The 72089-nt window shown below is 34.9% G+C and overlaps 5 protein-coding genes across 7 annotated transcripts in view; 2 read left to right on the top strand and 3 right to left on the bottom strand.

The window, feature by feature from the left end:
• Positions 1 to 1955, top strand: part of LOC126694738 (rust resistance kinase Lr10-like) — a 6286-nt gene extending 4331 nt beyond the window's left edge. Inside the window, exons 5-6 of one of the 2 annotated variants that reach the window (XM_050391233.1) lie at positions 340 to 372; positions 643 to 1955. In XM_050391233.1, coding sequence (XP_050247190.1) covers positions 340 to 372; positions 643 to 1751 — 1142 coding nt within the window. In that variant the 3' untranslated portion in view covers positions 1752 to 1955. The remainder of the gene's footprint in view (positions 1 to 339; positions 373 to 642) is intronic. The other variant, XM_050391234.1, reaches the window with a different exon arrangement.
• Positions 1956 to 23444: 21489 nt separating this feature from the next.
• LOC126694740 (disease resistance protein At4g27190-like) lies at positions 23445 to 31716 on the bottom strand. Its single transcript, XM_050391237.1, is given in 4 exon segments — positions 23445 to 25299; positions 25302 to 25364; positions 30485 to 30802; positions 30805 to 31716. Coding segments are annotated over 4 exon segments (2949 nt in total). The 5' UTR covers positions 31637 to 31716; the 3' UTR covers positions 23445 to 23563.
• A 5880-nt stretch (positions 31717 to 37596) lies between these two features.
• LOC126695920 (disease resistance protein At4g27190-like) lies at positions 37597 to 38700 on the bottom strand. The gene has a single exon (XM_050392714.1). It carries the CDS (start codon positions 38698 to 38700, stop codon positions 37597 to 37599), a length of 1104 nt encoding a protein of 367 aa, XP_050248671.1.
• Positions 38701 to 38814: 114 nt separating this feature from the next.
• LOC126695919 (disease resistance protein At4g27190-like) lies at positions 38815 to 41301 on the top strand. The gene is made up of 4 exons (XM_050392713.1): positions 38815 to 38989; positions 39380 to 39565; positions 39751 to 40264; positions 40383 to 41301. Exons 1-4 carry the CDS (start codon positions 38815 to 38817, stop codon positions 41299 to 41301), a joined length of 1794 nt encoding a protein of 597 aa, XP_050248670.1.
• Positions 41302 to 43731: 2430 nt separating this feature from the next.
• Positions 43732 to 52148, bottom strand: LOC126694737 (autophagy-related protein 18f). 2 transcript variants are annotated; one of them, XM_050391231.1, is made up of 8 exons: positions 51093 to 52148; positions 47312 to 47776; positions 46801 to 47232; positions 46267 to 46503; positions 45368 to 46177; positions 45091 to 45266; positions 44319 to 44684; positions 43732 to 44035 (listed from the first exon to the last, which is right to left on the bottom strand). In XM_050391231.1, exons 1-7 carry the CDS (start codon positions 51366 to 51368, stop codon positions 44321 to 44323), a joined length of 2760 nt encoding a protein of 919 aa, XP_050247188.1. In that variant the 5' UTR covers positions 51369 to 52148; the 3' UTR covers positions 43732 to 44035; positions 44319 to 44320. The 2 variants fall into 2 exon arrangements, with proteins under 2 accessions (XP_050247188.1, XP_050247189.1); XM_050391232.1 differs by having other exon boundaries at positions 45100 to 45266; positions 51093 to 52143.
• Between the last annotated feature and the right edge of the window lie 19941 nt (positions 52149 to 72089).

Genomic DNA, 72089 nt, shown 5'->3' with positions numbered 1-72089 from the left:
TACAATATAGTAGGCTAAATTCTAACGATACATGGTTACTTGCAAACTAGTGTTATGATGAACCCATTCGAATAGAATTATGGATTTTTTTTTACTTGCACCCTAAATAGAATTGGACTTGAACCTTGAGTAGGATTGATTTTAATATATAAAGTCAACATTTTTCTACTATTGCTTATATATTTTTGTTAAGCATGGCCCAATGAGAGGAATTTCTTTTGTTTTGGATCAGTCTTATTAAGCTTAGACTTTTCAAGTTTTTCGCGTCATTTGTTTCCCTAATTAGTAATTCATCTTTAGTTAGCAAAAGGTAATTTCAACTTTTTTTTTTGGTTGCAGATTATAAGTGGTACTTACTACTAAACGTCGTCGGTAAGAATCTGAATCTCCTTTGATATTCTTCAATTTTTTTAGCAGATGATTCCTTAAGATTGTGCTTGAGAATAGTTTACCATGAAAACAAGATGTAATTAAATTTTAGTGGCATTTAAATGGAAACAACATATATTGTGCTAATTACTTGGATTAGAAGGCACTTGGTTGTTAGTTCAGCCATATATTCAACTAAAAATTAAAATAGCTGAAAGCAGTGCAACAAGAAAGTTTGTTTTCTCATAGTTTTTTGGTGATGTCCCTGTACAGTTTTGTCATACCTTACAGCAAAAATGGTCTTGGGGACTCCATGGGTGGTTGCCCTTTTGATATATAAGTGGTGTAGGAGGCATTTATCAACAAATGATGCTATTGAAGAATTTCTGCAAAGCCAAAATAACTTCATGCCAATTAGGTATTCTTACTCAGAAATTAGGAAGATGACCAAAGATTTTAAAGACAAGTTGGGAGAAGGAGGCTATGGCTCTGTATATAAAGGGAAGCTTCAAAGTGGCATTCTTGTAGGTATTAAGATGTTAGATAAGTCCAAAGCTAATGGGCAAGATTTTATTAGCGAAGTTGCAACAATTGGAAGGATTCACCACATGAATGTGGTGCAACTCATTGGCTTTTGTGCCAAGGGACCAAAGCGTGCCCTTATATATGAATTCATGCCTAATGGTTCTCTTGATAAATACATTTTTTCACTAGAAGGAAGAAACCCCTTGAGTATTGAGAAAATATACGAGATTTCTCTTGGAGTGGCTCGTGGGATTGAATATCTACATCGTGGATGTGACATGCAAATTCTACATTTCGATATCAAGCCCCATAACATTCTTCTTGATGAGAACTTCACCCCAAAAGTTTCTGATTTTGGGCTTGCGAAACTTTATCCTGCAAATGATAGTATAGTGTCTTTGACTGCTGCAAGAGGAACACTAGGTTATATCGCTCCAGAGTTGTTCTATAAAAACATTGGAGGCATCTCCTATAAAGCTGATGTTTATAGTTTTGGCATGTTATTGTTGGAAATGGCAAGTAGAAGAAAGAACTTTAATGCATCAGTAGATCATTCAAGCCAAATTTACTTTCCAACTTGGGTCTATGAACAAGTTAGCAAAGGAAATGACATAATAATGGAAGATGCCACAGAGGAGGAGAAGAAAATAGTTAATAAGATGATCATAGTCGCATTATGGTGCATACAAATGAAGCCTAGTGATCGTTGTTCAATGAACAAAGTTATAGAAATGCTTGTAGGAGAAGTTGAATGCCTACAAATGCCTTCTAAGCCTTTCTTATCATCACTAGGAGATGTAGAAGACAACTTAAATCCCACTTGCTCATCAATTCAATCAAGTGAATCAGCTCAATAATAAATGCAAACAAGGTGATATGTCAGTTGGTTGATTTACATGGAAGAGTGTAATGTATTTTTGGCATTGCTAATTCAATAAATTTGGTTGTAATTTCTACAAAAGTTTACTTGTAATAACAAAAGTTTCAATGCAATTGTTTTTAATTCCATTTGGTGACAAAAAAAGGATGAAGACAAATGAAGGTTGTTCCTGTGCAAGTCTAGAGAATTTCGGTCTAGCAAAATAAAAAATAGTTAATCGAAATCAAGTAGTTTAAAAATTTGTTGAACAAAAAATTGTCTGATGTTCGTCTGATTTTTGGTCTATGTCACTATATGATAGAATTTATAGTGCATAAAGTTTGGAAAGGTAATTCTTTTTTACAAATGCGATAGAATTTATAGTGCATTTTATGATGATTGTTGTTTATTATCATGCCTAAATATAAATTAGTTTTTAGTGTTGGTGAGATTCAGATCCAAGTTTCACGTAAAAAAAATTTACTAGCTGGGTTAACTTGAATTCATGAGAAAGTATGAATGTTGGTGTAAGCGACTAAATTTCTAGTTTGGAATAAGTCAAACAAGTAAAATAGTTTCACAAATGCGAATTTGTATTTATGATTGTGTGGTACAATTCTCTGAAATTACAAAAGAGTGATCCTCTGATTCAATCTCCTTGCAAGACTTATTGATTGGATTTATGGTAATGTGGTTTTGACTTGAACACAAAATATCCTTCAATTTGGTTGAGGGATGGATCGAAGATTGCTGAAATGGAATTACAATGAATCTCTGGCTATGAGCTTGTTTAGAAATCCTTTGTTCTTCACGTTCTTCGTGTTTTTCGTGCGTTCTTCGTCTTCGAAGGTTTGTGGTGGAAGTTCTTCGGTGCTTTAGAGGCTTGAATCCGTTGAGCTTCACTGATTTGTGATTTGTTGATGTTTTCAGACACTTTTGGCTTGATTCCCGCAAACTTTAGGATCTAGGCAGATGATCTGGATGATTCTGCTTCGAATGTTCTCCGATTTTGGGGTTGAAGTTCTTGAAGGCTTTGAGGGTTGATCTTCGCAGAGCTTTTTCACTTCTGAATTCTGGTCTCCTCTGAATCCTCGTCCCCTAAATGTCTCAAGAAGGCTTCTATTTATAGGAGTTTGGGGGTGGATGAGCGACACGTGGCGGAGCTTGATTGGTGACACATGTCACAGCCTGATTGGTCATCTTAAGTCATCGCTTACACGTGCGAGGTTGCTTGAGTCATTGCTTACATGTGCAAGGCTGCTTGAGTCATCGCTTACACGTGCAAGGCTGCTTGAGTCATCGCTTACACGTGCGCTGATGCGTGATTGGTTTTTGCATGACACTTGGCAAATTTCTATTGGCTTCTGAATAGTGATAGCAAAACCTAGCAACAGTACGTGGTGCTTTGTAATTGGCTGTATTTTGTGGACTTAATAATGTGACGTGTCAGCTTGTGATAGGTCGGGAATTTTCCTTCTCTACAAATGCCCCCTCGAGACTCGTTCACGCACACAGTCTCGAAGTGTGGTGTGGGAATGAGTTTCGAAAAAAAATGAATTTTTGGTACTTGACTCTTTAAGTGAAGTAGTTGAAGGTGGTGGAGCTGTTGAAGGTGGTGGAGCTTTCAGAAGGATGAGATAATTTCCGAAGAGTAGACCCATCCATATGAAAGGCTTTAATGAGACTGAAAAAGGGTCTGCAAGTATTTGAACGTACTTGCGTGATGGAGCCTTCTTAGCAGAGGTTAAGTTGAAGTAGTTTCAAAAGAGTATTTTGGATCGTTGGCGGCGATCACAAGATGTTGAAGATGGGGAAGATGAGAGAATGGTGGCTGGATACAGCATGCAGGGTCATGGAGCTAGCCTCGTGTTCTTAAGAACTTCTGGTGAAGTTATTTCAGAAGATCATGCTTTGGATTATGGCGAGGACATGTGGGAAAGTGGTTGAATGTGCGTGTGTAATTGTTTCACCCAGGTTAAGTTGAGGTAATTTCAAAAGAGGATGGATTCTGGTGATGCTGGTGGTGTGAGGAAGATGGAAATGAAGCAAAGTGAATGGATGAAACATACACCACCATGGTGCTGGCCCTGTATGTCGGGGACCTTCTGGTGTAGATGTTTATGGGAAGTACACCTTTGGATATGGGACTGACTGCATGCTGAATGAGGTCCGACGGTAAGTAGTAGAATGTGCATGCGTGATGGGACCATGCCGACGGACGTTAAGTTGAAGTAATTTCAGAAGAGTATTTTCTGAAATTCTTCAAGCTGATTTTAAGTTGGAGTAATTCCAGAAAATGAGTTTTGAGGTACCAGCAACGATGACCTTTGGGTCCCATAGTAGTGGGGACATGGAATAAGGCTTTGGTGACCATTTACCGGCACCAAAGGCTGAATTCTGATGAGCTGGCGCCTTGGCGGTTGTTTTAAGTGTCGGATGGAAGACAATTTGTAGGATACCCCAACACTTTTTACCATCTTCACCTACTGCCACTTGTTGGAAAAGCACAGAAAAATGAAAGATGGAGCTAACTTGTGATTCTGGTCTTAGAAACCAGCCAAGTTGCTGTTTGTTCCGAACCACTGCTTCTGCTGGAAGACCAAGCAATTGGAAAGAGACTACAGGAGCCCTGAGGTTAGGAACAGGTGTGTCCGCTGGACTTGGATTTCCTGGCCAACCAAGTCCGAGGAAACATGGAACCAAAATGCAGACCTTGTTACGAGTAATTTTATGGGCGAATGCGGTCATTAAGGGGGGAAACAAAATTTGCTTGGATCTCAAACCTGCAATGATGTTGTTAATAGGGTTTCGACCGAACCATGGGAGGGTTGATCTCAAACCGATTATGAAGCAAAATCGGTTGCTAGGTGTTGAGAATGATGAGGTCATAGTGAGAAATGGTTGTGAAAAGGGGGATTTGAAAATCTGAAAGAGCCAAATCTTCATTTCATGATTCAGTGTTTTTTTTTTTTATTTGGATGAGTTTTTGATGAACCCGACCCTCCTATTTATAGTAGAGAGATGAAGAATGGTAGATAGGTAGTTAAGAATGGTAGTTGAGAATTTTTGGTGAGAACGGTAGGTGGGAATGGTAGGTGGGAACGGTAGGTGGGAATGGTAGGCACCGAACGGGAATGGTAAGTTGGAGACTGGTAGGCACCGAGCAGATTGAACTAATGACCTAGTGTAATTTCAAGACACACTTGTGAGAGTTCATTTGTACTTTGAAAGGCAAGTCTTGATGAAATCTGGAGAATAACCCTGAAGGGATCCCAATTAAATGGATGAATCTCAAATTTTGATCTTGAGGGCCTAAGTTTTGAACACTTGGAATTGAGTCATTTTTGCAATTTCCGAGTCTCAAATGATGGAACGGACTCCAAAATCGGAATGTACTCGAAAAATTGAGCAAGATAGGTCCATCTCAAAAATTTTGACATTTGGTCAACATTTGCACAAAAGTCAACTTTTTTTTTTTGGAAATTGGACGTTTGCACAATTTCTGAGCTTCGAATGAAGAAACGGGTCCCAAAATCGGAATGTACTCGAAAAATTGAGTGGGACAGGTCCGTTTTGAAAATTTTGACTTTCTGGTCAACATTTGCACAAAAGTCAACCTTTTTTGGAAATTGGACATTTGCACAATTTCTGAGCTTCGAATGAAGAAAAGGGTCCTAAAATCGGAATGTACTCGAAAAAAACAAGTGGGACAGGTCCGTTTTGAAAATTTTGACTTTCTGGTCAAGGTCAAAAGTCCGCTTGGTCAAAGCATTTTCTCTTTCCTTTTTTTTTTTTTTTTTGAGGCGGTTCGGACCGGGTCAGATTTCCAGGTCGGTCTGGGTCGAATCTGGACAAATGGGTCAGCAGTGGATGACGTCACAGCACTGAGGGCACGTGCGGCTCGTGTGGCATGTGTGGCACGTGCGAGCGCTGGCTGTCCTCATCGGCGCATAGGACTGAAGGCCGTACCGCCGAATCTTTTTGGCGGCGCGTGCCTTTTTTTTTGGGCATGAAACTCTTGGGTTTTGTTGATCCAAGGCCGTAGAACACCATGGTATAGTCAGTTTTCCAAAATCATGGGCAGATTCGCGCGTGGAGGCGCGTGCCTGGGGTTTTGGACCTGAAATTTCTGGGTTTTGTAGATCGAAGTCCATTTAACAACCTTGTGGTATCAGTTTTGTGAAATGAAGGCCAATTTTGCGCAGATTTTGAAAGCCTATTCCGTCGGTCACTGTGTGTTAGTGGCCGGGCTTTTTGAGGATGATTTTCCTGGGTTTTGTAAAGTCCTTAGAAGATTTCTGTGGGTTGATTTTTTTGTGAAATCTTGTCAGAAATTGTAGAAATCTAGAATGGGAGACCGCAGCCTTTGTTGGACGTGTTGCCACCTTTGGTCTTCTTTGGCGGTGGCCAGCCTGACAACATTTGACAATCCAGGCAGGAGTGGCTTCAAGGTAACCACTAAGTGTCTCTGCTGTTTCTCAAGGGGTTGGTGACATAGTAGAACAAGAAGCTTCCCTTTGCCGGCCTAGAACCTCTTTCACAGTCTAGTGCCATAGTTTTTCCTCTTTGCAGGTTGTTTATGAGGTCTAGTGTAATATTTTCTTTCTGACAGCATGATACATTTATGAGCGCCATTTTCTTTTCAAGGTTTGGTGTAGACTTCCTTGACCTTGAGTGTTTGCAAAATTTGACTTTGAGCTCCACAAATCCTATATAAGGCCATCCGGGGCATACATTGAGTTGTACAAATAGCCTCTCTAGTGGGTAGCATGATACTCTAAGTGTAGAGAAATTATGCCTTTCTCTTTTTTTTTTTTTTTTTTTTTTTTCTCTCTTTTATTTATTTATTTATTTTTTTTTATATTTACATATTTTTTTTTCTTTATGACCTGCTTTATTCGTACTGTTTTTTTTTTTTTTTTTTCACAGGCTAGATATTAGAAATGAAGCTCTCTCTTTGATTTTTTTTTTTTTTTTTTAGACGTGCCATGAGATTTTCTTCTGATAAGCTCTTTGTTGTTGCTTGTTTTTGTTATGTAGCATGCTTTCCTTGGCAATTAAGCTGCACCAACACTTGTCTTTTCAACGCAGCCATTTCAAGAGTCTTTGCAACGTAGCCGCATCAAGAGTTTTTACCACGAAGCCGTGCCAGCATCTGTCCTTGTATTGAAGCCATGCCAACATTCAACTTTGTCATGGAGCAACGTCAACACTTCATTCGTGCCAACATTCATCTTTGTCATAAAGCTGCTTCAACATTTCATTCGCCGAAGCCGTGACAACATTCATGAAGCCACGTTGAAACTTCATTTGCACAGAAGTCATGTCAACATTCATGAAGCCATGTCAACACTCCACATTGCCATTGAAGCTATTTCAACACTTTATTCGCACCGAAGCTATGCCAATGTTCATCTTTATCATAAAGCAATTTTTCAGAGGCAACATCGCTCAGACATCAAGGGCGTATAGCACTGTAGCCAGACATCAAGAATCTTTACCATGAAACCATGCTAACGTTTATCTTTGCCATGAAGCCATGTCAACACTTCATTTTTGTCATGAAGCCATCACAACACTCCATTCGCACCTGCACTTATATTGAAGTCATACCATCATTTGCACTGAAGCCGTGACAACATTCATTTATGCCATGAAGCTACGTCAACACTTCATTTGCACCGAAGCTATGTCATCATTCATCTTTGCCATGAAGCTATGTCAACACTTCATTTGTGCCGAGGCCATGAAGCCACGTCAACACTCTATTTTTGCCGAAGCCGTGCCAACGTTCATTTTTGCCATGAAGCCACGACAACACGTCATTTGTGCCAAAGCCATGAAGCCACGTCAACACTCCATTTTCGCTGAAGCCGTGCCAACGTTCATTTTTTCCATGGAGCCACGACAACACTTCACATTAGCACTTGCACTCGCATTGGAGTCGTACCAAATTTTTTAGAGGCAACATAACTCAAACATCAAGGGTGCATAACATTTGAAGACGCCAGAGCGTGCTACTAAGATTTTGATATTGCACGAACATGCTCGTAGAGGAGAGATGATGCCACACCGACTTCAGATATATAATTTATCATCATTCCGGAGGAAGTTGACGTCATCCAGATTTCAGAGACATGATGTGAAATGACACCACTCAGAAGGGAGATGATGTGGTTCTAATTTCAGAGCTATTAAGTGGCACAACCTAGAAGAGAGACGATGTAGCCTAGACTTGGAAGGTACAAGGAGATGCCCCCAGGAGATAAATGATGCAAAGTATACCTCAAAGATGTAGGAGAATGGCCACAGAAAATGAGCAATGCCATGAAGACTTCATTTCTTGCAAAAGAGGTTGGAGATTTTATTTTACTTCACAACCAAGCATCAACCTATGTTTATCATCATTTCAAAGAAAGTTAAGCAACGTCAACTCCTTACAGTCTTCATTTTCGACTACGTCGATCTTTGATCATCCTATTGAGCAATGCCTTGCCAAACCGAAGGGACCTTAAAAGCGCATTGATGACTGTTGGAAAACTCCTCAAGTTAGACTGGCCATCCTTCTTCTTTTCATGTGACTGAACTTAGTGACAAGTACTAAGCTGCCTACGTACCCCGGAGAGGGATCAAGTCATCACGTAGTTCAACATATTTTTTTTTTAATGATTTCCTTTTTTTTTTTTTTGATGATCTTTTTTTTATGATCTTTTTTTTTATGATTTTTTTTTTTGATGATCTTTTTTTTTTTTATGATTTTTTTGTTTTTGTTTTTGTTTTGTTTTTTTTTTTTTATTATAAATTTTTTTTTCTTTTCCTTAGGTGTTTTTGCAAAAAGGGGGGCGCAGTGTGTAATAGTGGGTATCACCACTGGTCAAACCCGAGACCTTGGCCTCAAGGGAGACACGGGCATCCAACCGCTACGCCACACTCGCAATTGGTGACATGGAGTGGGATTAATTTCTCCTTATTGGTACGCTTTGAAGGGTAATGGGAAGACATCATGTACTCTTGCAGCGCTACAGTGGCTAGTTTAAGCTCTTACCAAGGAGCAATCCTTGATTTTCAAGCATAGAAGCGTTTGAGGAACTTCCCATTGATGGGGCCGATCCTTACACCATCATTATCAATCAACTTGTAAGCTCCATTGGTGTAGACTTCTTGCACAACATAAGGTCCATCCCATTTTGAGGTGAACTTATTGCCTGTACGATGAGTTGTGATGATAGGTCTTCGAACGGTGAGGACTAAGTCACCAACTTGGAATGATCGTGGTTTGACTCTTTTATTGAATGCGCTTGAAAGACGAGCTTGATAGCATTCAAGGCGTTTTTGGGCCTCGAGCCTTTTTTCATCAAGTGCCTCTAATTCTTGCAACCTGAGCTTGGCATTTTCTTCTCCAGTCAATCCTTCTTGAATGGCAATACGTAATGATGGGATTTGGCGTTCTAAAGGAAGGACGGCTTCAACTCCGTAGACAAGAGAATATGGCGTTGCTTGAGTGGGCGTTCGAAATGTTGTTCGATATGCCCATAATGCTTCTCCGATTCTTTCATGCCAGTCTCGCTTTGTCTTAGATACCACTTTTTTCAACAAACTGCCAAGTGTTTTGTTAAACGCTTCAGCTAGTCCATTTGCCGAGGCATTGTACATGGAGGAGTTGTATTGTTTAAATTCAAACTTCTCGCATAGCTCTGTCATCAGCCTATTGTAGAATGGTTTGCCATTATCAGTTATGATATACCGAGGGACACCATACCGATAGATCAAGTGAGTTCGAATGAAATTGACCACCGTTTCTTTCTTCACTTCCCTAAGGGGTACAGCTTCCGCCCATTTTGAGAAGTAGTCAGTTGCGGCCAAGATGTACAAGTGGCCACCGGATGACTTTGGTAATGGCCCTATTGCATCAAGCCCCCATGCATCAAAAGGCCAAGAAGCTACAGTTGGGTGTAGAGGTTCTGGCGGTTGATGGATGAAGTTTGCATGATATTGACAAGCTTTGCACTTCTTAGCGCATTCCATAGAATCTTACACCATTGTGGGCCAATAGTAACCCATTCGTTTGATCCTATAATGTAACTTAGGACCTAACTGATGTGCGCCGCATATTCCAAAATGAGCCTCCTCTAAGGCTTGTTTAGCCTCCTCCTCTCCTAAGCAACGGAGAAACAATCCATCACCATGACCCACAAACCACAATCACCCATGGTGTGAATCACTGAAACCCAAAACCACGATCACCCAAAAACCATGATCACCCACGGTGTGACCCAGAACCACGATCCACCACAGAGGTTCAAAGATCACAATCCAGCACCACCACGATTCATCGGTGAGAAACAGAGAGAATTGGAGAGGAGAAGAAAAGAAAAAAAAAAGCGACAAAATATTGAGAGAGAGAGTTTTTTTTTTTTTTTATAATGAAAAGTAGAGAGAGAAGAAATAAATTATTATCTTTTGTAATAAGACTGTAGCTATAGTAAGGCGTGAAAGATGACAACTTATTGTACATTTTTTTTTTTTTTTTTTTCAGTATGGCATCTTTGTTGTGACTTGCATTTTAATGGTTTTGCACTAAAAATAGCTTTTTAGCATTTATCACACCTTTGGTGTGAACACTCTTAAAGGAAAAAACTTTATGGGTTACGTAGAAAAATGGAATGCTAATTCTCATCAAATCTACTGATTTTATTGAAAAGTCCAAACAATGGTTTTCTTGAATTTGTCTCCCTTCATACTTTTGCATGCCTGCAAGGTAGTGAAAATTATGTTCTGAATTACCACCCTTACCAACAATAACCACCACCGGAAACCCAACCACAAAACCTAGCCACAACACATAGCCACCGAACCAACCCACATCACCTCCTCTAAAACACAGTTACCCACAGAAACACCATGACCCACAAACCACAATCACCCATGGTGTGAATCACTGAAACCCAAAAACCATGATCACCAACGATGTGACCCAGAATAGCGATCCACCACGGAGGTTCAAAGATCACAATCCAGCACCACAACAATTCATCGGTGAGAAAGAGAGAGAATTGGAGAGAAGAGAAGAAAAAAAAAAAAAACGACAGAATATTAGGAGAGAGAGATTTTTTTAAAAAAATTAGATGTAGAGAGAGAAGAAATAAATTATTATTTTTTGTAATAAGACTGTAGCTACAGTAAGGCGTGAAAGATGACAACTTATTGTACCTCCATTGCTTTTTTTTTTTTTTTTTTTTCTTTTCAGTATAGCATCTTTCTTGTGACTTGCATTTTAATGGTTTTGCGCTAAAAATAGATTTTTAGCATTTATCACACCTTTGGTGTGAATGCTCTCAAAGGAAAAAAATTTATTGGTTACGTAGAAAAACGGAATGCTAATTCTCATCAAATCTACTGATTTTATTGAAAAGTCCAAACATTGGTTTTCTTGAATTTGTCTCCTTTCATACTTTTGCATGCCTGCAAGGCAGTGAAAATTATGTTTTGAATTACCACCCTTACCAACTATAACCACCACCAGAAACCCAACCACAAAACCTAGCCACAACACATAGCCACCGAACCAACCCACGTCACCTCCTCTAAAACACAGTTACCCACAGAATCAAAGTGACCCACAGAAACACCATGACCCACAAACCACAATCACCCATGGTGTGAATCATCGAACCCCAAAACCACGATAACCCAAAAACCATGATCACCCACGGTGTTACCCAGAACCACGATCCACCACGGAGGTTCAAAGATCACAATCCAACACCACCACGATTCATCGGTGAGAAAGAGAGAGAATTGGAAAGAAGAGAAGGAAAAAAAAAAAAAAGCGACTGAATATTGAGAGAGGGAGATTTTTTTTCAAATAAAAAGTAGAGAGGGAAGAAATAAATTATTATTTTTTGTAATAAGATTGTAGCTACAGTAAGGCGTGAAAGATGACAACTTATTGTACCTCCATTGCATTTTTTTTTTTTTTTTTTTTTTTTAGTATAGCGTCTTTGTTGTGACTTGCATTTTAATGGTTTTGCGCTAAAAATAGACTTTTAGCATTTATCACACCTTTGGTGTGAATGCTCTTAAAGGAAAAAACTTTACGGGTTGCGTAGAAAAATGGAATGCTAATTCTCATCAAATCTACTGATTTTATTGAAAAGTCCAAACAATGGTTTTCTTGAATTTGTCTCCTTTCATACTTTTGCATGCCTGCAAGGCAGTGAAAAGTATGTTTTGAATTACCACCAAGATAGGTGGCCTAGTACTCTTGGTGTGAACGCGGGAGCATCAGGTCCCATGTTTGATTTCCAATTGGCAACTATGGGATTTCTGCCTGCAACTAGCCCAAACTTCTAACTCTCTCATAGTGCTAGGGTAAGGTCTATGGTTACCCCTGATCACAGTAACTAAGGCTCAATTCAATATTCTCTAGCGGAAGGGTGTCCCTATGGTTACACTTAAGGGATGAGTCACAATGGTCGCCTCCACCCCCCTTTTTTGGCCATAAAAAAAAATAATAATAGAAAAAAAAAAAAGTATGTTCTGAATTGTCTTTTAGCATTCACGGTGATGTTAAGAATTTTAGATTTTTGCATCTAAAAATGTCATTTTATCTTTTTTAACTCACTAATTCACAACTCACTCTACATCAATGCTCTTATTTTGTACAACATAGTTGAAAACTATTCATTTATCTATACTACACACATATATACTTAGATTAGGCTAGAGTAGAATTTTTATCTTGTATAAAAAAAATAATAATAATAACAGGATTCCTTGTTTGGGTTTTAACATTTTGCGTACTAAAATACTCTCACACAAATCCTTAAACTCTCTAAAATATCCCTATCTTTTAGTTTTATAATTTTAAATTAAAAAACACAAACTGGTTAAAAGAGAAATTTATTCTTTTTAAGTTTTAGGTGTTTTCCTTTATCTTCTCTAATCAACCTAAGACTTAGGATACAATCTCTAAGTGACTATAAGAGTGTTTGGCATCTGGTTATAATCTCATCTTTTAACTTTTAGCTTTTATGTACACTTTTTTAAAAACTCATTTTTTTTCAAAATTTTTCCAGGTACAAATATACTTTAGTATACTTTCAGCAAAAGGCTAAATAAGTATTCTCAAACAAACTCTAAGTAAACTTGTTGATGAGGTAAACGTGGTGTAAGTAGTTTTAAACGTAGTGTCGGAAGTTTGTATCTATCTAGTGCCCAATGGGGAGTTTATCCACTATTTTTTTTTTTTTAATTGTCAATTTTAACCTATTTGTTAATTTTTTTTAAGAATAAAGATAAGGCTAATTAAATTCACCCCATTAAAGAGCATTCACATCAAGAATGCAAAAAGTTTTAGCTTTTAACATCTCAAAACACAACTTTATCTATTTTAACAACACACTTTACAATATATCCAACATCAAAGGTTCTATTTTTCACATCTCAGCTAAAAGCTATTCATTTTTTTTTATTGATTTCTCTCTCCCCTCTTTATCACTCTCTTCATTTGATCACCCTCACAAGCATTCACTGTCTCCACAAACTGACAACCAACCACCACCCGCAAAACCCCAACAACAACCCACCCCAACCACCCAAACGACCCACCCTAACCTAGCCACAACCCACCCCAACCCCGATCTGATCTGATGCAACCACCCTCACCAATAATAACCACCACCAGAAACCCAACCACAAAACCTAGCCACAACCCATAGCCACCGAATCAACCCACATCACCTCTTCTAAAACATTGTTACCCACAGAATCAAAGTGACCCGTAGAATCATCGTGACCCACAAACCACAATCACCCATGGTGTGAATCATTGAAACCCAAAACCACGATCACCCATAAACCATGATCACCCACGGTGTGACCCACTAACCACGATCCACCACGGAGGTTCAAAGATCACGATCCAGCACCACCATGATTCATCGGTGAGAAGGGGAGAGAATCAAAGAGAAGAGAAGAAAAAAAAGAAAAGAAACGGGACCGAATATTGAGAGAGAGAGAGAGAGAGAGAGAGAGAGGGAGATTTTTTTTAAATGAAAAGTAGAGAGAGAAGAAATGAATTATTATTTTTTGTAATAAGATTGTAGCTATAGTAAGGCATGAAAGATGACAACTTATTGTAACTCCATTGCTTTTTTTTTTTTTTTTAAGTATAGCGTCTTTGTTGTAACTTGCATTTTAATGGTTTTGCGCTAAAAATTGCTTTTTAGCATTTATCACACCTTTGGTGTGAATGCTCTTAAAGGAAAAAACTTTGGTGTGAATGCTCTTAAAGGAAAAAACTTTATGGGTTGCGTAGAAAAATGGAATGCTAATTCTCATCAAACTACTGATTTTATTGAAAAGTCCAAACAATGGTTTTCTTGAATTTGTCTCCTTTCATACTTTTGCATGCTGCAAGGCAGTGAAAAGTATGTTCTAAATTACCACCAAGAGAGGTGGCTTAGTAGTCTTGGTGTGAACGCGGGAGCATCAAGTCCCATGTTTGATTTCCGGTGGGCAACTATGGGATTTTTGCCTGCAACTAGCCCAAACTTCTAACTCTCTCATAGAGCTAGGGTAAGGTCTATGGTTACCCCCGATCACAGTAACTATGGCTCAATCCACTATTCTCTAGTGGAAGGGTGCCCCTATGGTTACACTTAAGGGGTGAGTCACAATGGTCACCTCCACTCCCCTTTTTTGGCCATAAAAAAAAAAAAAAAAAAAAAAAAAAAAAAAAAAAGGATGTTCTGAATTGTCTTTTAGGCATTCACGGTGATGTTAAAAATTTTAGATTTTTGCATCTAAAAAATTCATTTTATCTTTTTTAACTCACTAATTCACAACTCACTCTACATCAATGCTCTTATTTTTTACAACATAGTTAAAAACTATTCATTTATCTATACTACACACATATACACTTAGATTAGGCTAGAGTAGAATTTCTATCTTGTATAAAAAAAATATATAATAATAATAATAACAGGATTCCCTGTTTGGGTTTTAACTTTTTGCTTATTAAAATACTCTCACACAAATCCTTAAACTCTCTAAAATATCCCTATCTTTTAGTTTAATAATTTTAAATTAAAAAACACAAACTGGTTAAAATAGAAATTTATTCTTCTTAAGTTTTAAGTTTTTTCCTTTATCTTCTCTAATCAACCTAAAACTTAGGATACAATCTCTATCTCATTTTTAAACATTATCTCATGCTACCTTACCTCTTTCTTTAATAAAAATAAAAATACACATGATTATTTATACATCACTTTAAAACATTATAACACTAAATCAAAAAACAAATAAATAAAAAATAACATTATTGCACTCGCAAAGCGTGTGCGAAGAATCTAGTTTATTATATTCTCTTTGTCTCTCCAGTTTTTTGTTCTTTGTTATCATTTCAAACTGTCTCTCAATTTATTATTATAATCTCAGCAGTTTTAATTCCCACTTTATCTCTTATCAGTATTTTTTCTTTTTCTTTTTCTCTTTAATAGTAAAAAGAAATTGTAATACATTATGTATTTGCGTGTTTTTTTTTTTTTTTTGGTATCGTTGATATATTCAAGTTATCTTTTTATTAGAATTTGTATCATTATTTAAGTTTGTTAATGACCATCGTAAAAGAGAGATTCCTAAAACCGCTACTAAATATAACTCAAATCTCAATTGAATCTAGAATTATTCGAGATAATAGACATAGCACGTATGCTATATGTCATAATTCACCTGGTGGAAATGAAGGGGACTTGCCGCTGCGGCAAAAATAAAGGAACCGAAATACTCCAATAATGCATAGAAAAGTTAAGAGTTCAACTATGAAATCAACCAACGATAAGCACATCTACTGGCTTATTTGTTAAAGAGCAAATACGGAGTAAATTTATGACAAAAAGTTAAAATGTTAACTTATTTTCAAAATATATATATATATATATATAATTTTTGCCAAAACAGACCATCATCTTTCTCTAGGAAAGTTGTCCAGGCCTGTAATCTTGTACTGCTTATTTCTATAAACAAATTGATAGTTTGGTCATGCATTTCTTGTACTATGTAGGTGAAAAACACCAGCTTAAAAGCTCTCTCTTATTTTTGGGTGCTATGCATTATGTAGCGGTGTTCTGTATTTGCTGAAGATCACCTAATTCCAGGAAATTAGGAGCTCTTCTATTTAGATTCAAGTTGTAATTTATGTTTAGTCAGCAAAGAGTTGGAAAGCAGAGACTACACAGTTGCATGTACAGGAAAGTTATATTGTTCCAAAAGCATAACATAAATACTGGAAAAGATAGAAATTTTTTGGGAAGATTATAAATAAATTGCCTATTCGAATCATTTTAAGCTTGAAATCAAAGAGATGAGCTGATATGTAACTTGTAGAAGAAGATAAATGTTTTTCTTTCCCTAATGGATCTTTAAAAAGAAGAAGAAATCATGAATAAGGAAAAAGTAAAAAGAGTGGTGCTCAAGATCTGATTGGAGTAGGGCTACCTAGAAGGAAACCTGAAATTCTTTTATTACTTACCATTGTAGGTACTCAAGAATTCTTGACTTTGGCTTTGGCTTGATTGCCTTGCCTTGCCTTGCCTTGCCTCGAATTCTTTTTGTCCCACATTGGAAAGATGACTTCCCTCCTTCTACCTTATAAGGCATGAACCAATGAGAAAGAGTACCACTACTTTGGGGCATCTGGACATGTATTGGAAGAGCCTGAGTAGCTCAACTATTATACTAGGACAATAGAGGAAAGACTGAGGGAAGACTAAGATAGAGGGTGTAAGAAGATTATGGAAACTGGTTAATTAGGTAGATTACAAGGAACATATAAAAGACAATATGGAAATGTGGAATAGAGCACAACACTAAATACAACAAACTGAGGGATATTATTAGATTCAACAACTTTTTTACATCAGACGTAAGAAGCAATGAAATACATCTTACAACAAGAGCTTTCTTTTCTTTTCCTTCACTCACTCTTGCCTCTTCAGAATTACAAGAGTCCTATTTATAGACCTTAGAGGTTACAGATAATGTACAATATTCATATCAGGATAAGTAGGGGTTGTCCTTATGGATTTACAAGTGTCTGGATCATAGTGGTATGGCTGGATTTTTATCTTCCTTCGGATAAGCTTGCCATGGGATAAGAACAATAATACAGATCTTGAGTGCTGGGCTGGCGAACATGTGTCAATTGAGGTAGGGGCATATCTGCATTGGTGATCTTCTTCAAGCATCTTTCTGACAGGGGGGAGATATGGTACTGTTGGGAGCTGTTAGGAGGCTTATGTCTGAAGACATTTCTAGGACTTTTGACTGTCTTTTTTTTTTTTTTTTTTTTGGTTAGGAATGTCTAGTCCCATCCATCTCTTCCTTGGAACCATTCTTCATCTACATCAGCATTTACATCTGGATCATGGTTGTGGTAGTAGGGGTCATCATATCCTTCAAGAGGATTAGGCATTTCCCAATGATCTTCATGTGGCCACTGCTGTCTACAAGTTTCTGGATCCATTGGTACTGTTTCAGATAAAATCCCTTTATTTAGAGATTCTGTCAATGTGAGAGCATAGTAACAGGATACCTAAGATGGGTCCCGGTGTGTGTGTAAAGTACCATCTGGATTAGTAATCCACTGTATTTCGGCAGGGTGGAAAAGTCCTTCTGCACGAACATCATTTTTGGAGTTAAGCTTGACAATTAAAGTTGTTGAAGTGATCTTGCTTGCAAATCTTGGATGTTCCGTAGTAGAATATTTTATCCAATCACCATCAAAGGCATCATTTTTCAAAATATCATACCAGAATTTATGGAAGTATCTATTTACACGTGGGAAAATATATTTGTAAAATTCTGGCTCAAAATGGATGCACAAATGATACTCATTGAGTAAATACCACATGTAGAGGTAATGTGCCACCGTTCAGTTTGTTATCCAAAAGGCAAAAGGGATTTTCCATGGTTGGTCAACATCAGGGAAAACAGCAAGGAAGTGGGGTTGGTGTTTTTTAAGGTAATCATGGAGGGTTTTGATAATTCTTTTACTTCTGGCTTCAAGGGTCAAGATTTTGATTTGGTCTTTTATTTCTGAGGGAAGGTTTTCTATCATATTAAGGATATCATTAGGGTCTGCAGAGGAGGAGCCTGAAGATGAGGATGGGTCTGTAATAGGATATACACATAAAGGTGGGGGGATAATTATGGTATTAAGGGCTAGAGGTTTCCTGGAAAGGTAATCAGTGATAAGGTTGTCCTTACCTTTAATGTGCTTGACTTGAAAAGACCATTGTGAAAACCAATTTGACCATTTGAGTAGCTGAGGATGTGGGAATATTTTCCTTTTGAACTGGAGCATCTTGGGAAAAGAAGACATGTCCATTTCTACTAAGAAATTATGTCCAAGAAGATGGAATTGGAACTTTTCAATTCCATGCTTGACTGCAAGAATTTCTTTGAAAGTAGAGTAGTAATGAAGTTCTGAGGGCTTGAATGCACCACTTTTGTAGCCACAAATATTCCTTTTGCCATCAATTTCTTCAAAAAGAGCTGCTGCCCAATACTCATCACTTGCATCTGTCTGCAGGATCCATTTACCTGGTCCTGGAATCTGTAAGGGAGGAAGTTTTTCTGATAACTTTTTCAACTGTTGAACCGCTTCTGTGTGAGTAGAGTTCCATTCTGGGGAGATTTCTTCAACAATTGAGCCAAACAGTTCCTGTATCTGGAGACTTTTGGAATGAAGTCTGACATGTAATTTACAATTCCAAGGAACTGTTGTATTTGCTTAGTGTTTGTGAGCTTGTCTGGAAATTCACCCAAAGAGGATGTTATGTGAGGCTACAAAATATACTTTCCATCTGAAATATTTACGCCCAAAAAGTCTATAGAAGACTGTCCTATGACCATTTTCTTTTCTGAAAGCATTATTCCTTGGGATTTCACTAAATTATAGAATTCAGTGAGTAATTTGGCATGGGATTCTTCATCTTTTGAGAACAAAAGGATATCATCCACATAGATTAAAGCATTAGCTAAAAGTGGCTGGAACAACGTTACCATTGCTTTCTGGAATTGGGATGGAGCATTTTTAAGACCAAAAGGCATAACAGTCCATTGGTAATGGTGGTCTGGGATGCAAAAGGCCGTCTTGTATCTTTCTCCTGGATGGATGCCTAGCTGCCAAAATCCTGCTTTAAGATTAAACTTTGAGAATACTTTTGCATTTGAAAGATGTTGAAAAAGGGCACTCTTGTTTGGCAAGGGAAATTTGTCATCTGCTAGAAAGTGATTGAGATCCTGGTAATTGATTACTAGTCTGAGTTTACCTCGAACTTGCTCAGCATGCTTATTGACATAGAAAGCTTCACATGCCTATGGAGAAGTTGTGGGTTCAATAAGGCCTTCAGCTAGGAGAGTGGATAGTTCTTAAGTGGCCAGGGCTAAATGTTCTGGATTCATCCCTCTGTGACTGGCTCTTGTGGGGTTGACATCTTCATTTTTCTTGAATGGAAGGTGTATGAAAAATTTTGGGTTTTTCCACAAAGGATTTGGATTTTTAAGGAGGAATTCAGAATGGCTGTTTGCACAACAGTCACTGATAATCTGGAGTTTTAAAGAGTCAAAGGGATCCACGGTGAACAGGTGGGGTACTTGGGTCCAAGTAAGAAGGTGTTGTTTGTGCATGAGCCCTTTTGAAGACCATATAAGACTTGGTATTTGATGAAGGAGATCAAATCCGATGAGAAGGTCTCTACCTGTAAGAGGGGATCCAAGGACTTGGTGTTTAATGGTTAAGGTTGGAAAGATTCTAATGAGGATAAGCTTGCTTTTTAGGGTTATAAGGAATGTTTCTCCATTGGCTGCTCTAAACATCTGGTGATGGGGTAGCCAAAATTCTTGAGGTAAAATTCTGGGGTGAAGGATTGTTGCTGCTGCCCCTGTATCAAATAAGGCTATCACAGGAATAGGTCTAGAGTATGTGTCAAGGAGAAGGTGCACTTGGGCTATAGGGGTTGGGTTGGTCAAGGGAGCTATTATTGGTTGGGATGTGAAGATGGTTTGGATTTCTGGGTCTGAATCATATTCACTGTCTGGTTCTGAGTCTTCTTCCGAGGTAGAATAAGCCACAACTGCCAAAGCTTGAGGGGAATATTCATCGTCCAAGGAAAAGAGTGACTCTATATCCGAGAAAGGAACATCATCTGCATGGATCTGGGCTTGTTCAAGAAGCTTTGCTGCTTTCTCCCTTTTCGGGCAATTTTTAGCAAAATGGCTTGGTCTGAAAGTGTTTTGCTTTTAAACTGCTTTTAAAGCAAACTTTCGAAGCAAACTTTCGAAGTTTTGCTTTTAAACTGCTTCTTCTTTCTGAAAGTGTTTTTCCTTTTTCCCGCATAATGTCTTTTCTTTCCAAAATGTTTTTTGAAATGATATCTTTTTTTTCTGTGAACAGGCACAATTTTTCTCATAGCACTTTATCTGCAACTCTTTTCTCCTGCAATTGTCTTTGAGTTTGCTATGGACCTTGTCAATTTCGGAAAGAAATTTCCTCTGATTGCAGAGCTTTTCCAAAGCAATAAGCACATGTTGATAAATTTCTCCCAAGGAAGCTTGTTGTAGAGTTATTTTTTGGAGATTCATCATGCGAAGAGTTTCATCTCCCAATGGTTCTGGAAGGGAGTTAAGAAAAGTATGTTTAGCATTAACATTGTCCATACCATTGAAAGAATAATATCTCCTTGACATTCTGTCAAAATGCTTTTCCAAATCTTTTCTTTCAAATGAGCAACATTTCATCAAAAGGAATTCTTCTCGTGCTACCTCCGTGTAATGAGTTACGGAGCCAAGAAATTCATTATGGACAATTGTGAAAAAATCTTCCAACGTGTTGCACTGGGCTGCTTGTCTTTGTCTGTATTCTCCTAGATTGATCCACCACTCTCTTAGTCTTCCTGTAATTCTTGCCACAAATTTAGCAATTGTCTGGGGCACAGTGGCATTCGGGGCTTGCAGTTCAGCAATGCACCAGGAATACATGCTAAAGATCTCATCATGCCATCTGGAAAGAGGAGCATTATCGAGGGTAAACAAATGTTTTGAGTCTGTAGTTGGTGAATAAGCCAACCTTGTTTGGTTTTCTGGGATAAATGGTGGTGGGGGAAAAACTGGTGGAGGTGGGCGAAGAACATCATCTTCCTCTTCCTCTTTTGGTTCATTATTTGTCATGAACACCTCTTCTAGGCCAAGATCAGACAAGTCTAGCTCAGAATCCTCAATTACTGGGAGGACAAAAGGTTCTCTAGAATCATTAAGGGTGAGGGTTTTAAAGAATGACGAGATTGGGTTTGGGGGGTCAGGGACCACAGTCAACATGTTCATATCTGGAGGTCTTGAGGAAGCACCAATAGTTGGATCTGGAATTTGGTATACTGGTTCTTTGTCCTTCTTCATAGAAGAAGAGTCATTTTGGGATTTCACTTATGATTTTGGTTGAGGTGGTTGAGGTGGAAAAGGATATATAATGCTAGGGAGAGTTCCACTTGGCTTAAAGGGATTATGATTAGGATGTGTCATGACTAATGGTTGTAGGTTTTGAGAGGTTGGTGAAAACGGTGAGGTCAAGGGCATGGCAAGGTCTTTATACAATAATTGCCGAGGCTGGTAGGGCATCTGGACATGCATTGGAAGAGCCTGAATAGCTTCTTTCTGTGATCCTTCCATAGATTGAAGTTGTAGCAGCAACTGCTTTTTCTCTTTTTCTTTTTGTCCAATAAGAGGAAAGGAAATAGACAAGTCCTTGACTGTAGAAGCAATAATTGCCAACTCTTGTTCAACTGCCTTGATTTTCTTCTTCAAATCTTCAATAAGAGAATTGGAAGATGAAAAGGTATGATTGACTGCTTCAGCCATCCTTTGCTGGTTATCCAGGATTCTTGAAAGGACTTTATTTTGTGCTACAGCATTTTCTGCTTGCCAGTTTAACGCTGTTTCTGCCGAAGAGACCTGTTTCTTGGTACCATCAGAATTAGTTCCAACAGGATTCTTTATTTTCCAGACATGTTTGGTATTAGTTTGGGGGTGGTCAAAATTTTCTAATGGAGGAAAGTTTTGAGAATAGGAAGGAGAGGCTTGGTCAAACATGTAGCAGGGGGAAAATTCTGATATCTGGGTTGATTTAGTGGGAAGGGATTGACACTTAAGGTTTGGGGAAGGACTTTCTGGTATTATGGAATTAATGGAGGTTTCTGGTTTTGGTTATGATTTTCTTTGGATGAAGAGGGAGAGATTTGTTTCTTGGTTCTAGGGTAAAGGACATAATAATCAAACTTTCCAGAGGGCTCTCCTAGAAGGTCAACTTCTGGATATCCTACTTCGTATCTTTCTTTGAGCTTTTGCTGGGAGGATTTTTTCTTTCTCTTGGAATAATCCTCTTCAAAGCTTTCTTCTTCCTGGCAGTCAACACAATCACAAACGTCCCACCATATGTGACCAGAGGGTGATTTTCCTTCATAACAAGGCTTTCCATCTTCTCAAAATGCTTTGATTTGAAGTCCTTCTTCACCAACATAAGTTACCGGTTGGAGTATAGCAATTTGAGTTGGGAATACTGTGACATCCTTCTACTCTGATGGTGCCATCAAGAATTTTGTTTCTACTTCACCATTTGCTTTTCTGATAAAGAGAGGATCTTTAGACTGGATTGGTTTAGTTGCTTGATGAAGCATCTCATATTTCGTAATCCATGATTCTGAGAAAAGAGACATCATCTGATCTTTGTTGAGTTGCCTTGGAACAAAGGTACACATGGGTGTCATTCCCGGATCAACCTGAATCAGCAACGCCTCATTGGATTGGGCTATGTCTAGAATCGCCATGTCAAAAGCATGATTTTGTAGTCTATAAGCCAGCTGATAGTGAAGTGTGGCAACAAGTGTATCCTGCACCTGAGAAGCTCCTGTAATTTGGACTTGTACTTTGAGAGCATCACAAAGATGGGAGTCCTTCAGAGACATGTTAAAGTTAAGAAAAAAGGTAACAAAAATTGTTCCCGCATTTAAGGTGGTTTGGACCGTCCCTATGACAACATTTTGATATTCCAAAAATCTGGAGTCAAGGAGTGAAATTCTGGAGACTACAGGGAGTCCCTTTCTTCCATGGAAAGTCAATGCCAATCTTACTGCTCCAAAGTGGAGGTGGGTATATCCCTGTTTCTGCCATGGAATTATAAATTCCCTAGGAAGTGCAAGAGTAATGAAATTTTCTGTTTCACTGGCTGGAATATTATACTAGTCAAACTTAGAAGTTTGGACATATTCTTTAATAGTGGAAGTCATCTTTCCAATGTGGGATAAAAAGAATTTGAGGCAAGGCAAGGCAATCAAGCCAAAGCCAAAGCCAAGAATTCTTGAGTACCTACAACCATAATTCTGAATATCTACCAACATTTTAATTTTTAGTAAGTATAAATATATCCATTTAAACAAGAAATTAAAATGTATTAACATAATTTCAATATCATTTCTTCAACTTCTTGCCTACATGACATCTATGGGTAACTCAAAACTCTTTCAATCTTAACTCACAAACATGACACTCAATTATTACAAATTTCCAATACACGCAATGGTGTACTCACACTCTAATAATGAACATACTCTTAAACTTGAATTTCAAAAAAAAAAAATGATCGGTGCTTTCACACTACGAAAATGAACAAACTCTTAACTCACTCAATTTTCAAACACAATCAAAATGGCCACTTTGGGCCAAAGCCCTTATTTGACCGAAGCCACCCAACTAATAAGGATGGAAAAAAGGCAGCAAACTTGATTGGGTTTGGTGGTCATCCCACTCCAAAGCATCCCACCATTCTGATTTTCCTTTTATTTCTTTGATGATACCTGCATTTTGGTTAATAAGAGGCAGCCTTCTGAGACCTTTGCACCTCCACACGTCAACCTGCTCCAGGCACGGCCACGTCTCCTCGTGTCTGCAAAGAGTTTTGAATTTGGGAAGGTTCCCCAATTTCAATTGCCGTAGTTTTGGAACCATAGGATCTGGAAATATGTTCTGCCCTGATTCATTTTTAAAGAGCTCCTTTAAGTTCTTACAATTGAGTACCTTGATTACTTCTAGGTTTGGCAGAGTCTGAATGAAGTCACCACAGGAGAAAAGATATTTCATCTCAGAACAGAATTGCACTTCTATTGATTTTAGGCTATGAACTCTCACCCCAAGATGACCAGCCAGCTCTGAAATGCTATTTAGGTTTTCTATACTGGAGAGATGAAGTTCCTCCAGGTTTGGTAGTAGGTCACAGCGGGCAGCACATCCTCCTCCCCGCCCCAAACTGGTTGGACAATTTTTAATAAAGAGTGACTTTAAACCAGCAAAGCTGGCATCACTTTCAATGAAGTCTTCAAGCATTTTAACCGGTCCTGTACATTTATTTAATTGCAGAGAACTTGAATTACCCCAGAACCACCCAATCCATTCTCGAGAGAGAGAAAGATTAAGATTCCCAATAGAACACCTTTTTTCATCAATTGTAATTAGGACGCTGCTTCCTTGTGCTTGGGAAAAACAAAGTTGAAGATGACTCATTCTATTTATCCAGGAAAGATCTTCGCATTTTTCCCATGGGATCCCATTCAATGATATTTTTAAGTAATGTAATCGATTAAAGGATGATTTGAGCTCTTCAAAAGTTGCCTGTCCGTCTTCCTCTCCCTTCAAACGGAAACAAAAGTCACTATCCCACATAGATAGACTTTCTAAGCAAGACAACTTGGATATAATTCCAAGTTGAATGCTTTTCAGTTTTCTAGTGTTGCCTAAGTTTAAATGCCTTAGCTCACTCAGGTTTTCAATCCCTCTGGGCAAATTTGCGATGCCCGTGAGATAAAGATCAAGTTCTCGAAGTTTAGTAAGCGTTCCCAGTGAGGGTAGTTCTTCAAGATTACTGCAATAGCGAAGAAGAAGAACACGGAGATCTCTAAGTTGAAGTAGAGAATGAGGCAATGACCGGATGCTGGTTTTACTGAGATCCAATACCTTTAGTGCTTCAAACCCTTGCAGGAATTTCTCAGGGACCGTGTCAACGGCATCATTGTCTTGGAGTAGCAGAACCGAGGCCTTTGAACATTGTATCATGCAATCAGGTAGCCTTGTTATGTTGTTACCCATGAAAGAAACTCTATCGAGAGAATTTGAATTTGAAAACTCTCCAACGGAAATCTCACTCAACCCAATCCCTGAACGAACAAGGGATTTACACCCATCCTCAGACGATGATGAAATCCATATAGCAACATCCCGAACAACGTCATGCATCTTCACAGTTTCCCTATGGGGACCATCTTCCAACAAACAAGAGTCCTTCAGATTTTCAATCAAAGAAATGCCTTCGTCCATATCCGCCCAATTCTGTCCTTCACCTATCAAACCTTCTGCCCGTCAGTATTGTACTAATTGCCTTATTTCAATTGTGAAGTCCTCAGGAAATAGACAGCAATATAAGAAACAAGGTTTATGTTGTTACCTTGTAATGAGTCGTAACTCAACCTCAACGGCTTATAGACCTCAGCCTCAATTCCCTCTATAAAAGGTGTTAGGTTCCAAGAAATTAGGAACTAATGTATTAGAACTTCAATTTGTATTATGTTGGCAAACCATGATCAAAACATAAAGTCTAGGTTTAGGCTTGCTCAAAGTATGTTTATTTGTGAAATTGGGATCGAGTGATTGCAGAATTTATTGGACTAAATCTGCAAGGCTCAATTGATCGAAAATTAGACTCGATCGATCGAACCACATGCAGATTTATTTTTCTGCAGAGTTCCAGTTCAGCCCAAACTCTACTTAAACGTATTAGGGTTCAAGTAAAACTCTCCTATATATAAGGGAAACCCTAGAACGTTTTTTGAAGTTGTTTTTAGAGAGATTAGAGTGCCTCTTGTGCCTCTTTTTTTTTTTAGGGTTTTGTACCCAAAGGCTCTCTAAAGGTTGCTCATATTGCGATTTGTGTAAATCTCTTGTGAGATCTAGAGGAGCTTTCCTTTACACAAACTTAGGGTTTTCAAGGAGGAGATATTTTTCTACACCTTGATGATCAAAACAGTTGCTGCCATTAAAGTTTAAAGAATACACAAGCGGGGGTGCTTGTAGCTGGTGGGAATCCAAGAAAGAAGGAGTCCGTGGATTCGGAGTCCGTGGATTCGGAGTTTGCACATGGTCGTGTCAGTAAGTTCTACTGGTTGGTAGCATTAGGAAGTCAAGCGGGGGTGCTTGTAAGTCCTTTTGTATGAACTTCGATTCTTTCAAGATAGTGGATTCAGGTTTACCTTGAGGATAGCTAGGTCAAATCCTCCCCAGGTTTTTACCGGTTTGGTTTCCTGGGTGATCATATTGTGTGTTATTTATTTTCCGCTGCTTTGCATGATTTGATCTTTATTATTGTGATAACCTAGACTTGTTTAATTGGACTAAGTAACAACTTGGCTAATTACCTAGATTTAATCAATTGTTTAAGGGGTCTAAAAACTGTCAAGTGGTATCTGAGCGGGTTGCTCTTTTGTTTTAGATCTTTTGATCTAAGAGCTGATCCTTGACTCCTGTTGTCATTGATAATTTGAAGTGTCTTTCTGATCATGTTTCTGCTCATGCTTCTGTTGATTTTATTGATGCCTGTGAAACTCTTCGTAAGGAATTATTGAAATCTATGAAAATTACTAAGAAATTCAAGGAAGAGTTAAAATTGGCTAATCTTGAAAAAGAAGAATTGGTTGTTAGATTAGATAAATCTAATAAAAAGAATGAATTTTTGAGAAATCAAATTTCCTCTCAAGATGAGAAGATGAAAAGCTTGGAACAAGAGTTAGTTGAATCTAAAGCTAAAATTGAAAATTTGACTTGTACCAAGCCTGCTGTTGATAACAGAAGTGTTTCTACTTCTCTTAAGCCTAAAACTGAGAAAGTTTATATCCCTCTTTTCAAGAGGAATAATAAAGAAAAAGCTTATTTTGCTAGGTTAGACAAAGGTAAAAATTCTGATGTTAACGCTGATGTTTCTAAAGCTATGTCTAAATCTACTGTTAGAGAGCATAATAAATCTGTTTTTGTGCCTACTTGTCACCTTTGTGGTGTTGTTGGTCATATTAGACCAAATTGTTCTTTGTTGAGGCAAAAACCAAAATCTGAGACTAGATTTGCTGTTAGGAATACTGATGTTCCTAAATTTGTTCCTGTCTGCCACTTTTGTGGTGTCCATGGTCACATTCGTCCTAATTGTTATAAACTGAAATTTAAGCATTCAATATTTCAATCTAGGATATGTGATGATATTCCTCCTGTCATAAGTCCATATAAATTGTTTCATATTCTTTTGAAAAATTTGAGCTTGTTGGCTTGTGAAAGGAATTTGCAGGATTTTAGTCTTTCTCAGAAGATTGGTGTAATTCCTCAAATACACTCTACTTCTCATGGATTTTCACCTACAAAGCCGAAGACTCGTGATATATGGGTGAGAAAAGATTCTCCAAGGTGAGTGTTGCTGACTTGTCCTTAATTTAATTTTTTCAATTATTTGTGGACATGTCTTGTTTCTGTTTTTGGTTGTTTTGTTTCTTTTAGAATTTTTTTAATAAAAAAAAATATACAAAAACATTGAAAAATTTCAAAAAGACAAAAATATTTTATTTTGTGTCTAGTTTTATTTTTCTTGAGGATTACATGAGTTATAATATCTCTCTCTTGATTTAGAACATGCTTACATTGTGGAGAAACTTGGATAGTATGTGTTATATAAGTGCTAAGCTATTTCTGATTTTATGTGAGTATGTACTAGTTTGTACATGTACTCAAGGGTTAATTAAGAAATTGATATTTCTTGTTTGTGTACCCTCTATAGCTTAGTTAAGCATTGTCATGCATTGCATTTGCATTGTTCATTTAGCATAATGTGTGCTTTGTGTTTTTGGTCATAAATTTTTTAAAACCAAAAAGATTTTTGTGTTTTGTATTTCACATCTTGGATTTATAATCAAGAATTGGCCACATTATCTTTACATAACAAGTTTATGTACCTTGTTTAGCTTTGATGAGTTTATTTATTGCACTTTACTAGTTGAAACTTTGTAGTGCATGTTGTGTGGGAAAGATGTTGATGGTTTTTGATTACTATGTCTTAATCTTGAAGTCACATGTTTTTAAATGTTGGACTTGAACTTTTAGAGAAATGCATAAATAACCATCTCACCACTATTCACTAGCCAATCATGAACACCTTAGTGCATATCATAAGATTTTGTGCTCGAGAAAGTGTAGCACATGCACAAAAAAAACATAAGGTGAAGCCTCGGTTTAAATTGCTTAATACTTAAAATTGGTGTGTACTATTAGGCTTGATGCCAAACTCACATAACTTAAAATTGATATGTATATTATGAGGTATAAATACAAGAAACTTACATGATTGCAAGCTTATGATCTAGGAGATGTGGGAGTTATATGATGTAACTCTTTAGGTGATAGTCTCTTTTAAATTCTTTGTGATGAATTGTGTAGACTTTGTGATTGATTGCTATTCACATATCATCTCACATGTATCTCAAGTTTTTGCTAGTTCCACACACTACACAAGTTACTCTTTGCTAAACTTGGTACATTATATTGTGTGTAATCTTGTTGTGGCCATCCATGATTGAAAATTCCTTAATTTTGATGCAAAATATGTTTAAAGTTTGAGATTTGAGGACAAATTGATTGAAAAACTTGTTTTTAGAAAATCTGGGTTGAATTCAAGTGTTTTTGAAAAACTTTTAATCTCATACTCATGCATTTCATTCATGAAATACTATGCTTTGAGGAGTTTCTGCATTAAATTGCTCTGTTTTTCAAAAAATTGATTTTTTCATGCATCATTTGTGTTTAGGATTCACATGCATTGCATTGTTTTTGTATCCATCTTACAGTTTTGCAGTCATATCTCTCATTGTTTTCACACATAACATGCATACACTTTGCTACATTGGGTACTCAACTTGGTCAAAAATTGATTGATTAATTTTTTAGCTATGTACTTTCTAGTATATGCCTTTTTATGTGTGAACTGTAGAAAATATTTTTCTTAAGAGATATGATGGATAATCAATATGCAAATATTTTCTCTACTCATGCAACTATTTATGGGTCACATAGTGCCATGTTTGCATTTTATTGAAAGAGAGAATATTTTTTCTTAATGTGTATCCTCAACTTAGTTTTTTTTTTTAAAAAAAACTTGGTTTGTGTCTTTTTATTTATCCCCATCCCCTTTATTTTTCCCCGAAACTGTTTTTCCCAAAACTTGTTTTGTTTTTCCTATTTTTATAGGGGGAGAAATATGTTTTAACCTTTGTGGTTCTTAGGGGGAGTTGTTGCTCTTCATAGGAGGAGTTGTCTCTATTTTCTCTTACTTTGTTGCGTATGTTTTCTGTCTACCTTCTGATTGGGTAGTCTTTGTCAATACGTGACAAAAAGGGGGAGAAATAGATGACCTGTTTGTTTTGTTTAGGGGGAGTTAACATTGTTTTTGATGTATCTAACTTAGGGGGAGAGTTAGATTGCATATTTGTTGATTTACTGTTTTTGTTTTTCTGTCACACATGTGTTTATGCGTTTGTTGAGTGTTTCAGGAAATATACAGGTTGATTCAGTCATGCTGCTGTCTACACTTGCAACTGATAGATAGTAGTTAGGTTGAATTATTTTTGGGCTATATGTAACTTTGAGCATTTCATGTTTGTGATGTGTTTTGTCACGGATTGCCAAAGGGGGAGATTGTTAGGTTCTAAGAAATTAGGAACTAATGTATTAGAACTTCAATTTGTATTATGTTGGCAAACCATGATCAAAACATAGAGTCTAGGTTTAGGCTTGCTCAAAGTATGTTTATTTGTGAAATTGGAATCGAGTGATTGCAAAATTTATTGGACTAAATCTGCAAGGCTCGATCGATTGAACCACATGCAGATTTATTTTTCTGCAGAGTTCTAGTTCAGCCCAAACTCTAGTTAAACGTATTAGGGTTCAAGTAAAACTCTCCTATATATAAGGGAAACCCTAGAACGTTTTTTGAAGTTGTTTTTAGAGAGATTAGAGTGCCTCTTGTGCCTCTTTTTATTTTTAGGGTTTTGTACCCAAAGGCTCTCTAAAGGTTGCTCATATTGCGGTTTGTGTAAATCTCTTGTGAGATCTAGAGGAGTTTTCCTTTACACAAACTTAGGGTTTTCAAGGAGGAGATATTTTTTTACACCTTGATTATCAAAACAGTTGCTGCCATTAAAGCTTAAAGAATACACAAGCGGGGGTGCTTGTAGCTGGTGGGAATCCAAGAAAGAAGGAGTCCGTGGATTCGGAGCTTGCACGTGGTCGTGTCAGTAAGTTCTACTGGTTGGTAGCATTAGGAAGTCAAGCGGGGGTGCTTGTAAGTCCTTTTGTATGAACTTCGATTCTTTCAAGATAGTGGATTCAGATTTACCTTGAGGATAGCTAGGTCAAATCTTCCCCAGGTTTTTACCGGTTTGATTTCCTGAGTGATCATATCGTGTGTTATTTATTTTCCGCTGCTTTGCATGATTTGATCTTTATTATTGTGATAACCTAGACTTGTTTAATTGGACTAAGTAACAACTTGGCTAATTACCTAGGTTTAATCAATTGTTTAAGGGGTCTAAAAACTGTCAGAAGGCACTGATCTTTGCAACTGATTTAACGCATGATTCCACAACTCGACCTTTGTCTTTTTTCTCATGGCAGCTCCCACGGTGATGATGGCTAGTGGTAATCTGCAACATTCTTTAACAATTGCTTCTGCTAATGGTCTAATTTCTTCCAGATGAGCCACGTCCCCTGCCTTTTGACAAAACAATTGCCAAGATTCTTCATCATTTAAGACATCCATTTTGATTTCAACATTGGTTGTCATAGTCCTACAGACTTCCATAAGTCGAGAAGTCAATATGATCTTACAGCCTTTATGAACTTCAGGCCTTGGGACCCCAAAGTGTCTAAATCAATTTTTTTCCAAACATCATCTAGAATGAGTAGAAATTTTTCCTCGTTCTTAAACCTTTCATAAAGCCGTCTAGCTTTTCTTTGCTCGCTTTCTTCCATTTCTTTCTCCAAATTCAATCTCTCAGCTATCTGTGTCTGGATATTTTTAATGACCAAATTCTTGGAAACGGTGGCCCAAATGACGATGCCAAAAGGTTGCGTAGGATCATCCACGAGCTTATTGTTCAAGTTCTTCACCAGAGTAGTGTTGCCAACTCCTCCGAGTCCCCAAATACCAATCACTTGGACTCCATCAGCGTACAACGCCCTCATAGTCTCGTCTAATTTTTTTAATGCTGTTGTTTGACCTTGAATTGAAGGACCAGGAATACACTCCACTGCTCTGGGAACTCTAGTAAGACAAACCACACGAGAGTCAAAACTTCCAGCTACAAGAAGAAGCCTTTTGATCTCTTTCAGAGTTTCTTCCACTTCCCTGCTCGCTCTATACCGCTTTCTGCAATTTAAGAAACATCGAGAAGGCTTTTTGTTGTTGACCATTTGTCCTTGAATTGCATTGACTCTAGGCTGAAGCGTTTCCACGTCCTTAAGCCAAGTTACGACTTTAGCTCTGATTTCGTTTCTTTCTTTCTCTGCTGCTTCCGTTTCACGTTTGACTTCTTTAATACGATCCGTAAGGCTTTTCATCTCCTCCTCAACAGCAGCAAGATTTGAATGCAAATTAACAGTGGTCTTGTTCTTAGAACTGACACAACTACAGAGAAGCTCGCTAGTTGGTGCCACTAGTGCACCGAAACATGCACCCACCGCTTCCATGCCGGAAATTTTGCTATGGGAGATGCCGGAAGCATAAAATAATTGACAGCCAAAGAATGAAAGAACCGCAGAAAATACAAGTTTCCTGGCACAATGATGTAAAGAAACAGAATGAAGAGACACACAATGACTCATTGTTGAGAGGATTACCTTCTTTCACATCAATTATTTAGCATGGGTCCAAATTTGGGTCCCATAACCTCAATTTTTGTCTATGACTTTTTGGGTTACAGAATGACTCGTTGGGTTTCACACGTGTTTTGGGTTGGAAAATGTTTGGAGGGCCATGGTCCCCTGGCTTTTAAAAAAAATCCTCCCTAAATTTTAAAAGAAGTTAAGTGCAAATTTTAAAATAATGCTAATGCCCCTAAATTTTAATTTGTTTTTACTTTTTTTATTAGTAATTTGTTTTTACTATATTTATGCAAATAACTCTATTTTTTATTTTTTTTACTAAAGTGTACTTTTGGTCCTCTTAGGGCATTTATGTTTTAAAATTTTTATTTTGACTCATTATTTTTTTATATCTTTTTCATATTTACTTTACCATTTATTTCTATTTATAATTTGACAATGCATATTATGTTTTTCAGTTTTCTGCCTAATGTACCAAAATAAAAATATAATTTTTTTTTTAATTATAAAATGGTAGAATGGAAATTTCATATATAAACTCATTTATTATAAATCATTAGTAGATCGTATTTTCTTGAATTTTTTATGCATTGCATAGGTTATTGATTAGTTATATTAATATTACAAATGCCTATAAAAAAATATTTCATAACTTTTTTTTTTCAATAATTCAATTGTTTGGGGGCATACTATTAAAATGATACCATTTAAATAAAGAACAAGTTTGTCTAGGAGCCAATGAATACAAATTCCATTAAAAAATTAACATCATTATATATTTTAAAAATCTAATTGTTAAATTACATATTTTTTTATATTTTTAACATACATGTCAAATTCGTGTCAGTCAAATGTTATATATCATTTTATTCATAAATTTATTTTTTTATGCATTTTTATATTACAAAATTTGGAAATTTAAACATTTGATTGATATATATATATATATATAGATCATTGATTCCACTAAAAAAACAATAGCTATTAAAAAAATATAATTTAATATTAGATTTATCAAAATTAATGCCCAATAAAAATATATTAAATAAAAAAGCAATAATTGTTTACAAATTAATTTATAGCAAAACTTTGTTGGTTAAAAACACATTTGCCGCCTATTTTGACTCTCAAAAGAGCATATTTGGGTGTTCTCACCCTCACCCTCTTTCCTTAATGCTACTCCTATTTGTCAGATACCTTTAAAAGTATGAAGTTATTATATCTTCAATTGACAAACTTTTCTAGGGTAAGTATGAAATTAGGTTTAATGATTATATATTATACAATGCTCAAACCTTTTAAAATGAAAATCTTTGTTACAAGTTACAACAATACCTTTTTTTTTACAGTCAAAAATGAAAAAGTTTGGGTGTTCACTTTTTTTCATGGGGTCACGCGTGGAGCTATTTTTACTGAGGAAAGAGAAACGCTTTGGAAAAGTTAAATTTCCTGCATATAAGACAAAAGTACCCTTCTTCATCTTTTAACTCTTATCAACTTTTACACTCAGTTTTCTCTCTCTAGTCTCTCTGCCTTTATGGAGGTTGTTTTTATCATTTGTTATTTAAAAAAAAAAAATTATGCAAATTTCTCTATTTTAGTATTTAAGATTTTATTTCTTTGATTTTAGATTTTATTTATAATTTTTGTAGTATAAAATTAATTAATTCATATGACTTATGACTTATGAGAAGTAGCAATTACTTGCTCAATAGCCTCAATTATTGCTTGAGCAGTGGAGTGAAACTATCATAATGCCAGACTCACGTGCTTAGGTACATGCACTTAAACAACAATTTTTAACTTTTTTTGGAAATACGCATTGGTGAAAAAATGTGTAAAAATACGTATAATATTGTTTAAAAACTGAAAATTGTTATTTAAAAATATGTACCAAACACCCCCTGAAATTTTCAAGCTTATCCATTATTTAAGGTGATCAAGGCCATATTTGGGTCCCATAATAACCCCATTTTTATGAGAAATTATATAGTCCTCTGGTGGACCACATCACTTGTCCACTATTCCACTAAAAAATTCTCACTTATTTAAAATTGCTGAGTCAGTAATTAGTTCCTATTTTAAAAAAAAATTCAAACTCAACAATTTTAAAAAGGTAGAAGTTTTTTAGTAGAATGGTAAAACTATGTCACTTGTCCACCATGAGGACATTATAATTTCTCCACTTTTATTCTCCCTGTCCTTCTCTCTTTGTCTTTGAGATGACATTTTGATTGGTACGTAGTCATACAAGTGGTGTGGTTGATTTCCTAGCTGAACTCTTTGTAGAGTCATCACCGACTCTAGACCATTAGACCGGCGGTACAAATTTTCAAATGTGAAAGAGGAGATCAAAGAAGAGTTTCCTTTCTTGACTATTCTTTTGCCATTTTTTCTACCTTTTCAACTAGTGTAGTTTTTTTTTTTTTTTTTTTTTTTTTTTTTCATTTCATTTGCTTTTAGGTGATAGCATTTAAAGTTTTGTTATCTGGTCTCTTTTATAAGTTCTATATAAAGTTCAGCTACGGATTGTATGGAGGCATCCAATAGAGAAGTGTTCTATATAAGTGTAAGTGAAATAGCAAGAGAAATAGTGAGAGTGGTGTGTAAAATATTCTATTTGATTGTGGTAAAATTTATGACAAAGTATTTGACAAGAGACTTTCTTTTTTTAGTGTCAAACTTGTTTTGACAAAACTTCCGCACAAATCTCTATGCTCTTTACTTTTCTGTGCATTACTGGAGTACTTTTATTCCTTTCAACTTTTGACTAATCCTATATGGTTTAATGTAAAATGCTAGCTAACATGGAAGACAGACCTCACTAATATAACGCATAGAGAACTCAAAGGACCATGTTAAGCATATGAAATAATGATCTGAATCTTGTTGAATCCAAGTCTTGTTGATCACTAAAAGCCCATAATTACATGCTGGACACAATAACACTCCTGATCTTGTTGTTCTCCTACATTACTGATCTCATTTTTAGGAGTTGCACACGCTTCCCATTCATCAACATTGTTAACATGATGGGTGGAAATTTAGAAAATAGTGTGATACATGATTGTGGATACTATGTGTTGTGATTAATCAGTTTAAGCAAGATTAAAGAAGAGAAAAACATCAAAAAGATTTTACTTGGTTTGGCAACATGACTACATCCATAAAACCAAGTGGCTATCAATTCACTATATGAGAAATTCAGCAAATACAAACTACTAGTAGAAATCATTGGGGCCAGGGATAAAATTGCGTGAAATCTGGTATCATAAAGGAATTGCCCTTGAGATCAAAACTCACCGTCTATGGCTGTGACCTATGTTGCTTTTTGGGCAAATTCTTTTGTTTAGCCTCCAAATGATAAAATTTGCTACTTTTATAAAGTTCTGTTCTTTATAATCTCCAAAGTAGAAGTCACAATAAGATATTTTAAGTCTGGACATTTCCTAGTATGCAATTTTTTTTTTTTTTCTTTTCTTTTTTGATACAAGATAGAATTCTACTCTAGCCTAATCTAAGTGTATATGTGTGTGAAGTTCCCTCTTGGAGACTTGAACCCTAGCCCTTGCCCCCCACACTCCACAAATACTTATACCTATGGAGTGACCATAGCACCAAGGGTGTGCGGTGGTAGTATGCAATTTTCTAAATTATGCCTTTTTTGGTGATTTTTCATATTTTGGCCTAATTTTGTGCTTAAAATGAATTAGAAATTTTCTAGGATTCCATAAGGCCCCCTCCCCACCACCCTAGGATTTCATCACTATATATTGGAGATTGTAGCCTTTTGCGCATTCATATTATGGAATAATAAAATTTCAAAGAGGTTTACTTCTTTTCTTAGGTGTTCTCCCCTGTAGCTTTCTGCTTACATCACTGTGTTGTTGGCTTTTTCATCTACTCAACTTTGTAAATGGAAAAAAAAAATTATTTTCTCAATAATCATTTATAAAGATGTAAACAATAGCAACATGTAATAAGTCTTTCTCACAGTTTCTTTATTCTACTAATTTAAATTTATTCTGTTACCACTCTTTTAGCATCCTATTCAGATGAAATGCTGGACTAATCTCATGTGTGGGTTCGTATTTTGTTATGAAATGACTATTTTATTGGATTCCTCCCGCTCTGACGTGGACCATTTAGATCCTTTAACTAGTTGATCTTCTTCCCTAATTCTTCAGTGGGGGAAGAGGTTTGATTCTTCCGTGTATTCGGGCAAAGCTTGTTCAAGGTTGTCAAAAGTGGTGTAAAGTATTAATTTTAGTTATTACTGACTATTTTTTATCAAATACTGTGATTTAGCAACTATTTATTTGATATTGCTTGGTGAAAAGCAGCCATTTTGACAAATGGTCCTCTGTAGCAATAGTTGTGATAGCTGCAGCAGAGCTAAATCCTGAAAGTTTGAGTGGAGGTTAGGTAATAAATTTTTGGAGCTCTCAATTGTTTGGAGGTGAATTTGGTAGAGCTTGTTAAAAAAACATAGTGCCTCAATTGTTTGGAGGTATGGGGTCTCTCTGCTTCTGTGAAGTTCAATCTGGAACTGCAAGTCTTGGGGTCAGTAAAATTAAGTTGGTGAAGTTGTTGAAGAAAATGAAGAGTACTAGAGCAACCTTGATGGGACCATCTCTATTATTTTTGGAGGAGTTTTGGCCAAGAATTCTCACCTACAAACGATTTTCTATTACTTTCAGAGGTGGTATCTGTTTGTACACAAACATGAGTAAAATATTCAAGGAAATCATTTTCTAGAGCAGGAGATGCAAAAAGAATTTTCATTTACTTACAAACAGCACAGATGAGATAAGAATATTTTTGCAGAATGTAATGAATAGGTTGACTAGAATAGAAACTTCATCCAACATAGAATCTAAAGGTGCCTAGATTTGGAATTACAGTTTGCACTTTTGGAATTTGTCACCCACCAAGATTAGTTTCAAGCCTTTATCTTGTTCTTAATGGTTCCTGGCATAATCAGGCTTCTAACAAAGTTGTGGACTTCAACTATGAAGTGCAACATTCTTTCTTATGTATAAAATGCCATTTAAGTAATAGATCCAGAGTTCTACTTTTTCCAGGAAACATGCCTAGTTTTGTAAACTTGGAACGGCTTATTTGCATATGTAACCTGTTATGTTAGTCATGCATTACTTGTACAATTCACTAAGGAAGGCATCGGTTAATAAGCTCTGTTATCTGTAACAGGTCCTTTATTTATTGAAGAGCACCTACTTCCATGCAATTTGGACCTCTTCTGTATGGTTTAAAGATGTAGTTTATATTTAGACAGAGCTGTAAAGCATTTGTTACATATTTACAACAACAGAAAAATTACTTTAATGCTTTATATCCAGAACATCTGCACCCAGATACATACCAAAAAGCAATGGAAAATGAAAACTTTACAAACATTAAACATAAATGACCTGGCCTCTAAGCATGAAATCAAAGAAATGAACAGATATTTAATTAGTGCATGAAGATAAATGATCTGTATGAATCATCTTTGAGAAATAAAGGAAAAAGGACTGAGGGAAAGGGAAGTTGAAAATGTGGTACTCAGCAATGGAGTTGAGGGTAGGTAAGTAGTGATTTCAACAAGCTGCTCAGCAAGTAAAAAATATGCATCTTAATTACAAATGTTTGACTCTATCTCTCTCACATTCCTAAAAATCATTAAACCCAAACTCTTACATAGGATAAGACCTCTTTAATGTTCTACTCTCCAATGTGGGATTCTCTAGAATTTCAGGCAATTTATAAGTTATAACAGACTACACAGATTTCCTTCAACCTGTTGCTCCTGTATCTGTCCCAGTTCACTTCCAGAGGTTCTGAGATGCATTGCTCTCATCCTCAGCTGGATGAAAATAAGGTTGCAGACTTGATTTGGTTCTATCATCATGCAAGTCCAATGTGCTCCACCATTGTGATTCTCCTCTTATTTCCTTCATAATATCTGCACTTTGGTCAGTAAAAGGCGGCTTCCTAAGAAGATTGCACTTGATCACATTAACCTGCTCAAGACACGGCCATGTCTCTTCGTGTCTGCAAAGAGTTCTTAATTTGGGAAGATTCTTCAATTCCAATATCCGTAGGCTTGGAGCAACTGGATCTGGATACATTTTCTGCCTTGAATGATAACTAAAGAGCTCATCTAACTTGTCACAGAAGCTTACCTTGATTACTTCTAGGTTTGGCATGGTGAGAATGAAGTGACCACAAAAAATAAGATATTTCATCTGGGAACATCGGGTCACTTCTATTAATTTTAGTTTCTGAAATCTCAGCCCAAGATGGCCAACTAGTTCTGAAATGCTTTCTAGGTAGGTCATATCTTGCAAATGAAGCTCTTCTAAATTTGGTAATAGGTCAGAGTGGGCAGCGCATCCTCCTCCAGGCCGTAAACTGCTGTTAGAGCTTGCAATAGTAAGTGATTTTAAACAAACAAAGCACCCAACACTATTAATGACCAAGTCTTCAAGCATCTCATTCAATCCCAAGCAATTTTTCAAGACCAGAGAGCTTGCATTACCCAACAACCACCCGATCCATTCTCCTGAGAGATTTAGACCGCTGATAGTCACCCTCCTTTTGTCATGTCTAGTTGGTAAGGAGTTTGCTGTTGGGCCAATGAAAAATTGAAATCTTCTCAATTTATTTATCCAGGTAACATTTTCAGAACTGAGACATGGAATCCTATCCAATCTGATGGATAAGATGAGTAATCGCTCAAGGCATCCGAGCTCTTCAAAAGATGTTTGTTCCTCTTCCACCTCTCCCTTCACACTCAAATGGTAAGCACTGAGAGTCATATCCAGAACCTCTAAACAAGACAACCTGGATATTATTCCAGCTTGAATGGTTTTTAGGTAGTGAGTGCGAGATAAATCTAACTGCCTTAAGTTGTTCAAGTTTTCCATCCCTCTTGGTAATTCTCTAATTCGGGTAGCACAGAGATCAAGCACTTGAAGCCTACTAAGCTCTCCTAGTGAGGGTAATTGTTCAAGAAAGCAGCAATCCCTTAAAAGAAGAGCATGGAGGTCACCGAGTTGAAGTACAGAACTCGGCAAAGACTGGATGCGGATCCACTAATATTCAGGACTCTCAGAGCTTCAAATCCTTGCAGAAAACTTTCAGGAACTGTGTCAAGGAGAAGATTACCTTGCAGTAGCAAAGTTGAGGCCTTTGAACACTGTATCACACGATCAGGTAGCCTTGTTATTTTGTTATCTATGAAAGAAACTCTAGAGTCTTATTACAAAAGTTGTTATTTTGTTATCTATTGTAATGGTGGTACAATAAGTTGTCATCTTTAACGCCTTACGGTAGCTACAGTCTTATTACAAAAAATAATAATTTATTTCTTCTCTCTCTACTTTTTATTTAAAAAAAAAAATCTCTCTCTCTCAATATTCAGTCGCTTTTTTTTTTTTCCTTCTCTTCTCACTAATTCTCTCTCTTTCTCACCGATGAATCGTGGTGGTGCTGGATTGTGATCTTTGAACCTCCGTGGTGGGTCGTGGTTCTGGGTCACACTGTGGGTTGTTCAGTCAAAAGGCAGGGGATGTGGCTCATATGAAAAAATTAGACCATATGCAGAAGCAATAGCTAGAGAAGGTTGCGGATTGCCGCTGGCCATCACCATCATGGGAGCCATGAGAGGAAAGACAAAGGTTGAGCTGGGGGATAATGCCTTGAAAGAGTTGCAAAGGTCAATGCCTTCCGGAGATGACATTGAGGCTGAGGTCTATCATCGTTTGAAGTGGAGTTACGACTCATTGAAAGGTAACAACGTAAAATTCTGTTTCCAATATTGCTCTTTGTTTCCTGAGGACTTCTCGATTGAAATAAGTGAACTAATAAATTACTGGAAGGCAGAAGGCTTGATAGATGAAGAACAAAATTATGTGGATTCAGTCAATAGAGGAGTAACTTTAATCGAAATCTGAAGGACTCTTGTTTATTGGAAGATGGTGTTCGCGAAGGTACTGTGAAAATGCATGATGTTGTTCGTGATGTTGCTATATGGATTGCATCGTCATCTGAAGATGGATGTAAATCCCTTGTTCGTTCAGGGATAGGCTTGAGTGAGATTTCAGTTAGAGAGTACTTATCAAATTCAGACAATCTCAAAAGAGTTTCTTTTATGAACAATGAAATAACAAGGCTACCTGATTGCATGATACAATGTTCAGAGGCCTCAACTTTGCTACTCCAAGGAAATCGTGCCCTTGACACAGTTCCTGAGAAATTCTTGCTAGGTTTTAAAGCACTCAGGGTATTGAATCTCAGTGGAACCCACATCCAGTCATTGCCTCATTCTCTGCTACAACTTAGTGACCTTCGTGCTCTTCTTTTAGGCAGTTGCGGGAGTCTTGAAGAACTACCTCCACTAGAAAGTCTTCGTAAACTTCAAAAGCTTGATCTTAGTTACACTCGTATCACAAAATTGCCAACAGAGATGGAAAACCTGAGCGAGCTAAGGCAATTAGACATATCCAACATGTATGAGCTAAAAACCATTGGAACCAAAATTATATCCAGATTGTCTTGTTTAGAGGTTCTAAATATGACAAATAGTGGCTTTCATTTACGTTTGAAGGGAGAGGAAAGACGGACAGGCAACTTTTGAAGAGCTCAGATCCCTTGAACGATTACGTGACTTATCCATCACATTGAATAGGATCCCATGTGACAAATCTGAAGATCTTTCTTGGATAAATAGATTAAGAAGATTTCATTTTCACATTATCCAAGCAAACAGCACCCTAAGAACACATGACAAAAGGAGCAACATCCAAGGTCTTGATCTCTCACGAGAATCCATTGGGTGGTACTGGGGTAATTCAAGTTCTCTGCATTTGGATCTTTGTCAAGGACTAACTGAAATGCTTGAAGACTTCATTAAAAGTGACACCAGCTTTGCTAATTTAAAGTCACTTACTATTAGTAATTGTCTTACTAGTTTAGGGCGAGGAGGAGGCTGTGTTGCTCGCTCTGACCTACTAACAAACCTGGAGGAACTTCGTCTCTGGAATGTGAGCAACCTAAAAAGCATTTCAGAGCTAGCCAGTCATCTTAGGCTAAAATTTCGTGGCCTAAAATCAATTGAAGTGAAAAATTGTAATCAGATGAAATATCTTCTCTCCTGTGGTGACTTCAATCGGACCCTGCCAAACTTAGAAGTTATCAACGTAAGGCGCTGTGGGATCTTGGATGAGCTCTTTAATTATGAATCAGGGCAGAATATGGCTCCAGATCCTATTGTTCCAAACCTAAAAAAAGTGACATTGATGCGCCTTCCCAAATTAATAACTCTTTGTAGACACAAAGAGATATGGTCGTGTCTAGAACAGGTTGAAGTGGTGGGGTGCAATGAACTCAGAAGGCTGCCTTTTACTAACCAAAATGCAGGTACCATAAAAGAAATAAGAGGAGATTCACAATGGTGGAATGCTTTGGAGTACTGGGATGATGACCAAACCAAATCAAGTCTGCTGCCATCTTTCCATCCAAGCTAGTTGGAATTAGTGAAGAGATTTTAGTGGCTTTGGTCTAAATAAGGCCTTTAACACTAAGCGGCCATTGTGATTGTGTCTGAAAATCGAACGAGGACTCAGTGAGTGAATTAAGAGTTTGTTCATTATCTTAGGTGTGATAACACCATAAGCTCCAGTTTGTTCATTATTTAGACTCTGAGAAAAGCAATGCGTGTATTTGGATTTTTTTTGTTTTTCTTTTTGGTTGGTGCTGGATGCATGTATTGGGAATTCAGAATTATTGAGTTTCATGTTTGTGAGTTAAGGTTGACATAGTTTTGAGTTAGGCATAATGGGTTATAAAATTCAATGAGAGTTTAAAATTTGTAATCATTAATCAGTATCTTACATATGGAATCCTGTTGGTGTGCCCATGAAGTTAGCTCAACAGTATTGAAATCACGTTGTATGTTTTAATTTCTTGTTTATATGGATATGCTTATACTAATCAAAAATTGAAATTTTGGTAGTAGAGTTTCCGTTATATCAAATTTTAGGTAGCTGACTCCAAAAAATTGGGACTAAAGTTTGTTGTTGTTGTTGTTGACTTGTTGTTAATGTTGTTGTAGTAGAATTTACATTATATCAAATTTTCAGAACTACGGCACGCTTAAAAATAAATAAGTTGCAAGTTTCCTTCTAGACAACCCTCCCCAACCAGATGTTGACTACCACTTTTTACTAATTTTTCCTTTTCATGATTTCTTATTCTTTAAAGAAGATCCTATAAAAACATTTATCTTCTTGTGCAAGTAATATATATCAGATCCTCTCTTTGACTTCAAGCTTAAAAATTTTCGGATAGGCAATTATGAATAATCTTCCTAAATATTTCATTGTAGTATTTTTTTTCCTGGTATTTATTTGGGTGCAAATAATATACTTTTGAAGTATTATATTCACCTTTTTTTTTAAGAGAGAATAGCAAATTCATATAATAAAAGATGCTAATAATAAGAATATTCAAAATAAAAAGTATAATTGTAAACACCAAATTATCTAAGCTATATTGTATAATAGAATAACATTATGTCATTATATACTATATTTATAATAAAATGGGATCACATCTAACATTCAAAGAAAAAAAAAAACTTTATTTTTTTTAGTTTATACTCACCTGAAAAGAAAATAAAAAAAAATAAATAAAAAAAACATATTCCACCACTGTATTCATATCCGTATGCTAATATAGAATTTGAGACCAAGTTAAAGGGTCCAAGATAGAAATAAAAGCTGTTAAAAGTTAAAAGTTAAATCCAAGTCATCCAACTCACACAAACAAAAGACTTGGTGGAAAGTGGACCAAAATTAACCGAAGGGACTGACTTGGACCAAGGGAACTGAAATAGACCAAATAGACAAAATTGGATAGAAGAGACTGAAATTGACCGAATAGACTAAAGTAAACCAAATTGGGTTTGAAGTAAACCACTAAATGGACTAAAATGCTTTGCTGATGTTGCTCAAAATGAACATAGCAATAATAAATGTTACATTTTAGTTTTCAAATAATATACATATATATATATATATATATATTCAAATAGTACATATAGACTATAGTGTGAGAACTGAGAACACCAATAAGTATATTGAGAATTCAAAATTATTGAGTGTCATCATTCGTAAGTTAAGATTGAAAGAGTTTTGAGCTAGGCTTTTAGTAAGAGTTTAAATTTTGTAATCTACAACTTTTGAAATGGAATTTTGTTGGTGTAATCTATGTCTTTCATAATAGAATTCGAAATTATTGAGTGTGATGTTAGTTGAATTTTGTTTTGATTTAATTTCTTGTTTATATGGATATGCTAATACTAATCAAATATTAAAATTCTGGTAGTAGAATTTCCTTTATATCAAAGACTCTGATAGGCAAATTTTGAAAGTTTTCGTTTTGTATATTTTCTGGTATTTATAATATCTGGGTGCAGTGTCATGCTTTTGAAGCATTATATTCAGTTTCCTGTCAATGTAAATGTGTAACCTATAATTCTAGATCTAGGCATCTTTAGATCCTAGGCCTAACTTAGTGTTCTAGCCATCCTATTCATTTGTAATTTTGTACCCTGCAATATCGTCCTTATCTCATTACCTTGTTGTTTAACATGTAAATGACAACTCTCATTGCATCTCCTACTTCAGAAAATACAAGCAATTTTCGTTGAATATTTAGCACTGTTGCTTGGGATGACCTTCGAACATATTTTTCACATCATCTTTGACAACTTTTAGAAAATATTACCTTAACCCACAGAAGCATCAACCCTTTTCCCCCATAACACATTGAAGGATGTTGGAGGAGCAAAACACACCACATTTCAGTCGATAAGCGAGAAGATGGACTGGTTAAAGAACCTAGAAACTCCATCACAGAACAGGAAGAAAACCAATTAAACAGACACAAAGAAATTACAAACCCACACATCGCTCTAGTATTTCATCTTTGATGAAATGCCAAAAGAGTGGTAGCATAATAAAATTAAATTAATAGAATAAAGAAACAGTGACAAAGAGTGTTATTACATGATGCTATTATGTACATATTACATTTGATTATTGAGAAAATATACTGGCCGTTATTTACAAAGTTGAGTAGATGAGATCACAACAACATAGTATCCACAATTCCGCATCACACTATTCTCTAAATTTCCACCCATCATATTAACACTGTTAATAAACCCCCACTGGAGAAGAAAGAATATCTGCACACCTGAGAGAAAAGGGACAGTGTAACTCAAAACTGCCAGCAACAAATAGGGAAATTAATTCAAATGTGACTAAAGAGAAATCACAATGAGGCAGAATGAATTTCACTATTTGTACAAAAACCACCTCAAAGGCTTGGTACTTAGGTTGTACAAGCAAATGAAAGTTTGTGAAGTAATCATCATATACTATGGCCTTTTCTCCAAATAATATATACTATTAACAGTCAATGCTCTCAGTAACTTCATTTTTCATATCCAACCATGTAATCCAAAAAAGGAACATACCTTTAATCAAACTCACCACCTTTATCTTCAAAATGATTCTCCATTTTCAGGCCTTCTTTGTTACTATTTACAAACTTGAGTTGAGCCTCCATTCTTAAGCTCTCTCTATTATTTACAGTCTCAAGCCGAGTCTTCATTTTTGGGCTGTCACTATTATTTACAAAGCCCTTGGTTCCTACTGGCATCCGAGGACCATTACATTCAGTTTCTTCACTGGCATTGTGAAATTCTGCCACTGCAGCCGCACTGTCAGTCATAGAGTCAAGCGAGCCAGAGCTGCCCCTGCTTGAAAGCCTGTCGTTTTCAGACACCCCAGACCTCTGATGCTGAAGTCGCCCATTGGTATTGCAATCTAAAACAGGGTTCCTGTATGGCACAAGAAATGGTAACCAAAAATTTCAGTACAACCCTCATTATTGTGCAGAAAAAGATAACTTACAAAGTCATCAAAAGCAAAAGAAATTGCTGTCCACATTTAAGCAAATCATATGATTTTTATTCTAATGGTAAGTTGCACACCTACTCGGAGGATCTTGAACCCCTCTATAACATTCTTATGAGTAGGAGGTGCTATATAAGCTAGAGCTCATTGGAACATTAAACAAAACATATAATTACCATATGGCAGCTTTATCTAAGATAAAGTCCTTTTAGTATGATAATGTAAAGAATCAGGTGCCCATGCATCTAAAACATAATGGGAAAGCAATGTTATACATAAGCAACAGCCACAATCCAGAATATATGTAAAATAAATAGACAGCATAAAAACCTAGTGAACCTTGTTTGTTGGATTTTGGAGGTTTGAAGATAGTCAAAAACTGGAACCAAGTCTTTTGACCTTGCTTCAATCATGCGAGTTGGGATCCTTTCAATTTCAATTTCTCCCCTGGAAGCATTTTCTTCATTCATTTTGGTGCCTTCCACCAACATTGATTGAAAGTATATCTGACAAGAAAATTTACAAGAACAAGGGAGATGTCAGACATCAAACAAATGCATGCATGATTGAACAAGCACAACATTTCATTCCAGCAGAACACAAATACCTCATGTTTTGCCCACAACGGGATCCGAGGCTGATGCATCTGCAGTTCAGCTTCTGATATATAGAAATGATGTTTCTCCTCAGGACTGATTTTTGCTTTCATGAATACACCCCCAGCTTCAGGATAGATGCTATTTCCTTTCTTCAATCCTTCAGGATATATTTTATTGCTGTCTGAATTCCCATTCTCACCATATATATCAATATTATCTTCTCTCTCTCTTCGGTTTTGTTTCTGACATATATTCCACTTCTGGATAGCCTCAACAACCAATCTTGCATCACATTCTGGTGCTGACTCATGACCAGTGCTTAATCCAGACACAACAGGTGTTGGGTCTAGACAAGTTGATGTTCGCAATGCATATTGTACCATACAACCAGAAGGAGAGAAAACCAAAAGGTGGTACTTTGCCTTCGAAGAGCTGCAATCCACAAATAAAGCGTTGCTTCTGCAATTGTGGAAAGATGAAGCAATAGCCCCAGAAAGAGAGCTCATCCTTCCTGTTGCAGCTGCTGCAGCACCACTTACAGTGCCTTTCCATCCATTAGTTCCGTTCCTTATTCTGCTAACAACCGAAAGTGTAACTGGAGGACCGGCTGCACAAAGGCTCTGTTGACTAGGTGGCCATCGAACTGCTGGCTTAGTCATAACACCCAAACTGCTATTTTTTAGGGTAAAACTAGCATCAGCCAACTGGAAGTTTACTGATCCTCCAAGAGGATTAATAGCAAACAAGTGGTTTGTCCCCCTTGATGAGCTAATCATAATCCAGTTGCTGTCATCACTGAAGCTAATATCCTGTATGACCTAAAAAGCCCCCAAAAAAAAGGATAAGCACGAGACAATAACAATGCCATATCCAAGAAGCAATCATGAAACATTTATACAACACTTACTGCATTTGTAAAACCACGTTGTAGTCTGTAAAGATGTACATAAGATGCACCAGCATCAGATGCAGAGGAGTTTACTGGCTGTCCAGGAATTATTTTGAAAACATTTATGTTGTGGCCCTGGACCGAAGCGGTAACTAAAAGGGTGCCACTAGGGTCAAAGCATAACGCTGAAATAGGACTCTTGTGTGCCCTGAACTGGGCAATAACAACTTTGCTTACAATATCTCTGACAATGACCTGATAAACAAAAGAAAACAATAAGAAAAAGGACCATTCAAGTGTCAGTTCATAAATAACTTCACTAGTAAATACCACAACAGCATGATATTCCAGAGACTAAGTTGCCACATGTTCATTTATTGGTAATTATGCAATATAATTCATTCACCTAGGTAAAGAAACAAAGCAAAGTAGAAGTGTATAACCTCTAGTCAAACTTGCAAAAATAGAGCATGAAGAGAAAAAGGAGAAGGCTTATATCTATCAGACTGCGTGTGTGGTTTCAGTAAAAACAAACTTGAGAAAAGCATGTACCATTCCAATGTTTTCTGCATCTGTTAAATGGCCATTAACAGTTCCATTGCCTTTCCAGCCAGGACTCCCCGATTGCACAGAAGTATTACTCTCAGGTAGAAGCTCAGAGCAGTATCTGGAGATCTTCTTATAGCCCATGTCTCCCAGGGTTACAATCCCAGCAGCAAGCTGCTTGCTTGATTCTTTAGCATAGTGAGCCACCAGGCTCCCATTTGAAGGAAAACCAGGAAAGCTTGCAGAAGGCATTAGGTGTTGTGGACTGACACGCCCCGAGTTTGAGACTACAACTGGACTTCCACTATAAGCAAGCCATCGGGGACCCACCGCAAGAGGTCCATACCCTATGCCTCCAGCACCAGGAGGCCCCATAACTATAGGGTTTGTAAGAATAGTGTATTCCCTCTCTAAGGTTGTGGCATCAAAGCAGTGTATCTGCAATTCACAACACTTTTTAGCACTTTGATTAGGCAGAAGATATGGATGCTCAGAAAATATACATAAGAAAATATACCTGAGCTGCTTGAGAAATAGCAACAACTCGGGAACTGCACCTTACAGAATAAACAACTGATCTAAACTTTAGGACATGAACATAAGATTGAGATCTCAAGGAATAAAACTGAACAGCAGTAGGCAAAATACTTCCATTCACTGAATCATTGTAGTTTGGGATGCTCCCATTGCAAGGAGTGGCTAACCCGTTCTGAATGTTACTACCTACAGAATGGGACCCATCAGCACAAACTACTAGCAGTGGGCGGCTGTCTGCAAACTTGTCTTGCAATCTCTTTGATGCTATTGGCTTTGGTAGCATTTGCATGAATGAAACAGGACCATCATGTCTGGAAACTAGGTCACGGACATTATTTGCATCCTCAACATCCCACACCTGGAAACCAGACCGGTAGCCCAGCAGGAGAACTTGCCGAATGGCACCTCCCTCACCCTCTAACTTGTCAAATCCAGCCCAATTCACCTTTATAATGTGCAAGAAAAACATGAAATCAGTTTTCTCTTCTTGTGTCTCTCACTTTGAAAAAGACACACACACACATACAAAAAGACAACAAACTAGAATGTAAAGAAGCATGACCAACCCACATCAACGCAAGATAAGATTCAAACCATATCATGGACATATCATCTACTCGATGTGAAATTATCAAGACAAAATAAAATATTGAGTCCAAAATTTCCAACCAAATATAATCTATAGTCAATTTTGAAATTTATAAAAACAAAAAACACAACTCATAAAATTAATTAATCTTCATTACAGATTAAAAACACCTCCAACAAACACGCATTGCAAGTCCACATTCAAGTTCGCATAATCATGTATTGTAGGTGCAAATGCCTTGCAAGTATACGTCCATTTTCATGAGAATTTGAAATCATTTTTTCCGGTTCTGTATAATCATTTCTACATCAACAAAAAGCTTTCTGTTAATCTCTCCCCCCTGATTTATGATAACATGATATATACTTGGTAGCCATAGGATCTTCTATTAGCTATATTGTAAAAATTACACCATGCTACATAGGAACAAAACAAAAAAGTTTGTACCCAATGCACAAAACTTCCTTTTTTGCAGGGTCTAGGAGAGGTGATGGTACGCAACCTTACATCCAATTTACTGGACAGGCCTATTCCCGTACTCAAACCCGTGACCAGTCACTTTCGGTGGAAGACACTTGCCATCGCTCAACCTCAATAAATACTTTACAGAAACTCCAATGCATAATGACCACGGACACGGACATGACACGATACAAGACATGGCAACATGTCAATTCTAGAAAAATTAGGACAAGACACGTTGGTTGTTGGGTACCACAATTAATTAATACATTTTTAGGTATATTTTTTATATTTGTAGGAATATTTATATTTTTTGTTTATTTACAAGTTTTCAAAATAAATAACTATCAAAATCTTTAAAAACGTATTGGAAATTAAAAGAATTATTTTTCAATATTTTTTTTTCTCCCATCATAACTAGGACACACTGATGCAGAAGTGTCCTCGGCATGTCCGACAAGAACACGTGTTGGACACAGACACACCAGGGGTTTTGTTTGTGCTCCTTAGGGGAAGATAGCGGATCATTTGCTATTCAGTTGTAATTTTTTTTATGCAATGTGGAGCTGCGTGTTTGGAATTTTTCGGGTTCATTTAGGTGATGCCGCATACAGCAGGGGACCTACTGGTTGATTGGCAAAACTGGTTTGGAAAACGTTCTTTTGCTGTGTGGAATATAGCTCCATTACCTTTGGTGTGGATTTTGTGGAGAGAGCACAACCGCCACACTTTTGAGGTGTGGACGTATTGGAGCCTCAGCTAAAGATTTCTTTTTTTTGATAGGTAATAAGAGTTTTATTGATAAGAAAAGTACAGTAAAATGTGTTTACAATAGCAAACACACTGCACTCAAATCGAGTATTAGTTAAATATTTCCTTTGTTAGACAACTTAGTTCATGGTCAAATGTTTGGGTCTTAGTGATACTAGCACTATTCTTATCAAAAAAGTGATACTAGCACTATTACAGAGTTCACTGCTTTCATTTATTTGTAATATTTGATATATTTTAATAAGTTTTCTAGGCTACCTTACGTAAATTTTTATGCATTAGGTAGTTCTTTTGTAATAAAAATCCTTATACAATAAAAAAAATAAAGCTTATTTAAGGTTTAAGTCAGGGCAGTCCACACTTATTAGAAACCATATTTCCCAAATTCATGTCATGTTCAATGTTACTGTACAGAAATAAAAATAAATTAGGCTAGATTTTTTTTCCACTAAATCAGTACTGCATAATAAGCAACAAATGTAAAATCTAGTTATTAATTAAATTCCCTAATTTCTATGCCTACAAACTATCACAGCACTGAAAACTAAAAATGTAGGACAACACATTGAAATTAAAATTAACTCAATTAATAATCTATTAGATACTTCACCATAGTTTTATCTAGCAAGAAAATGATTTGTTTCCTTGCTATTAAACTAACCTTCATAATAGCACAACAAAAGGTTCAAAGACAAGCACATACACTAATATCGACCAATGCTACCTATAATAGGAAATATATATATGTACAGTGACGACCTTAACCAATTAACAAACTATGGTTAACGTTGGTTATCATCATTGCCACCACTCAAATAGTTTCCGACTGTGCTAACTACCAAGAGAGAAATGGCTATCATCATTGTTACTCTTATGTAGAAACAAGTTGTCAAGTCAACCAACAAAAGCTAAATTCATTCAACTCTATGTAATCAATCAAATTCCTCAAAAAGTGCTCAACAAGTACTTAGCTGATGTAAAATAAAAATCCATTGGATGAGAAAAATCAGCATGACCTCACACGCACCCAACAAAAATCCTAAATTACACAGCCGATAACCCCAAATGTGTCCTGAATGATCAAGTCAAAAACACATGTATTGATCACAAAACCACACAGCTAACAATTCCGATACAACCAATCCTTAAAGAAGAGCATTAAGTCACCATAGCAGGTCATCTATGACTCTGAACTACCAATAAACCCCAAAAACTCCAACTTTTAGTTTGTCAAAACACATGGAAAGGCCTCCCACACACTCCAACATAGTAGATCACCCAGTACATCCCACAAGGAAGATCAAAATTTTCCACAATAATTGGGTTGACAAAGGATCATTTTTGCAATGTAAGAAACAAAGATTCACACAAAACAACAGCACAACAACTATCAACGCTCTGACCATTTGCAACTGCAACTTTCCCCATCCAAAAGACTAACTTAAACTGGCCCAATTAAATACAGAAATCACCTCTGTACAAAACTCACTCATAACAAAACTTTACTTCTCACAATAGAAAAACATTGCCTTCCCATGTTCAAAGTTTTGCATTAAAGATATTCAAAGTTAGGAATATCCATAAACTGAAACAGTAAGCAACTAAAGATTCTTGACCACAATTCTACATTCTATCAACCTATATCAACCTATTAAACTAAACCAGCATCCATTCAATGGCATTTCCCCGATTAGAAAGTAAAGTAGCTCTCTCTCCACAAGAACAAATATGCAATCAAATCGCCCCGAACAAACATTGTAACAAAAATTCACATGCATGATACACCATAAATGAAATACCATATTATAATACGAGTTCCACTCCATTAAAATTAAAAAATTTACATAACAAATACCAACTAGGCAAAGCTAAAAGCTTCCCAAATTTCTTAAATTGGCAATACTGATAAGAAAATAAACAAACCAATTACACCTCATACCTGATCATGGTTGACATCATCATCCCTATCCACAATTGAAGAAGCCACCGATGCCGCTGACCGCGCCACAGTGGATGCCCCGGATGAAACGATCCTCAGGTAGCTAGATATGGCACGAAAGGAGCTGGGAAGAAAGCCACTAGGCCGGCCGGGCCTAGGCACACCACCCTGCTGTTGTTTCTGACCATCATTCCTCATCCCAAGAACCAAAGAGAGCAAAATAGACAATACCCAGAACACCAAAATCGTTGATTCTTCAATATCACCCTTAATCATAACAACAGGCTGTTTCTGTTTTTGTTTTTCTCGACTAAACCGAAAACCCAAGAAACAAAGAAACAGCCCCAACTCATTTAGCTTAGGCCACAAGTGTTTCCATCTCTTCCTGCTTTAATTTTTTGCCTCAAACAAAAGCATTCAATTTCAATTTCAGAAACAACCAAATCCACAGAAAAACCGACACCCAGAAAATTTTAAAAAAAAACAAACAAACAAACAAAAAACCTCTTTTACTTCTGGTGCCTTTTTTGCACCTCCAAATTCTATATCATTAACCCAACAAATTAATAAAATTAATAAAATCAAAAAGTTGCTTTGAGAAAACAAGGTTTCAATGATAAATCTTCAATACCCACACCCCAAAAACCAAAGCAGACTCAAAAAAATTACAGCTTTATGGGTTTTTTTTGGTTCCTTTTCCTAGCGATAATAACAATAAAATAATCAAAAAATTTGTACAAAAACCAAAACAAACAAAAAAAACAAAAAATATATATATATTTGAATTGAGAAAAGATGATGAAATCAAAATATAGTACAGGATTGGAGGAGAGATTTGAAGGGTTTTGGAAACGAAAACAGCAGAGAAATCGCCCGAAAACAGGGCGAATCGGAAGAGAGAGAAAGTTATTTTAGAGAGAGAAAGAGAGGGATTTGGATAATGGAAGAGTGAAAAAATAGAAATCCATAGACTATAGAATTGGTATTTTTATTTTTTTTGTGTTTTGGTTTTGGGAAATTAAAAAGTCTCTCTGATTACGTCTCTGTCTCTATAAATAATAAATATATAAGGTTTTTTTTTTTTCGGCTTTCAGGAATTTTGGTTGGTTTGGTTCTCTATTTGTAGTTGTAATAGGACCTAGAAAAAACCAACCTTCTATTAAATAAAAAAACCTCCCACACACGTCTTGTCTCTTATCAAAGGCTGTCAACCGGTTTTCACTTGAAGTATCAAATGGACTCATCTCATCCCCCCCTAGCTAACTCCCACATCCAAATACCAAAGCCCAAAATTAACAAAAGCCAAAGTCAAAAAAGTAAAGTAAAAAGACACATTTTGTACCATCAAGTTCATTTTGTTAAGCCATGGGTCTTGTCTTAAATTGACACATTCTTAGGATATATTTGGTACATTGAATGAAGATTATGACAAAAATTATAATTTTTATTACTAAGAATAAAATGTGTTGTAATGTAATAACTTTGTTTTTAAAAAAAGTAACGTAATAACTAAACATATTCATTAGTTTAGTTGTGAGTTATAACATTAGAATGAAACTTAATATTTATTTTAGGAAATATCTTACTCATACAATTATATCTCCTTAAAAATTATTATTTTTAAATTTAAGAGAGATATATGTTATTTTTTATGATGGGTCCGGTTTAACAAATCTATTTTTGGAAAAATTTTATCAAAAATTGAAAAAGCTGTCAATACTTTTTCAATCCGATAAAGTTTTTTCCAAAAATGGTATATTATTGTGTGCCCTTAGGACACACGTTAGTAAAATCTCTTTATGATTTTTTTATTTTTATAATTGTTAGATGTATATGGAAGTTTGTTTATTTGGAAATATATTAAGTTTTAAAATTATTTAACTTTCTAAGGAATAGCTAATACAACCTTTTAAAGAATAATAATTATTCCTCATTTTGAAGAATACTTATTCATAAGGAATGACAATACCTTGTAATAAAAACATAATCAAACCATAGGAATAAATATTACATTACAGCGTCTATTACAGTCTATCAAACATGCCCTTATACATAAAATGCTTAAGAGATGTTTAGTTGTGTTGTTTAAACAGCGGTTTTCATTGTTTAAACAACACAATATGTATTTTCACAAAACTTTTAACTATTTCTACAACACTTAAACAACGTTATTAGAACAATATTACTAAACGGGTTTTAGAAGTTTAGGGGGAAAAAATTTAAGTTGCAGGGAACTCTAATCAGAAGCAAAAGTTATAGGTTAAAACCTTGTTTTCAAGTCCCAACTCTAGCCTTCTTGACTATCTATCTATCTATCTATCTATATATATATATATATATATATATATATTAATTAAAAAAATCAAATTTCATTTTTTTTTTTTCTGGAGAAAATCAAATTTCATTTTGTTAAGGATTTAAGGAAAAAAGACACTTTTCCCCCCTTTTATTTATGGCTAAATTTACAATTCCCCTCTAAACTATAAAATTTAGCAACATCCCCCTTAACTATTAAAAATGAATAAATCCCCCTTAAATTGTGCTTGGTTTCAATTTATTTTTTCTAGCATATTATTAGAGTTAGTATAATCATTTTTACACTTAATCTTCTCTGTAAACTAAGTTGAAGTAAAATAAATAAAAATAATCAATGAAGAGTAATTAATATATGAAGTTAAAATGTTACTCTAAATAAAAAATATTCCAAAAAATCATTTGAATATTTAGAAGGAAAATGAACAATAAATAACTTAAAAGTATTAACAATATACGAGATTGAAAAAAATTCTATGTATGAATTGATTTTTCAATGACATTTTATGAAATTTTTATTTTGAATTAACTTTAAAATGTCAATATTTTTTTTTCTATCTTAGATTTCATTTCTAACTAAAAAAAATACTTAATTGATTGTAAATGGCCTTAAAAAGTATATAGCATTGTTATGGGTGTTATCCGAGCTGCTCAAATTGTACTACTACACCCAAACCAACCAAAATCGCCTGCAAGATGAAGTAATTGCACCAAACTACAAGTGGCAGTGAACTACACCGCATGGTGCAGTGCAGTGTGCAGTTTTATGGTAACAAAACCACACAAAACCGCATGCCCAACACTCACATATTATATATATATATATATATATATAAAATTTAATATTATATGAAATAAGTGGTCAGACAACTTAGACAGACTAAACATTAGTGCACTCCAGTTTCACATTAAAAACAACTTCATTTTAGTTAAATACAAATCAAATGTTCAAATTTTCATTTACTTCTATATCTCACACTCTCACTCTTCTCTCTTGATACCTTTAGACTCTCAACTCTCAAGTATAATTGTATATGATTTACTGTCATGGATTATTTTTTGTTTTGTATATATTTGTGGTACTTTTAGTTTACTATCCATCTGTTATGGATTTTTTTTTTTTTTTTGTCTTGTATATATTTATGTTACTTTTTTTTTTATTACACATGTTTTTTTTAAAATTCACTATCATTGTAATTAATAATAAACTAGTAATTGGCCATGACATTTTGAAAATATATACTAGTACAAAACCGATCAAACCGTGCATGTGACCACATAATTGAGATGTAGTGTGGTGATAGTTTTGGCCAAACCGCAGTGCAAAGTGCATTGCTAAAAATGGCCTAAAACTGCACCACAAACACCCCTAAGCATTGTAAAAAAAAATTAAAAGATTAAAAAACATATATAATTCAGCAAATTGATTAGGAGATATCGCTATAATCTATCATCTTACAATTTTTTTTCCATACTACATTAGGAAAGATAAAAGTTATTTTTAATTAAAAAATAACTTTTGAGTTTGGAATTGTGGAATTTTTTTTATTTTGTAATATTAATGAAAATTTGAAATCTAATTTAAAAAATAATAATTTTTGGGACCTTGGGTGGGGTAGGGGGTCATTTGCAATTCCCTTCTTAACTATTGCACTTTTTGCTTATTAAGGGTCCATTTGTGTAGAGCATCTGCGTTTGCGTCAATTTCTCTTGCGTTTTTTTTTTTTTTGGCTGGTCTATGGCATTGTTCATGGACCAGCCAAGTGAGAAAAAGCGGGTGAATAGTAATTTGTAGTAATAAAAAATGTTTAGTTACAGTGTTTTCAATAATAAGTTTTCAGTTTTCAGCAAAATAAGTGACATCCAAACACACACTAACTATTGAGTCATTTGCAATTCCTCCATCCAAGTATTTTAGTAATTTCAATGTGGAATATCCCAATTATTAAAAGATTCTACTAGGTTAACTAATAGCAAGATATTATTTTATTTTCAATAGTTAAGGGGGACATTATTCGATTTTATAGTTTATGGGAAAGTTATGAACCACCCCACAAATAAAAAAGGAAAGTGCTTTTTTCTCAAGATTTAGTTTTCATAAAAATGTTGAATATGTTATTTTAAAATCTCATTGATAAATAATATCTAATTTTAAATAACATGACACTATAAATAATTATGAAATATTATGTCTTGATTATTATATGCATTCATAATGCTCTAAAAATAAGTCAAGATTTTATTCACTCAATAAAAGAAGTCAATATTTAAATATCACAAAGAAGAATACAATTTTCTTTTATTTTTTTATCTTTAATTATGAAGTACCTTTCAAAAAAAAATTATTATGAAGTGATTTATAAGATTATCAATATTATCACTACGATCATTCTCAAAAAAATATTATCACTAAGATGTCAAACGTATCGTATTCATAAGAAAATAAAATAAAACATTTTTAAAAATATCGTAATTTGTAAGGTATATTTTTTATGAACAAAGTTTGGTAACAAGCTTGGTTGTAACTTAAGACTACAACTCCACTTAATATCTTTTTGTTGAATACAAATTTGGACTAATCTACCGTTGGATTATATTTTCTTTTTATCTCCATGTTTGCAAAATTTCAAGAAGATTAAGATCAATAGTTATGTCATCAATCAGATGTTTAAATTTCAAGCTTTGTAGTATAATCAAGCTTTGTAGTATAAAATTATACATAAAAAATAATTTTATAAATCAAATAGTGGATAAAATCCGATTGACACGAAATTTTACATGTGCCTCAAGAACATAAAAAACATGCAATATTCCAACATATAGATTTTCAAATTTTGTAATTATGTTAATTTTTTAAGTGAGAGTTGTAGCCTTAAGCTACAATTAAGTTTGTAACTAAATTTTGTCTTTTATTTATTTCTTACACCAAATTGAGGAAATTTGTTTTATTATTATTATTATTATTTTTTTTTTATCTTTATACAATATAAACAAACAAACAGATCCCTCTTGTGTGTGTTAGTTTCTTAAAACAAAAAATAGAAAATTTTCTTACACTTAAATAAAGTGTGATTTATAGAGTATAACTTGTTATAGTCTCTCATAAAAGTTACACACTTACCATAACTTTAGAGTATAATTTATTAATTTGTGGTGTGTCTTCGTGTTATAACCACATTTTCTCTTCCTTATCCTTTTTTTTTTTTTTTTGAGGGGATTCTCTTCCTTATCCTTGTGTACGGGTTTGTATCTAAAATAATAATAATAATAATTAAACCCATCCAAACATACGTGTTAGGCATCAAGACTTATTTAAGATTGCTCTAAGGGTATTGGTTTAGAAAATTTTTATTAGAAAAAAAAAATTGATTTTGTTTATAACTTTTTATATTTCACATAAAATTTCTATCAACACTTTCTTAAAATAGTCTATTAACAAACGCAAGGCACCTGTAAATAACAAAAATGGCAAAACTTAGGTACAGTACTTTAGATACTATTCTTTAGGTTTCCCTCTTAAAATTTAGTTATGTGGATATTTAACTAAAAAATATACTTTCATTCCATGAGAAAAAATCTACATGCCAGAATCTTAAAAAGAGAACTTAAAGAACAATATCTAAGTATTGTACCTAAGTCTTGCTCTAACAAAAAATAATTGCACAAATAAATGTTAAAAGGCACAATTAAATTAAATGAAAAGGAGTGGACAACTTGTAACTGTCCATATATCTTTGACCACAATTTGAGCAAAACTCTTTTTCCTCTTTTTTTGTTTTGTTTACAAACTATATGCAGTCGTGTGCACTAAGATTTTGATGACACATCAATTTTATTTAGAAACATGACACATCATTTTTTTGTAAAAGTGATTAAAAATGATAAAACTAGGATGTTCTAGCTTCTTGTCCAAGATGCAACCCGTATTTAATTAGATAATCTTACAGGTCAAAAGTTACAAATTTTGGTTTAAGACAATATTCAAAGTATACCTAAAAAACAATATTCAAAGTATAATGGAACATTATTATGTAAAATATAAGTATTAAAGTATTTGGTATTTTACATTTTAAACATTTAATATTGTCAAAATATTAATTATTATGCATATATGCACAACTTAATTCCTCACAAGACGTCTTGGTTGAAAACATTTAGAAATGCCAGTTAAACTATGAGACTTTGAGCACGTAACTTAATTATTGCACAAATAAATGTTAAAAGTTTAGAACCTAATATTTTCCTAACTTATTATTATTATTATTATTATTATTAATATCCTCTATTATGATTAGTGCATAATAAAATTTATTTTATAATGAATATATGTATGAAATTTACCTTATTCTAGTCATATTATCACAATGTATCATCCTTTGAAAAAAAAACTAGCATTGCTTTTAATTAATAGCGGCATGTTGAATGACAGCAAAAGTAGACTGTTTGTTAGGCTTTTATACCAAAGGAGACGTATGTAATACCTCTTGTTGTAGTAAATGAAGGGCAAGTTAGGTGGACAGGTGTTCATTTGGGTCGTACATTTTTGTCAAATGGACGACACAACACAGACGTAGATTTTCCCACACACAACACAAGGTGTATTGAATAAAGTCTGAGCTAGCTGGTGTACAAGTTTCTTGTAGCCATAAGATTTGCGTGGAAAATTAGAGTAATAGAAATCTATAAAATGATGATGATGCTTATCCAACGGCGTAAGTCTTGGAAACACTCGTAGTTATTTTGAGTTTGTACTGACTATAATAACGTTTCCTGGATGAGGAAGACTTGGCTGTTAGTCTGTGACTTCCAATAATGGACACAAAGTATAGAATCCTATGAAGTTTCGTACGACTTGCTGTTCAAGCCAAACTTTTCTTGACAATCAAGAACACACACAGTAATATCTTCCCTCGATTTTTGTACTTTTCTTTTTCTTTTTCTTTTGGTTTCGGAGGAACAGGTCAACCAATTTCGTATATTGTATTTTATTTAGTACAATTTTAATTTATATTAAAAAGAACTTACTAAAGAAATGTTCTTAAAGGATATATTAATAAATTTTTTAGAAAATTTTTTATGAAAAAAATAAAAAAGTAAGTAATTATTTTGTTAATTTTTTTATAAAAAAATTTACTAAAATTGATGATTAGTATATGCCCTTAGAACATGAAATATATCAACCCAACTCATATTAAAAAAAGGATGTAAAAAATAAATAAATAAATAAAGGAGGTTTTATGAAGATGTAAATAAATGAAGTTGTTTTCCTCGGAAACAAAATTTTAAGAAATTATTATGTATGGAATTTTTATGGGTTTAAATTTTATCATTTATAATCGAGGAAAAGGACAAAGAAGAGTGATAACTTTGTGTGGTTACTTGGAGTACTTATAAAACTTTAACAACAACTTGATATATTTTTAGCGGAAGAAAAGAACTTGGCATTTTGGTCAACTTTGAAGTCAAAGACCTCTTTTAAGCTTATTTGATTTCCAATTTTGTTTTGGCATATAATATGTTTTGTCGAAATATACAAAAGACCAGAAAAAATAATTTCTGCATTTGGCTTGTAGAAAACATCCTAACATGTTTTATATAGATATTAAACAACTTTAATACACCACTTATACAAAACAACTAAAAGAAACTTCAAAATTAGAACAATCAAAATAAAATTTTTGAAAATTAGATTTATAAGCACAATATATATTAATTGGTAAAATTTAGAGAAAATCCAATTAGATTCTACAATTGAAATCCAATTTTATGCCATGTGTCTTAAATTATCTATTTTTAGAGAATTTTATTTCATAATTTTTTAGCCAAATGTGAGACCACATCATAAATATTCATTCAAATAAGTTATTGAGTACAAAAATCAAAGAGTCTAGAATTAATGAACTGTAAACAAATAAGAAAAAAAAAGTGCTTCACAATATTAAAAATTAAGAATTAATAAAAAAAATTAAAAAAATATGGACAATTTACATTTTCTACCTAATAACATTCTTACAAGATTTTTTAAAGAGTTAACAAAATATAAAAATGACTACATATCAATAGTATTTAAATTATATATATAGGAATTCTACTATGCATCTTAATGTGTATTTTTTAAGAATATCTATACATATGCATGAGGTTACAAGCTAGTCTATATATCTATAAATAAATATATATATATATATATGAAGCTGAGGGAAAATCAAATTAGAATTCCAAAATTAGAGTTCTAATTTTGCGTCATGTGTTCTAAATTATTTATTCTTAAAGAATTTCATTTTTTAATTTTAGAATCAAATGTGGGACCACATTATAAATATTCATCCAAGTGCGTTGTTAAGTACAAAAACAAAGAGTTTAGAATAAATGAATTTAAAAAAAAAAGTGCTTCACAATAATTATAAAAAAAATTGACAATTTACATTTTATACCTAATAATATCCTTACAAAAATTTTTAAAGTGTTAATAAAATATAAAAATGACTATCAATAGTATTTAAATTATATATATAGGAATTATATTATGCATCTTATTGTATATCTTTAAGTGTATTCATTCATATGTATGGGGTTACAAGCTAGTCTATATATATATATATATATTAATAAGTAAATTTTAGAGAAAATCCAATTAGATTCTACAATTGAAGCCCAATTTTGCACCATGTATCCTAAATTATTTATTTTTAGATAGAATTTTATACCTTATTTTGAAGTCAAATGCAGAATCACATCATAAATATCCATCTAAGTGAGTTATTACGTACAAAAATCAAAGAGTCTAGAATTAATAAACATAAAAAAAAAATGGACAATTTATATTTTTTAAATAATAATATTCTTATGTAATATACCATGACTATTTATGGTTCATTATTAACTAGGAAATATATATATATATATATATATATATGCTTTTTAAAACCAAAATTTAAAGAAAATTCAATTAGAATCAAAATTGGATTTTGCTTTTATTAGCTTTCCATACAAATTAAATTGTTTAGATTTTCATTGTTATTTTTTGAACTATAAGCATATTTTTTATATTGTTTCTATTTAGATATTTTGTATGCGAAGATATTGAATACAACAAATTGTAATTAAGCTGAACGATGTCATGCAACCATCCTAATTCAATTTAGGAGATCTTATCTGCCATTGTAGCCAATACCTGACCGTTTTTGTCTCGAATAACCGCTACTGCACCTGCTAGATTCTGGTCTTGAAAACATGCTCCATCGAAATCAACCTTGATGTCTGGCCAAGGTCTGGGGTTTTGGGAGTAAAGATCGCACAAACTCTGCCCTGAGAGACGTCACTATCTGCTGGATTTGCTGGACTGGAAATGGGTTTGAGCTGGTTTGTACTGCATTCATTCTGTGCCACACAATCCACACAATTGTTGCAAAGAGATCCAAGTCCTTTCCTATCTCCATAAAGTGTTCCACCAGCTCCTTGAAAGTGCCAAAAGTCTCTGATTCATGAAAATCCCATTACCTCTGCTGCTCCCATACCGTGCCAAGTAGAGGGCACGCCCATAATGCATGCAAGGTATCCTCAGCCTCGGCCTTGCATTGTTCACAGCAGTCCTCTGTTATGGTCATGCACCTTTTGAGGTTCACTTTTGTTGTGATTGCATTTTTAATAGCTCGCCATAGAAAGTTTCGAATTTTTGGTTGAGTCTTCAGCCCCCACACCCTCTTCCATAAGCCATTATCTTTAGGTTGGTAGTCATTGTTGTCCAAACTTTAGGCCCTATATAGAAATCTATAGCCTGACTTGACTGTATAGGAACCCGATGGAGTAAGGGGCCAAAATAATCTGTCTTCCACCTGCATTGAGCTCAAAGGAATAGACTCAATCAATGATATATCTCTTGTTGAGAATACTTGCTGAAGTAGCTCAGAATTCCACTCATTTGTGCCTAGTTTGATCAAAGCCAAGACATTCAGATTCTCTAATCCTGGTGCAACCTGTGAAGTCACAAAGGGTAGAAATTCATAGGGCAGCCATGGGTCTGTCCAAACATTAATACATACACTAGTGTTGTTATTTAAGCTTTTAAAAAAAGGGATTAAAAATTATGTTTGGGAGCATAATTAATTTGGGAGTAATCCTATGTCCACAATATTTTTATAATAAATCTTATGCAAAAATCCGTTATTAGTGAGTATAAAAATAATATTAGTATTTGACCCAAATTAAAATCAATAACATCTTACCACATTAGATTTGTTATGAAATTATTGTGAAAATGTTATAAATGTAGTAGCACTACTCTTATTTTTGTTGAACCCAAATTTTTGTAATTTTCAAGTCAGAGTGTTCAAAATTTTTATTAAGATAGTCACAATAGATTAACTTAACATATAATGAGCACCCTAGCTTGCATGTAGAACTACCACTATGTTGACCATCTCAGGTACATACTCTCTTGAGGAACCTTTTTAGGTACCCTCTCTTTGACCCTTTTAGGCAATTTCTCCCAAGGACGCTCACTCTAAACCCTTGCGGTATCTAGCTTCAGCAGAGCTTTTTTCGATTAACAAATTTATTGTAGAAAAGTCAACTAAATCATATTTGGACCCACAGCTTGTATGGTGTGTTTTTTTTTTTTTTTTCCTATAGAAATAAGCATAGAAATCCATAGACTATAGAATTGGTATTTTTATTTTTTTGTATTTTGAGAAATTAAAAAGTCTCTAATTACATCTCTATCTCTTTAAATAATAAATATATAAGGGTTTTTTTTTTTTTTTTTTTTTTTTTTTTTTTTTTTTGGCTTTAAGGAATTTGGGTTGGTTTGGTTCTCTATTTGTAGTTGTTATAGGACCTAGAAAAAACCAACCTTCTATAAAATCAAAAAAACCTCCCACATACTTCTTGTCTCTTATCAAAGGCTGTCAAACGGTTTTCACTTGAATATCAAATAGACTGGTCTCATTTTATATACTATTTAATAAAAAGCGAGTCTGGAAATCATGATTATACTAAATGGTTATCTTCTCTATGCGACAAATGGTTAAATTCTCATTAATTAAGATAGCTCAATTTTGGTAAAAAGTCTAAAAGCTAAGTTTCAAGAAAGTTGAAATTTTACTCCAACTATAATTTAGTTTAGGTAAAACTATATTAGTTTAGTTTCAAGAAATTTAGAATTCTACTTCAACTAAAACTTTATTTTGAAAAAAATTCAAGAACTTTAAAATAAATTGAGGTTTTTGAAAAATTGTACATGAAAAAATAAATTTAAAAATTTAAAAGAAAAAACCAATCCAAACTCATAAAATGTTAGGTAAAGAACAAAGTAAATAATTAGGAAGAAAATTTATAATGAATTTATAAAACTACTCAATGTTAGTAGCAAATCTGTCACTGAATACATTTATATTTGAGAACAATTTTTCGTCAAAATGATAGGTAATGTCAATAATAATTTCATCTAAAGCATTGATTTTTATTATATAATTTTAGTATACAAACATATATGTTGTTAAGTAATGTCATTAATATTTTCACCTACAATATTTAAAATTTTAATATAAATTTAGTATACAAACATACATTAAAAATGAGTCAATAAAAAATATTAGTTTAAAATTTTATAATAAAGGCTTCTCTGGTCATCTTGGGTATGAGTTTGACTCACTTGGATCGATTTGGTCCAAATTGAGCGTGGATCATAAACTTATTGGAATAAAACAGATTACTATCCTATTATCCAAATCCTATGTTTTTGTTCAGTTTTAGACAGGTTAATCAGTTAATGGATCTGGGTCTAATTCTGCGAGGATATGGAATTTTGATGAAGTTTAGTTGTTAATGCAAACTGTTAGGGAATCACGTTCATGTTTGGTGGCAATTTGAGCACCAAAGGTGTCCATGAGTCACTTTCAAGTCTCAACTTTTTCAACTATACTTTGATGCCCTTTTCAGTTCTTTCCCAAATTGGGAGCATCCTTATACCCATTTTGATGATGAATCGAGTTCATTACTAAATCAAAACAAGCAAACACGATTCACATTATTGTCACAAATCATTGCCATTGGAGCAAAAATAAAGTCTTCCTAAATTTTGCTTTTCTTAACGATGCCAGGTTCTTATCAAATTTGGCAAATTTTGTTTGAGTCTTTGAGATATATGTGATTGTGATGGGTTAAGGTTCTATAATAACATATATGCAGTGCACGCAATAAAATAGTATATGCTTATGCTTATGCTTAATTAACAAACTCCCTATCGATTAACTTTTCTTGCGGAATAACTTTTCATCCCTAACTTATTTTTGTCAATGGCGCGCACTTTAAAGGTTATCAAGACCTTGACAACATAGAAGAGCAAAGCTAGATAAGCACTGACGTAAAAAAGCATGACTAATAATAATTTCTGGGTGAAGCATTTGAAACGGTAATATAGTATACAATATATATAGCCTAACCCAACCCCAAAATGCATGGACACCCTAAATGCTAAAATAGCTCCACTTCTGTGGATACTCTAACTCCACTTTATTCTCAACTTGAGTTTTTTTTTTTTTTTTTAAATAAAAAAATGCAAATTCTCAACTTGAGTTTAGACTTTAGATTGGCTTATCCGTGGATTTGCTGATTTGAAAGTATAGTTGTACTTTAAAAATAAAAAATAAAAAATAAAAATCGGCCAAGATCAATGCAATTAAATGCTTAGGATGAGTTATAGACTTAGACATCCTGAGTTTGATTCCAACTATGAGTTCTTCTGAATGACCTGATACATGGTTATGGCGGATGAGATTGTGTATTCGTGGTTTACTCCTTAGGAGTGGGTCCAAAGAGCCATGACCTTGGTGAGGTTCCATCTTTCATGTTATTAAAAAAAAAATACTTTTTAAATATTTTTCTAAAAAATTATATTAATAGAGTGTATATATGTCAAGAGCCTTATAATTCAACTAGTTAACACTCTTAGGGTCCGTTTGGATATCGCTTATTTTGCTGAAAAAATGAAAACTGAAAACACTGTAGTAAAATAATTTTTAAATCTGTGAATAGTGTCGTGGGACCCATTTTAATGAAAAAGTTGCTGAAAAAAGAGGTTTGTAGGTCTCGTGAACAGTGCACGGGACCCACTGATGTGACATAAAGTCACAGAAACTGAGAAACGCTCTTAAAAAAAAAAAAGTGAAATGTTGGATGTGGAGACGCAGGCACCAATCCAAACGCATACTTAGTGTTTTCAATTGATACATCCAAGATTTAACTCTCATTTCCGTTTTAACTATGAAATTATCAAAATAAATAAAGCATATATATGCTATTAAACTAAAATATAATAAATGAAATAACTTAACATACATAACCATTATTTTAGTTTTGATTTTTTCATTCAAAATTGTAACATAGCCACAACTACATCTCTTTAAGCTTTTCTCATTTCCGTTTTTCTTGCCATACTTTTACATGTTTTAAACTTTTGAACAAATAAAATACGTTTGTATATTTCATATTATATATAAGGTCTAATTAATGAGTGCTCTTAGGGCATTTATTAACGGATCATTTTATAAATGTTTTAATACTATTTTTATGAGAAATATAAAAAGTTGTCAAAAAAGTTAATTACTTTTTTTTTCCATATAGTTTTTTTTTTTAAATAGTTTATAAACTAATGTTCTTACAGCACCCGTTAACTTTTTTCTTATATATATATATATATATATTTTGTCCTATATATTATTACCTATGGAAGGAACTCAATAAACTTATTTATAAAAGGAACTAAATTACAGTATATTGGAAATTAAATATTTTTTGAAAAGTATTTCTATGAATTTTGTTTAAAAAATTTGTTAATTTCTTATCTTTTGGTAATCAAAAAATAACTTTTAAGCTTGAAATTAATCACCGTTGTACCGTCTACGGAATCAAGAAATTAAGCAGTGTTTACAGCGGAGGAGGAAAGTGAAATTTAATATCACATGAAAATCATTGCAACTAAAATAATGTATGTATATCGGAAAAAAAAAATGTATATCACATATCAGCTCAACTTGTTAATTTTTTTTTCTTTTGATAGGAAGCTCAACTTGTGATGAGGCTCTTTCTTCTTTTCTTTTCTTTTTTTTTTTTTTTTTTTTTTTTGGAGTTTAATGTAATCTTTTAATTTGAATTTATATAATTTTAGTGAGATTATACAAGAAGAAATTTTTAAAAAACTAAAAAAATTTAGGATTTGAAATGAAGTAAACTGCTGGGTTTAGTGTATGCTAGTTTTGAGGAGAAAAAAAATTGTATTATACATGCATGAGATATATTTACATGGACAAAATTTAGGTACAATATCTTAGGTTCTCCACTTAAGATTAAGTCATGTGACTATTTAACTAAAAAATACATTTCAATCACATGAGGAAAAATTCACATAGCAGAATCTTAAGAGAGTAACCTAAGAAACAGCACTTACATACTGTATCTAAGTCTTGCCCTATTTAAATAGAGAATGCTAATTTTTAGGAAAAAAGTTTTTCGGGTAGTTTTTTTTTTTTTTTTGGAATTAATTTTAATTCTATTTTTTATTTTTTAAAAATAAAAATTATCTAATTAGATTAGGAGTACTTTTGATATTTTTTTAAACCAAAACTAAATTTCTAAATCTTCTTAATATATAGAGATTAATTGAGATAGCTCGTGGTCCAATTCAATTAGGAATGAGTAATTATTTGTGCCACTTTTGCCTATAGGGCCCATAGTTTTCATTTACCAAAAATAAATATTTGGACTTATTTTGTTATGGGTATTAAGGAAAAGATGAGAGGTTCAAGTTAGCTTAACTGATAAATTGAATAAAAAATTTTGGTTCAATTTTTGCCTACACCAAATATTGATAAAAACAGATGTTATATGTTGAAACTTTCTTTAAAAAAAAGTAGTAATAAAAAATAATGGATATTAAAAGCTTGGTAAAATATTTTTATAAATTATCATGAGATGATGTATTTAGGAGCTAGGAGGAGATCACTTTATTGATGAGAGAGACGATAAAGAGCCTGTGAACAGTGAACGTCGTTTTACTATGAACGAAGCTTGAAAGAGATGGTGCCAAATGCCATGTGCCATTATGAGTTGGCATTTTCGAAGTGTCTCTGTCAATTAGGTACTTTGGCTTAAGTAGGAAAATGTTGGTATTTTAAAACCAAACTTCAAATAAAGCTGCTGGCCTAATTAATAAACTCTTATTTTCTAACACTAATTTCTCTCTAACAATCATGCATGCATGTTGGAGAGATAAAAGTTGCATTGTTTTTTTTTTTTTTTTTTTTTTTTTAACTTTTATATATGTTTTATACTTTTATAATATATTTGATAGTATATATGCATATCATAGTCCGAAAGAGTTCTCAAGCTCTGTGGCTGGATTATGGGTATATCCGTATATGTTTTCTTCTCAGGAAAATTATATGAGCAACTTTACAAAGACAAGACAAACAGAGTAAAATAAAATAATCCAAGGCCTTCCGTAGAGCATTATTATTAGGAAATGCTATTTTATTTTATTTTACCATCCTAAAAAACTACTTTATCAATTATATCATCCTATTTTACAATATTTTCAGCATCTCAAACTTTTATTTTCCTATTCTACTCATTAAAATAATATATCTACACAATAAAATAATATTTCCCATAATCACCATCATTTATTCTTTCTTTCACCCAATCACCATCACAATAAAATATTAGTTTTATTTTTAGAATTGTGCTATAGAATTGCACTGTAGCACTAATGCAAAAAAATTTGCAATATTTAGCAATAGCATTTCCTGATGCAATACATTTTGAGGCTTGAAATGACAAATTTCTTTTACATCTGTCATTAGCATTCCCCAATGCTAATGCTTAATAAGGAAGGGAAAGAAATTCAAATGCATATATTATAAACGATTAGTCAGAGTCATTTTCACACAAAATTAAAGCACAGAGATCAAAATGTTTACATCAGTTTTCATTTTAATAATCCTTCGTGCCTTCTTTCTTCACTTTGTTAATGCTGTCAGTCTCTCAAAAAAAAAAAAAAAACTCTCACCTATCAGTTTTCACAATAAGTGTGCGTTTGGCATGAATTATTTTTATCAACTTATTTTACTATTCAACTTATTTTTGCTATTATTTATAGATTTCATTGCACTTTTTGATATTATCATAATTAAGTTTTACTGTATTATTTCAATTAACTTTTATCTTAATTTATCTACCGTACTTTCAACAAAATAAGCTGATACTAAGTTCACGAGACCATTTAGCTGGACATCATTATAAAGTTAGAGAAATATGAGCATTCTGACTGTGCCAATAAAAGATTTATACGTGACATACATGGAGAGTTGGCCCTCCCTCCTCAAACTTAGCATGCATTGGAAATGTGGAAGAGTAATATATTACGTTGTTGTTGTTGGTTTTTTTTTTTTTTTTTACAATAAATGGAGAGGAGATTATTTGAACTTAAATTCTGTTTATGCCAGAGATTCATTTTGCATCGACTTATTTGACTTTTTGATATTTACTTTTTATTTAAACTAGGTTAAAGTATAATTATAAAAGTGAGGTTTTTTAAAAAAAAACTTTAAAAAAAGAGAGAAAATTCTTAATTTACATTATACTAGTAATATAAACCTATAATTATCTAAATACAAAATAAGATAAAAGTTAGATGACTTTTTGCTATTTCATTTAGAATTAGCTTATTGATTATATTTTACCTTTTATTAAAAGTAGGCTAAAATATACTTATATTATAAAAAAAGTGACAATTTAAAAAGTCATAAATAAAAAAAAATAAACTAAAAGTTAAATGAAAAACCTAAAACATTTTCATTAAATAACAAAATTGTTACTGTAAGAACTCAATTTGTAACGACCCCAAATTGGTTTATTAGGCTCGAACGTTAAAGGCCCAAACAATAAATTTGTAAAGAGTGGGCTGAAAGGCTAGGTCTTGGTCATCGGACAGTGGTTGGTCGTGGTGTTCATGGTGGACGCACAGAGGTGAACCATGTTTGCCCAAGAAGTCTTTCTCCTCGGCATGGCTTGGGAGACTCTGGTTCTTGGCCTTTTTTCCTAGCCCCCTTTTTTGGCTTGCTTCCCTCTCCTTTTTATACTAGTCTTCGTCCTCCTTCCAATGTCTACGTGTAGGTTCGGCTTTTTAGGGCTGATACTTGTATTATCAGCTCATACCCAAAGTGGTTGAGAGTGGTTGTAAAAGCTGAAAGCATTGCTCTGTCAGGCGCAGAGTACTTAATTGCAGTAATGGTAATTTTTCCCTTATCCTTTGTCGCCACACTGTTCAGGGGTCCTTTCCCCATCAATGCAGAGGTGTTTAGCTCTTCCATGCACCGCTTCTATACCATACTTGCCCTTTCTTCTAAGAGCGTTTTGGGATGCCGAGGACAGAATCGTCCTCAGCTATATCTCTAGGTCATTTGGACTTTCGTTGTATGTCCTCGACAATGTCCCTCCTCGACTCGGGCCTTGGGCCCTAATGCAAAATGGGCCGAGGTCACAAATTCTCTGGCCCCACAGTTACAGTTATTTAAGATTTTCAAATTAATTCCTCATTTCTATCCAGTAATTCTTAGGTGCTTTCAGAATATGGTGAATGATGCTCTCACATCTCATAATTATGGTAGGGCCCGCTCATTAAATTCATAGTGAGGTCCATCATGAATTTGAGAGGAATGAGCACCATTTCACTATATTCTAAAACTACCTAAGTATTTTTCCATTTTTATGTTATATAAAGAACAACATACTTAATCAATTTGATCAATTGAGATCCTTAATAAGAAGAAATTATATTTTTAAAAAATGCAAAATATTAGACTGCGTTTTTTCTTGCTTTGGAGTTTTTAAGTTTTGAAAAATATCCTTCCAAATTTAATTATTTTATGGGATAAAATAGAAAAAAAAAACTCATTTAAAATTCTATTATTCCAAACCATTGGTGAGATTATGATTCATTTTAAATTACAAAAGGCCTATTTCATTAATATAATTTTTCAAAATTAAAATTGTAAGCACACGATTTGCGTGGAACCGCAGTTGGGTTGGGTTCGCACGTAAACGGGCCTATACAATATCATTTGTAGAGAGTGGGATCGAAAGGCTAGGTCGTGTTTACCCGGCTGTGGATTTCTTAAGATATTTATGCATGGTTCCAATTTCTTTTCCTTTGAAGCACCTCCCCTTTTTCCGTAGGACTGGAGGCCCCTTGTTTAGGTTACATATTTTTTCTTTTATACTCGCATGCGTTCAATTTCCTTCGTCCACGTGTAGGGTCGACCCTTTCAAGACTGATACTTGTCCCATCAGTTTTAGACCTGAGTTGTTGGGGAGTGGTTAAGTAGGCTAAAGGAACACGACTCTGTGAGAGGCAAAGCTCTGTCTAGGACAGGTAGTATGGGCAGCCTTTCCTAGATATTTCAGATTTCTTACAAGATTATCCCTATGCCACTTTTGCCCCTTTCCTTAGTGTAGTTCCGGGCCAGCCGAGGGCTATACCCTCCTCGGCGGCTTCTCTGGCACATGGATGCTTTGCGTTATTGGGCTTGGACTACTATCTTCTTCGGCTTGGGCCTTAAGTCTTCCTGTGAACAGGTGGATCTGGTCCATCTGTTGTCGGGCCCCACAATAGCCCCTCAAAACCATGCTGTCCGACTCCTTAGTTGGATAGGAGGGTTTTGATAATACCGAGCATTTATAGCGGCTCGTTAAATTCGGCCCTTGATCAACGTCGGCGACTTTTCACCTCCCCAAGGAATGTGCCGGTCCACGAGATGTTTCCCTCGATTTGCGCGTGATGCGTTTATACCGTTCGGTTATTCGTAGTGTGCTTTTAATATCTTCCTTTTACGAGGCCCCCCAAATCTTACGGTTACTGATAACGTGGGGGAATGGAATGAATGCGCATTTATTCGCAGATTTCCTTGAGGATCAGAGCGGGTTACGTGCCCATGCTTTACTCCCTTATATAAAGAGAGAGATCCAGAGGTGATTCTTGCATATCTGAATCCCTCAGGCCCTTTTTGTGGTTTACTTCTTCCATTTGGTTACTCCTAATCCAATAACACATCCACCATAGTAGTCGGCCATGAATGAATCCTTCCTTTCCCAGAAACGTCATGCCCTAACAAAACTTGAGATGGCTCGGTCAGGGCAAGGATGGCGGAGACTCAAGATTTGTCTCCCCATTCTTTTAGCCAAAATCCGAAGCAGAGACTCGTCACACCTTACTTCCGGTGTGACTGGGTCGGAAACTTCCCTTGTCATCTCCATCCGCTCTCTCATGAGCATACCTAATATGGCTCCCCTTCTCCCTCTTTTGCTCCTTTTACTTTCTTTTCATTGCTTCCCTCTTCTTCTCCTCCTTCCCGCTCATGTCCTCCATCTTCTTTTTCCCTTGCATTCTTCAGTGACAAGAGTTTGCTGAAGTGCTTCCATGTCTTCTAATTCTTCTTCCTTCTCCTCCATTATTTTTGTATAAGGATCTTCTCCTGATATGAACAGTTCTGAGGCATAGATTTCAGAGAGACTTTGAAGGCGAGTTCAGAAGACACTTGATGGTTTACTTATTTATGTTACGGATATTGTTACTGTTTTAGTAGTTCATTTTTTTGTATAGGCTTGTTTAAGCCCTTCCTTGTATGTTGTAACAATTTTTCATATTAATAAAAGTGATTGTTACTCTATTTCGTATGTCTTGTTTATATATTTTAACAAATGTGAAAGCGCTGCTCAGCATAATAGTATAGCATTTGAGTCAATAATAACTAAGGCCAAGGTAATCGTTCCTAAAAAGATGCCACGATAACTTTAACAAGATTATTATTCAACATAACAATCCGACCAGTGAGGAGTGAGACTTATCTTAAAATTAGCCGTGATGGGCATTAAATGCTCGATAAGGTGTAAGAAGTAGTTATCCGAGGACACGTTACCCACCGGATGAATGGCCTCTTTAGGTTGGCAATCATTAGGTCGTTCTGCCATCTCCATGATACGCGAGCCTTAACCTTTTCCAGTATTTAAGCCGAGAAATTTCTTCATTCGGGCAGTTGACTTCCCAAGCAGCCTGAGTCCGAGGACTTTGCAAAACCTGGGTTTTGTTCAGGACGTATGCGTTTTATCTTATGTACTTGATTTTTCCCCAGAGGCTTGAGTCCGAGACTTGGGTTTTTATCGGTACTGGGTTTTCCCTTTTAGCTTGAGTCCGAGGACCATGCAAGCCTTAGGTTCTGTCCGAGACCAATGTCTGCCCTAGTACTTGGTTTTCCCTTTTAGCCTGAGTCCGAGGACCATGCAAGCCTTAGGTTCTATCCAAGACCAATGTCTGCATCAGTACTTGGTTTCCCCTATCTTTGAGCATTTCCCGAGGTGCCCAACAGTGATTGTCCTCGGCCTTGGCCGCTGCTCGGCGTCGGCCAAAGTACCTGGGCCCTTACGCAAAGCGGCCCCGGGGCCACGAATCCACCTAGCCCATGAATTAAGAGATATTTCTGCAACTTCTGGCCACGTGGTACTCTTTGATGTCACGATGACCGAAGTGCGCCTTTACGAGGCTCTTTAATCTTGTGGTTGCAGTTGATGTTGGAAGTTGAGTCAGGACTGTTTTGTCTGTAGCGTTTCTCGGGACGCTACATGAGTTGACTG

This window comes from Quercus robur, chromosome 8, assembly GCF_932294415.1.
Source record: "Quercus robur chromosome 8, dhQueRobu3.1, whole genome shotgun sequence".
NCBI classification, from domain to species: Eukaryota; Viridiplantae; Streptophyta; class Magnoliopsida; order Fagales; family Fagaceae; genus Quercus; species Quercus robur.
The sequence above is the reverse complement of the archived record's forward strand: the minus strand, read 5'-3'. Positions and strand labels throughout refer to the sequence as shown.

Excerpts from the sequence above, each read along its gene's own strand:
- LOC126694737 (XM_050391231.1), bottom strand. The coding sequence starts at position 51,368 with ATGATTAAGGGTGATATTGAAGAATCAACGATTTTGGTGTTCTGGGTA. Across the intron at positions 47,233-47,311 it reads CTATTTCTCAAGCAGCTCAG|ATACACTGCTTTGATGCCAC; the intron begins GTATATTTTCTT and ends TGTGAATTGCAG. Across the intron at positions 46,178-46,266 it reads AACGTGGTTTTACAAATGCA|GTCATACAGGATATTAGCTT; the intron begins GTAAGTGTTGTA and ends GGGGCTTTTTAG.
- LOC126695919 (XM_050392713.1), top strand. The coding sequence starts at position 38,815 with ATGGAGGTCACCGAGTTGAAGTACAGAACTCGGCAAAGACTGGATGCG. Across the intron at positions 38,990-39,379 it reads ACACTGTATCACACGATCAG|AAGCAATAGCTAGAGAAGGT; the intron begins GTAGCCTTGTTA and ends GACCATATGCAG. Across the intron at positions 39,566-39,750 it reads GAGTTACGACTCATTGAAAG|ATGGTGTTCGCGAAGGTACT; the intron begins GTAACAACGTAA and ends GTTTATTGGAAG.
- LOC126695920 (XM_050392714.1), bottom strand. The coding sequence starts at position 38,700 with ATGGAAAACTTGAACAACTTAAGGCAGTTAGATTTATCTCGCACTCAC.